The sequence below is a fragment of the Helianthus annuus genome, chromosome 11, assembly GCF_002127325.2.
Source record: "Helianthus annuus cultivar XRQ/B chromosome 11, HanXRQr2.0-SUNRISE, whole genome shotgun sequence".
Lineage (NCBI taxonomy): Eukaryota > Viridiplantae > Streptophyta > Magnoliopsida > Asterales > Asteraceae > Helianthus > Helianthus annuus.
In genome coordinates this window covers 45,332,806-45,404,894 of record NC_035443.2, presented here as the reverse complement: position 1 = coordinate 45,404,894, position 72,089 = coordinate 45,332,806, and the positions used below count along the sequence as shown (strand labels likewise).

The 72,089-nt window shown below is 38.1% G+C and overlaps 2 protein-coding genes across 2 annotated transcripts; one reads left to right on the top strand and one right to left on the bottom strand.

The window, feature by feature from the left end:
- Positions 1-33,643: 33,643 nt before the first annotated feature.
- On the top strand, positions 33,644-34,538 carry LOC110890125. Its single transcript, XM_022137697.2, has 2 exons — positions 33,644-34,368; positions 34,416-34,538. The coding sequence occupies exon 1, from the start codon at positions 33,721-33,723 to the stop codon at positions 34,357-34,359; it is 639 nt and encodes a 212-aa protein (XP_021993389.1). The 5' UTR covers positions 33,644-33,720; the 3' UTR covers positions 34,360-34,368; positions 34,416-34,538.
- Positions 34,539-35,524: 986 nt separating this feature from the next.
- Positions 35,525-44,537, bottom strand: LOC110890124 (probable LRR receptor-like serine/threonine-protein kinase At1g56140). The gene is made up of 25 exons (XM_035979741.1): positions 44,488-44,537; positions 43,519-43,776; positions 41,360-41,552; positions 41,016-41,087; positions 40,678-40,749; positions 40,500-40,571; positions 40,323-40,394; positions 40,189-40,260; positions 39,947-40,018; positions 39,792-39,863; positions 39,642-39,707; positions 39,479-39,550; positions 39,342-39,413; positions 39,144-39,209; positions 39,008-39,073; positions 38,734-38,778; positions 38,585-38,649; positions 38,150-38,514; positions 37,370-37,568; positions 37,108-37,284; positions 36,905-37,029; positions 36,613-36,823; positions 36,283-36,514; positions 36,068-36,218; positions 35,525-35,964 (listed from the first exon to the last, which is right to left on the bottom strand). The coding sequence occupies exons 2-25, from the start codon at positions 43,643-43,645 to the stop codon at positions 35,656-35,658; spliced, it is 3,045 nt and encodes a 1,014-aa protein (XP_035835634.1). The 5' UTR covers positions 43,646-43,776; positions 44,488-44,537; the 3' UTR covers positions 35,525-35,655.
- Positions 44,538-72,089: the final 27,552 nt, after the last annotated feature.

Below are 72,089 nucleotides of genomic sequence, written 5' to 3'. Positions count from 1 at the left end.
TCCAGTTATCTTTGTGTCCCAAGAGGACAACCGCATATTTTTGTAACGAGTCTATTGCACACCTATAGCGTGGTAGACTAGTTGATTCCAACAATAAAATTCCTCGAATATTGGAGCAAGTTGTCACACCCCTAATTTCCACGTGTCACCGGTGGGCCCGGTGGGGGAGTACCGTGACGTAGTTGATATCATCATAGTCAAACAACACAAATTATAATCCACAGCGGAAGCAAAAAGATAGATTTATTTCAACCAAACAAAATGTAATATCCAAGTATCACAATGTAGCTGAAATAGATCCACAGGCGGATCAACATAAAAAGGAGAATTGTTCAACAGTTAAATGGCATCCAAGCTTGCGAGACTCTAAGGATGCTAAGGAGTAGCCAGCCTATTACGTGTAGAACCTGCACTTAATCTTTTTGGGGAAAATACGTCAGTTTACACTGGTAAATACAATTTAACTGACTCATTTTGAAAACCTTTTTAAAGATTGATTTGAATGCACACGACACAAAACTTTTTATAACTTGGGATAATTAATCAAATTTAAACTTGTAAAAGAATTACATGTTTGTTATGCGTTTGGTCGCCCGGTTCGTGCCGGGTTTAAGATTAATAGACACACCACATAGTATAAATCCGCGGCGGGAAACCAACAGATTATACCTTAATAAATATGGACACATTGTCGGGTGTACGCCTACACCCGCGTGTCAAGGTCGTGGCCATTTCATGAATGATGCCAAGGATATCCGGAACATGGTCATTTAAACTCCCAAAGGCGTAAAACAAACAAAACCAATTTTTAAACGGGTCACATTGATAATACCCAACTACTAATGAGTTAGGGTCAATTGCTCGACCAAGCGGTATTTTATATACCGTACCCCAAGCCCGTATAAGGGAAAATAAGTTAAAAGTATTTACCTGAGCAAGTACAAACCACAACAAGCAAGTGCAAGTATCTTTTACTGGGTCTCCTATTCTGGAACAAAGGTTTATAATAACATATTAGAATCCTAACGGGTCTTTAATTTAGCCTAAGCTTAGACCGGTTAGTTTCAAGGAATAAATACGGTTTTATCGCATGAGAGCGAAAACCGGGAAGGATTGTGATTTAGACCCAACGAGTTTGGAGACTTGTATAATATGGGTAAACTAAAAACATTCTGGATTTTGAGACAAAGATGATATGGTTTGACCCGTTTCGGCTAATATGCGTAAACTAGTTACATAAACCGATCCGAACGTGAAAATGCGTAACGGGTAACCATATAAATCATATACAAGTTTCCTGAGGTTATATGCACCAAATATGTTGTGGTATCAGCAATATACCTTCCATTATGCCCCAAATGGTTTTTTTTTTAACCCAAACTATGCCTCATAAGGGCATTTTGGTCATTTTAAAGGGTGTAAAAGAGTTAAACTAGTAACCTGAGTTACATATCTGAATAATTCAGTATATTAACTTAGTTTACTATATTATAACAGTATAGTACCAAATATATGTGAATTTTATTAATTATAACCATCCTATGCACCGAAAGGGCATTTTGGTAATTTCACATAAGCCTAAAAGGTCAAAACTAGAAAACCTGAGTTTGAAACCTTAGTTTACTGTTATAATATAAAATTTTACTAAATATATCAGTAGGTATCAACTCTTATATATATAAACTCGTTTTGATATATACTATGTCGTAAAAATGCCTAAAAAGGCGATTTGGAGCCATTTCCGGGTTTTGACAGAAAAGCTGATATTTTTATAATTCCAGAAGGCTCAAAATAATATATTTAACATAATAAATCAGTAGAAAAAGGTTTGAGGTCAAAAGGATTTATAAGACTCATTTTATGGCCTAAAAGGGCATAACCGGCATTAACCGAATTAAGCTTAAAACTCTAAGTTATGCTCAGCCTAAAAATAAATAAAAATCTCTTAAAATCCCAAAATATTATCATATATCAGTGGGTATAAAGTTTGATATAAAAATTTGGGTTTAGATAAGCTATATGCTAATTATGCTAATTAATTACTAAGAAAGCTTCTAATTACGCTAATGAGCATAACTCTTAGTCTAGACCTCAAACTGATGTCAAATTTTAGATACAAGTTTATAATTCAGTAACTAAGATGTCTACCCTTTTATATTTTCAAAAATCATATTTTATGGGCATTTGGGCATAATGGTCAACATATAGTATGTATTTAACGGAAACTTGCATAATAATTAGACAACTAGTGAACCAAGCCGTATAATCACAGAGGGTTATACTAACATGTTACTAGGTCCAAAAGAAGCTCTAAGGCAATCCTAAACTTGACTAAAATGGGTTAGAACTAAAAGTCAAAGCGAAAGTCAAACTATGCGACTTTCGGTTCCAAACCGGGTCTAAACAGAAAATTGTCGAGTTGAACATGTTGGGACATGTTCTTACATTAATTACCAAGTTATATTAGTGATCAAACAGGTTGCATGTATCCTACATTGCTAATTATGCATTAATTTGAAAGTAAGCATTCTGTTGACTTTTTAAAGTAAGCTTTGACTCGACAATTATCATGGTTAGAGTGGGAATCTGGAAATACCCTTTTAAGGGTTTGTTACCCATATAATTACCTACTTATAGGTATTTTTAATTCGAGATTTGACTGAGTAATTATTGACTAATCTCGAAGTCAAACCTAAATTACAACGGTTTGACTTTTAGCTAATTAACTAAGCTAAAATGGATTAAGGGAGGTTAAGGACACTTACAAGAGTCCTAAGATTGCTTATGGAGCCTAAGAAAACTTGATTGTTGTCCAAGAGCTCCATAGAATGCCTTGAGTGCAATAGAGAATGAGCAAGTCCCTTTTTTCACAACTCAAGTCCTTATATAGTGAACAAATGAGCTCAAGATCAAGACATGCAAGTCTAGGATGGTTACAAGATCATCCCATGTGTCCCTAATAGGCTAAATACTGCCTAGCAAGTCCCTGGTTTTGAAAACCATAACATTAAGTCGGTGCAACAGGCTGAACAGGCAGCTGTCCATTTTCTGCTGCCAGCGACAGGCTTACGGATCGTAAGCCTGAGCTCTTGCGGTCCGTATGCAGCTCTTGCAGACCGTATGCTGAAATGGTTGCGGTCCGTAACCGACCTTTGCTGAAATCGCCCAGATATGCACCTTATGGACCATAGGCTATGACCCTTACGGTCCATAACCGATGTTCTGAGGACAAAATTTTGCAAACTTTCAAGCCTTGACCATGCAATCTTAGAAGTCCGAATCCATGCCATCTTTTTCAGTTGTGGGTCCTTTTTGCTCAGCCATTGAATGCTTGTATGTCTCTTACATGTTTTCACTTTACCTTGGATTCTTATGGGAAGTTAAAGTTGACGGAAACACCAAGAATTCTTCTTGGATTCTCATAATGGTTGACTAATTAACTACTTCCAATTCCCTGTACAAGGATTTAAATTAGAATTTTAGTAGTAACATTCCTAATAATCCAGTTTCCATATAAAAGATGGAATTTTATTTATTTAGAAACAACCGGTTAATATATCAGATGCTTATCAAACGATTTAAGGATCTTGGGATTTATAGTTTGGGTCGCTCAGAGGTGTTTTAATAACATGTCGCCCTTGGGTCGTTCAGAGGTATTTTCAATAACATGACGCCCCTCTTTAAATCCTACCATACATCTTTATTTGATCCGGGTTCCTGACACGTTTGTCTCACATGACACGTGTCTTTATTTTATTGGACAGGAATTTCTGAGGTGTTACATCCTCACCCCCTTAAAAGAAATCTCGACCTCGAGATTTACTGAAATAATTGAGAGTATTTTTCTTTCATTGTGGACTCTAACTCCCACGTATAATCGGGACCTCTACGGGCATCCCATTTGACTTTGATAATAGGCACATGCTTCCTTCGAAGCTTCTTTACCTGTCGATCCTCAATCGACACAGGTTTTTCCACAAATTTCAAGCTCTCGTTTATGTGCACATCTGTGTGTGGTATGACTAGTGATTCATCAGCTAGACATTTCTTCAGATTGCAGACGTGGAACACATTGTGAATACCGCTGAGCTCTTCAGGTAAGTTTAACTTGTAAGCCACAGACCCAACACATTCGATGATCTCAAATGGTCCTATATATCTCGGGCTTAACTTACCTTTCATACCAAATCGCATCACCCCTTTCTAGGGCGATACCTTCAGCAAGACTTTATCGCCAACCTCAAACTTGAGAGGTTTCCGCCTTTTATTAGCATAGCTCTTCTGCCTATCTCGGGCAGCTTTTAGGCGGTCGCGGATCTGGACAATCTTGTCTGTTGTCTCAAAGACTAAATCAGGACCTGATAATTGAGTGTCTCCTACTTCTGCCCAACAGATGGGTGTTCTGCACTTCCTACCATATAATGCCTCAAAAGGCGCAGCCTGAATGCTGGTATGATAGCTATTGTTGTAGGAGAACTCGACCAAAGGTAGGTGCCTATCCCAACTACCCCCTAAATCAATCACACATGCAGGAAGCATGTCTTCCAAGGTTTGGATGGTACGCTCACTTTGCCCATCCGTCTGAGGATGGTAAGCCGTACTAAAATTTAGTTGCGTGCCCAGAGACTGTTGGAAACTTTTCCAAAAATGCGAAGTGTATCTAGTATCCCTATCAGAGATAATAGACACTGGTACCCCATGCAGGGATACGATTTTATCAACACACAGTTGGGCCAACATGTCCGAATTGTAAGTTTCCTTAATGGGTAGGAAATGTGCTGACTTAGTCAGTCTATCCACTATCACCCAAATAGTGTCATTTCCCTTCTGTGTCTTAGGCAACTTGGTAATGAAATCCATCATCACAATTTCCCATTTCCAAGTGGGAATTTCAGGCTGTTGTAGCAAACCTGGCGGCTTCTGATGCTCAGCCTTGACTTGAGCACACGTCAGACATTTAGCTACATGGGTAGCTATAGACTTTTTCAAGCCTATCCACCAATAATTTGCCTTCACATCCTGGTACATCTTATCCGCTCCAGGATGAACGGAATATCTGGAACTATGGGCTTCCTGAAGGATAATGTCTCGAAGTCCTCCATAAATAGGAACCCATATTCTTCCATTTAATCTCAGGATTCCGTCCTTGCCATAGGATAACTGTTCTTCAGTCACTCCTAGCTTTTCATTAGGATAGTTAGCTTCTGACACAGCTTCTTTGTAGGATCGCGTTCGGCCCTAATTGAGTCGATCAGAGAAGTTCCTATCCAAATCAAGAGGCGGAAACTAATGATTTGGTGCTATTCAAGCTGAATTCACTTTAATCTTGCTGTTTTATTGATTAACTGTTCGATTACACGTACAGACAGCACTTCGGCAGCACTTCGTGGCTCACCGGAACAATCACTATTAACAGATTCGCTCAAACACACCCTATATATAGACCTTTGGGTTCGCTTATACGTACATGTACGTATAAGCGGACCTACAACTTGACACATGGGCGGACCTCATTCAAAACCATATAAGCGGACCTAACCTGAAACATGAGCGAACCTGATCTATTACATGACACAAAAGCGAACCTAGAACATGTATACATAAGCGAACCTATACAATTCACTATTTCTAGATTTCCGTGTCATTTCCGATCTGTCTAACTCTAAGACTCGATGTAAGACGTAGTCAGCAGACGTAAGTGCACCAACAGACTCCCCCTCGGATGTTGACGGGGTCTTCATAGAGTCTTCGCACAAGTCAAACTACAATCTTCATCAGTCGTCAATCTGTCTCTGAAATATCTGTCATTCCAAGAATCCTCGTTCTATTTCTTCATCATCACCAAATTCCTCTCTCTCGAATGTTGACACAGTGTCTTCAGACTCCCCCTCTCACACAACTGGGATCGTAGTCTGGAATTCACATCTTCATTCTTCAAATCAAGATCACTAACAGGCTCCCATCAAGTTCCAGATCGATACCTGGCTCCATTCTCTCTCAGGATCAAGATCTGACTCAAGTCCTGCACAATCTCTACCCAACCATAAGTTTCTATTAAAAGATTAAACTTTCCAACTTTTTAGAAACTTGTACCAGAAACTATATTAATGATTATACATTCAAGATTTTTTACTGGCACTTTTCAAACATATTTACCAGCTTCACATACACTCTTCCAAACCAGTTCTTCAAGTTTAGCACTTTGAAATTTCGAAAATCAGCATCTCAACACCAGTTGTGGAAAATCTTTTTGATTTTTCAAAATTTATGCTAAAACATACCAAAAAATCTTTTTGAATTTTTTAATGAAAGTAGAAAAACAGAAAACAACTATTTACAGACAATATTTTTGTGAGTTTGTGCAAGAGGATCATATCAGTTATGAAACAGATCACAAACACCGTTAAGCTTGATTACATATTAAGTTCTAAACAATTTACCTAGATTGTCAGTATGTTTGTCCATTTAAATTTTCACACAAATTTCAACAGATTCGAGATACGATATTAATGTTTTAGAAACTAAAACTTAATTGTGTATCACTCCACTTGAATATACTCCCGTATCCAGGTCCCAAGTATTCAGTCTTACAGGTGAGTATACCACAGCTGATATCTGTAAAGGGGTAATGTGCGAGGGCCGTGAGAGCTCAGGTCGATACTTCCGTATACGCAGAGAGATGACGGCTTCGACTTTAGGTGGGTCCCCTTTAGAGGATCTTTTATTACAACAGCAAAGATTATCAATTTTATTGTTTAATCAGATTGCTGAGGGCGAGCTTGTATTTCAAAGCTTTTTGCAGAAAGTATTATTCGGGGACTAGGTCAGTATTTCCATACAGCAGAAGTCCCGGAATAATACCCCAGATATCACTGAGTATAAAGACCTAGTATCTCAGAATATGGGACATTTCAAACAAGATTTCGGGGGTCACCCATATATTCAAGAATAGTTACCCACGAATTAAGCAAGTTCGAATTTAGGTTTATATCTCGTTTCAATTTACTAAATGTGCGAAAACCTACTGACACATCCACAGTAAGAATGTTTATCACTTTTAGCTTTACAATTCTTTAGCATGCTGTGATAGTCCACTGATGTACTATCATTTCCTCTTTTATGCAACAAAAACTCATTTTTCAGTTTTATCATGTTTTTGGCTTTTTCAAATTTTCTGATGTTTTTGGATTTTCTAAAATTTCTTACTCCCCCTAAAATTTTCTGATGTTTTTCTGATACCATTTGTAGGATCGTGTTCGGCCCTAATTGAGTCGATCAGAGAAGTTCCTATCCAAATCAAGAGGCGGAAACTAATGATTTGGTGCTATTCAAGCTGAATTCACTTTAATCTTGCTGTTTTATTGATTAACTGTTCGATTACACGTACAGACAGCACTTCGGCAGCACTTCGTGGCTCACCGGAACAATCACTATTAACAGATTCGCTCAAACACACCCTATATATAGACCTTTGGGTTCGCTTATACGTACATGTACGTATAAGCGGACCTACAACTTGACACATGGGCGGACCTCATTCAAAACCATATAAGCGGACCTAACCTGACACATGAGCGAACCTGATCTATTACATGACACAAAAGCGAACCTAGAACATGTATACATAAGCGAACCTATACAATTCACTATTTCTAGATTTCCGTGTCATTTCCGATCTGTCTAACTCTAAGACTCGATGTAAGACGTAGTCAGCAGACGTAAGTGCACCAACAGACTCCCCCTCGGATGTTGACGGAGTCTTCATAGAGTCTTCGCACAAGTCAAACTACAATCTTCATCAGTCGTCAATCTGTCTCTGAAATATCTGTCATTTCAAGAATCCTCTTTCTATTTCTTCATCATCACCAAATTCCTCTCTCTCGAATGTTGACACAGTGTCTTCAGACTCCCCCTCTCACACAACTGGGATCGTAGTCTGGAATTCACATCTTCATTCTTCAAATCAAGATCATTAACAGGCTCCCATCAAGTTCCATATCGATACCTGGCTCCATTCTCTCTCAGGATCAAGATCTGACTCAAGTCCTGCACAATCTCTACCCAACCATAAGTTTCTATTAAAAGATTAAACTTTCCAACTTTTTAGAAACTTGTACCAGAAACTATATTAATGATTATACATTCAATATTTTTTACTGGCACTTTTCAAACATATTTACCAGCTTCACATACACTCTTCCAAACCAGTTCTTCAAGTTTAGCACTTTGAAATTTCGAAAATCAGCATCTCAACACCAGTTGTCGAAAATCTTTTTGATTTTTCAAAATTTATGCTAAAACATACCAAAAAATCTTTTTGAATTTTTTAATGGAAGTAGAAAAACAGAAAACAACTATTTACAGACAATATTTTTGTGAGTTTGTGCAAGAGGATCATATCAATTATGAAACAGATCACAAACACCGTTAAGCTTGATTACATATTAAGTTCTAAACAATTTACCTAGATTGTCAGTATGTTTGTCCATTTAAATTTTCACACAAATTTCAACTGATTCGAGATACGATATTAATGTTTTAGAAACCAAAACTTAATTGTGTATCACTCCACTTGAATATACTCCCGTATCCAGATCCCAAGTATTCAGTCTTACAGGTGAGTATACCACAGCTGATATCTGTAAAGGGGTAATGTGCGAGGGCCGTGAGAGCTCAGGTCGATACTTCCGTATACGCAGAGAGATGACGGCTTCGACTTTAGGTGGGTCCCCTTTAGAGGATCTTTTATTACAACAGCAAAGATTATCAATTTTATTGTTTAATCAGATTGCTGAGGGCGAGCTTGTATTTCAAAGCTTTTTGCAGAAAGTATTATTCGGGGACTAGGTCAGTATTTCCATACAGCAGAAGTCCCGGAATAATACCCCAGATATCACTGAGTATAAAGACCTAGTATCTCAGAATATGGGACATTTCAAACAAGATTTCGGGGGTTACCCATATATTCAAGAATAGTTACCCACGAATTAAGCAAGTTCGAATTTAGGTTTATATCTCCTTTCAATTTACTAAATGTGCGGAAACCTACTGACACATCCACGGTAAGAATGTTTATCACTTTTAGCTTTACAATTCTTTAGCATGCTGTGATAGTCCACTGATGTACTATCATTTCCTCTTTTATGCAACAAAAACTCATTTTTCAGTTTTATCATGTTTTTGGCTTTTTCAAATTTTCTGATGTTTTTGGATTTTCTAAAATTTCTTACTCCCCCTAAAATTCAAATACATCTAATGAAAATTGAAAATAAACTATACAGAACATGACAACTGATATCGAAATACTTCAATTCTCCATCCGTTTGGCTTAAACAATCAGAACTCCCCCTCACAACAAACTATTTTCCCATAATGATTTCAAAACACTTAAGTTTGTTTTAATCAGAATGGTTTTTCCGGAAAATAAGTTTTATTGATTTTACCTCTTGTAAAATTGGGGATCCAATCATCATATTGTTTTACCAATCTTCTGAATAATAGTTAACTCAAGTTCAAATTAATGACCTTGATTTAACCACATGTAAAATCAACTGGTTCTCATTCTGAACCACTTATAACAACCACAAACATACAACCACTTGCAGATTTAGCAATTAAGCTTTTCAAACCTGTTTTTCAACCAATTACCATCTTTTGGTTGAATTCTCAAGGTGCCGATTCCTACTCCTCGCTTACAAACCTGGGAGTTCCGATGTCCTGCAAAACCTCAAACACAGATTAAGAAGGATGCCGATTCATGATCCACAATACCAACTTGGGATCTCCGGCAACTCAGGTTTTTATTCTTTGAAAAATATATCCACCCAAGCCTGACCTTCCTTGGGTGTAATAACATCTTCTTTATCTTTACTTTCAACAGGCTTGTAAACACGTCCTTTGGAAGCATAAAAATCTTTGATGCTTTTGGCCTTACCGTTGACCATTTGTCCAAAGATACGTTTCACATTTCCGTTGAAAGTTTTCTCAACATCAAATTTCTTCTTGTCAGAATAAAATTGATTTGAAATTTCAACTTTTCCGATTTTAGATTTGTAATTTTTAGCATTCAGTGGCGGAAAATTCACATCGTCCACTATCGGAACTTTCTTTTCAACCTTTTTCTCAACACGTGGCTCCTCTGATTTTATGGAATCAGATTCATCACCAGAACTATTACCTGAACCTTTCACAACCCATTTTTGATTTGGCATATTATCTTTCCTTTTTGAAGCACTCTTTGAACATTCTCCTTTTTCAAAAGTTGAATTTTCAAAGCCAGTAAACTTCCGTGTTGACAGTTCAGTCTTTTCAACAACTTTTTCTTTCATTTTCCCAGAGACTTCCTGTTTTGGCTTGAATGTCTTTGGACAATCCTTTGCCACATGACCAGCAATTTTGCATTGAAAACAGGTTCTCTTTTCAATTTTCTTTGGAACTTCATTCTTCTTTAGTTCTTCTTGCTTCTTGGCAAGGAATTCCTGATTTGTCTGTCTTCTGAATGATTGTTCTTTTTCAGCTTCTGACGTTTTCCCTGAAACAAACATAGTTTTTGGTTTATACATTTTTTCATTTTTATAGTTTTTCGGTGGGACAAAACCAAGACCTTTCTTTTTGAAATTACAATTATGGTTTGGTTTCTGTCGGAAACTATAACCACAATTGTAACCCATTTTCTTGTTGATTCTTTGTTGATCTCTTGAAGTGTATGGTTTGGGTTTTCCATTAAGATTTAAATCTTTTATTTCAGAAATATTAGTTTCTGTTATTTTGAAAACCTTTTGAATCATTTCAAGTCTGACACTTCTTATTGGAAAACTCTCGTCAGAATATAATTTGTCAGAACCTTTCAAAGTATATGCCACTTTGACCGATTCATCATTCAAATTAGACTTCGAAAGTAAAAATTCTTTATCATAAACCCGTTTGTCCTTATTGAATGTCGGCTTTGACATATTTGACCCAGACTTTGACTCGGGTTTGGACTCCGGTTTTGACTCCTCATTGTCATCTTTGTCTAACACCTGATCGATCACACTTTTTATCAACTTTGACTCATGATCAGTGTCTGATGACGTATACGTGACATCAATACTTTCTGGCAAGTTATTCGACGACCCAGACTCCCATTTCAAATTGATTGCTTTATTGACTCTTTCGGAATTTGGATTTCGAGGTGAATATCCATTTTCGACCGGAGGCGGACATCTGTTATAGACCACACTTGATTTCTTACCAGAAGTCTTCAATATTTCTTCATCTTTTATCACAGATTTCTCTTCTTCAGACGTCTTCACTTCCTCAAACGTCTTCAAATTCTCCACGACTGGATAAATCCTGTCAACAACAAAAGAAGAACATGAGTAGCTATCTAATATCTTTTTAACTTTCTCAGTTTCTATCTTTTGCGTTGCTAACTCCAACTCTAGATCTGCACACTTCTTAATATGAAAGTTCGCATCATCAAGCTGTCTAAGATAGGCTACTTTCAATGTGTTCATCGCCACTGCTTGTTCACCACTCGAATCAGTATATTTGTTGATCTCTCTGTTCATTGTATCATACGATTCTTTCAACTTGTGAATATTGAGCAACAACTCATTGTTTTGTTTGATCAGTGAATCACAGTTCATGCATTTTTCTGGAACTTCAACTTGTTTTGCATCAATTTTCACTTCAAATTCAGGAACCTCTTTGACAATTCTGTTTGATTGTAAGAACTCAGCTCTTCTCTTCTTCTCAGCTTTTGCTTCGGCTTTCAATCTCTCTTCCTCTTCTTCTTCTTCCTCAAGCTTTCTACGTCTTGCTTCAGCAGCTTCCATGACTTTCCTGGTTCTTTCTGCACATTTCAAATCATAAGCATTAGCAAAGAAAGCATGAGAAATGTTTTCGGACATCTCTTTGGCCATGAAATCTTGATCCGGACAAAAATCATCCCAGGTAAAACCTTCAGCCAACTTCTCATCATCTTGTTCAGCCCAACACACTTTGCTGTCTTTCGAAAGATACTTTTCCCAGGTAAAATTATCATATTTTCCCTGACTAACAACACATGCCTTTTTATCAACCACATCTCTTCCATGAGCAGTTTGTGCCTGTTGCTGTGCTGGTGGTGTGATTTGATGATAGATGGCCTTCTTGTGATAATCGTTGTTTCCGAAAGGATTCTGGGCTCCGGTAGCTTCACGATTTTTACACTCCCTATTGAAATGCCCCTTCTCCCTGCAACGAAAACACGTAACTTTAGATTTATCAAAACCCAAAGCTGAAACGTTTGCATCACGAAAATCATCACGGCCTGTAATTTGCTTAAACTTTTCAGCACGTCTCATCACATTCGCCATACACCATTTGATATCCATCAATTCCATTTCCTCAGCATCGATTTGATCGTAATCCTCTTTCGTGAGCATTGGATTTCCAATCTTTCCTGCAACAAAGCAACTATAAGACTCTAAATCATCCCTAACAAAGACATTTGATTTTTTGCAATTTCTTCAGTGTAGTCTTGATCATTTTCAAGGCTTAACACAATGATCCCTAACAAAGACATTTGATTTTTTGCAATTTCTTCAGTGTAGTCTTGATCATTTTCAAGGCTTAACACAATGTTACACTGAAGTTTTCTACCATTCTTTGTTACAGAGATGTTAGGATCATATGATGAAAATCTTGTGCTGTTTGATCCTTGAGATGCCTTCTTCTCAGGAGAATCTTTAACACTGTAAGCAGTTTCAATCTTTGGAGAATACTTTGTAGAATCAGTAGCACCACTTTTGTAGTACAAACTGATATCCTGTTCTCCATCATAGTTTTTCATCCTAGCAATCTTCCTCTGCTCCATCTCCTGAGCTTCCAGATGCTTGATAAAATCTCCCAGTGTCATAGCTTTGTAATCTTTTCTGTTAGATCTCAGCATCATCAGAAATGTTCCCCATGTTTCGTGTGGAAGTGCATCTGCAAGTTTTTCAACTAATTCATCAGTATCTTTCTTAATACCAAGTTTTGTCATATTTCTCACTAAGTTACAATATCTATCAATAATCTGCTTGGTGTTTTCAGATTTTAAACCACGAAACAAATCGAATTCTTTCTTCATGAGAGATTTTTTATTCTTAAGCATATCATCACTTCCAATAAACTTTGCTTCCAACTCTGTCCAAATCGAATATGCAGTTCCATCATGTTGAAGCAAGATCAGAATGTCTTCTTTTATTGCTTGCTGAAGCAGACTCACCATAAGTTTCTCATCACGGTATTTCTTTTTGTCATCTGTACTCATTTCTCGAATTGTTTGCTGTACACCATTTGTAACTGGTCTAACATATGGCTCTTCATTGTGTTCCCACCCATCTAGATGATAAGCTTCGACCCAATTTCCAAAACGTTCAGACCACACATTATAATCATCAATATCCATGAGTTTCGGTGGTTTCTGAGACGTTCCGGTTTCATTTTCAATCAAAGCATTCTGAGTAATCGAGGTCGGGGTTGCAAAAGCGTTATAAAATTCAGTATCCATTGTTCAGATTTTACAAAGTTTCACAATTTTCGAATTTAGGCAAACTGTTCACAAAAACGAGTCTGTCACAAGAGCGAGACAACAATTGTTCCAAAAGCGAACCAACACTTGTCGTTACTTGGAGCGAACCAAAAAAGTGTCTTAAAAGCGGACCAAACTTGTCACAAAAGCGGACCAAACTTGTCACAAAAGCGGACCAACTGTGTGACAACTCGAATTTCCAAGATTCCTATTTCGCATTTATTGCACGTTCATGGTTTGTGTGGTTAATTATTTGCACAATTAGTTGCTATGGAATTGTATACGTTTTGGTACAATGAAGTGTATTGTGTGATTGTGCATGGTTATGTGTTAAATTTGTTAAATGCATAAACTTGGTGGTGAAACTGTGAAACTGTTTGAGATGGTGTACTATTGTAAAATATAATAATTAAGGGTGTATAGAGTTATTAGTGAAACTTAAACTATACTTAACCCTAATCCCTTTTTCACTAATCATTTTCACAAAAACCAAAGCACGTACTGTATTCTCTAATCCCCTAGCAATCATCATCACCATCATCATTGGCACAAGACATTCATCACTCTTGATTCCACATTTTCTTTAGAATCAACACAAGGTAACTGTTTATTGATTGCTTGATTATTATCAATTCTTGATTCTTGATTATGTGTTCATGAAAACCCTAGTTCCTCATATAATATTCTGTGATTTTGATTTGATTCCGGATAATTGTGATTATGATGATGATTAGTTGCATGCTTGATAGGTTATTCTGGTGATGATTGTTGTTGTTAAGCACTGGTCGGTTTGTTATGATTCTGCCGTCGATATGAATGAATTTAGGGTTTGCTGAACATAGAAAACGTAACTGCTTCAATTGAAAAGAACGTATGACTTTTGTTAGTCAGAGTTTTATTGGATGTGTTTTTGTCTGAGTTTTGTGATGATATGTTAGTCCGACCTTTGAGTGAAATAGTCTGAGCTTTATAAAGCATGCCATGCCCGAGTTTATAAAGAAACACATGATATCCGAATTTTGTATAAAGCCCTGGATGTCCGAATTTTGTTGTTGTAAACTTGAAGTCCGAATTTTATGATGCTAGCATGAAGTCCGAGTTTCATAATGATGGTTGTCCGACTTTTGCTTGAAGTTATGGGTCCGACTTTGTGGATAATTGGGTTGTCCGAGTTTTATATGCTAGTGTAGGGTCCGACCTTTATACATATAACTTGATCCGAGTTTTATAAATATATAAGGTGGTCCGAGTTTTAATGAATGGGTGAGTCCGACTTTATATATATGAGATAGTCCGACTTTTTGAAAGCATAAGGAAGTCCGACTTTTGTTCATGAAGCCTTGGTCCGAACTTTTGAGGGGAGCCACCCCCTGTCCGAGTTTTAGACCCCCTTCCCCCCTTATTCTGTCCGAGTTTTAGGGGTATCATACTTGTCCGACTTTTGGTGATCCATGTTAAGTCCGATTTTTATAGTTTAATTAAGGGCCCGATCTTCTAATGCTTAATCATGTCCGAACTTTAAATGCTTATTGTATATGACCTGAGTTGTTATCTGTCAAGTTGTTAAGTGTCTAACACTATCAGATTGTTAAATATTGTGTAGCCTATCAATACTGGAGGGGATATTGTTTCTGTCACGCATGTTAACTGAGTTAAACTATGCATGTTAGTTCTAATAATTCTGATCAACGCTGTAACACAGTTAAGTTTACCTAGACTGTTAATGAATAACTAAGTCAAAACAAACTGAGAAAACTCTTGATGTAAAGCTTGAGTTGCATGAATGTGATTAGCTGCTTATGTGATTCATGATGTTAACTGTCAAACGCTTTGTGACATAGATTACCTGCGTATCATTACGAACATTAATTGATTTATTACATGTACACACAATAGGACTTGACTGATTACTTGTGAGTGCATAACCTAGCATACCGAGCAAACCAAGGTGAGTTCACACAGCCAAGGCATGGGGTTCCCAGGGTGGGAATGAGATTGATTTATTTATTTGTACTTCTCTAGATAATGGAACGTAGTGATATGATCCTCGGGTGAGGAATGTGATTGCTTAAGATACTGCTAGACTAGTGATGCTTATAGAACTGATCTTCGCACACACGCCGGGGTTGGCTGCGATAATATGACTGATCTTCGCACACATGCCAGGGTTGGCTGCGATAATATGACTAATCTTCGCACACATGCCTAGGAAGGCTGCGAACTATACACTAAAACTTCGCACAGGTGCCGGGTGGCCGCGATACAAACATACCTAGTCTAGAATACTTGAGAACTTTACTTAATCTTCGCATACATGTCTAGAGGGCCGCGATACGAACTATTACGATACATGACTTAATGAACGAATACAAGGCTTACTATACTATTACAAATACCGAACTATAAACTGTGAACTCGCTCAACTAGTTGTTGATCCTCTGTTACATGCCTTGCAGGTCGTTAGATACATGGAGCTTGCACAGGGAGGAGCAGGTCGTTGTGGAGCATGGATCGTGGATGCCATGTTAAAACATTTAAACATTTGAACTTATGTTACACATTGGGTTTTCATACTTATGCTTCCACTACACTTTGAAACTATGATTATGTTTTGAACACCTATCGTATTGAATGATTGGTTTACATTTATTTTACTTGATATTAATTACATGTTCGATATGATTGGTGGCTTGATCCTGGTCAGTCACGCTTCCAAGCGGTGATACTCCGCAGGTGGATTTTGGGGGTGTGACAAACTGAATCAAACCCCTCGAGCGGATCTCTTTATTGTACCACAAAAGCGGACCTAAAATGTAACTTGGAGCAAACCAGAGTTGATCAGATCAGCGAACCTTTCGAGCGGACCTGTAAAATACTGTCACTAAAAGCGAACCAGATGTTTTGCTGACGTCACTTTTTGCGCAAAACCGTATGAGCGAATCACCTAAAAATCTACTTTCTAGGTCGATTTTAGATCTGAAAACTTCAAGGGTTTATTACTTCATGATTCCGAGTGCACTGTGTGATTTTGAGTCGGTTTTACCGTGAAAATTTTTGAAAAAGTGAAGAAAATGTAGAAAATCAGAAGAAATGCAGCTAAAATGGCAAGAACTCCTCCTCCTGAGCTCTGATACCACTTGTAGGATCGCGTTCGGCCCTAATTGAGTCGATCAGAGAAGTTCCTATCCAAATCAAGAGGCGGAAACTAATGATTTGGTGCTATTCAAGCTGAATTCACTTTAATCTTGCTGTTTTATTGATTAACTGTTCGATTACACGTACAGACAGCACTTCGGCAGCACTTCGTGGCTCACCGGAACAATCACTATTAACAGATTCGCTCAAACACACCCTATATATAGACCTTTGGGTTCGCTTATACGTACATGTACGTATAAGCGGACCTACAACTTGACACATGGGCAGACCTCATTCAAAACCATATAAGCGGACCTAACCCGACACATGAGCGAACCTGATCTATTACATGACACAAAAGCGAACCTAGAACATGTATACATAAGCGAACCTATACAATTCACTATTTCTAGATTTCCGTGTCATTTTCGATCTGTCTAACTCTAAGACTCGATGTAAGACGTAGTCAGCAGACGTAAGTGCACCAACATTCTTTCTGTGCAGCTAACAACCTTTCATTCAGACTGTTCTTGATTTCAATGCTCTTGGCATTGATCCTTATTGGCTTCACTCTTTCTTTTCTGCTCAAGGCATCTGCGACTACGTTGGCCTTGCCTGGATGATATCTTATTTCACAATCATAATCATTCAAAGTTTCCATCCAGCGTCGCTGCCTCATGTTCAAATCTTTCTGATTGAACAGATGCTGAAGGCTTTTGTGATCGGAAAAGATAACACACTTAGTTCCATACAGGTAATGCCTCCAAAGCTTAAGTGCGAATACAACGGCACCCAACTCCAAGTCATGGGTGGTGTAATTCTTCTCGTGCACCTTTAGCTGTCGTGAAGCATAGGCAATGACCTTGCCTTTCTGCATTAACACACAACCCATCCCGGTGTGTGATGCATCACAGTAAACTACAAACTCTTCAATTCCTTCAGGTAACGTCAGCACTGGAGCGTTGCTCAACTTCTGCTCTAAAATATCGAAGGATTCCTGCTGCTTAGGCCCCCAATTAAACTTGCTATTCTTGCGAGTCAGCAAAGTCAGGGTTGCTGCAATTCTTGAAAAGTTCTCGATAAAGCGTCTGTAGTATCCTGCCAATCCTAGGAAACTGCGAATCTCCGTAGGCGTCTTCGGCTCTTGCCAGTTCATGACAGCTTCAACCTTAGCGGGATTGATAAGTGGTAAAATACACATATTTGTCCCGTGTAGATTGTATAATTTTTGTATAGGTTTTATTTATTTTTATTTAGTTTTAGTGTTATATTATGTTATTTTGTGTTTTGGCAGGTCCTGGTACAAATGAAGCAAAAACGAGTAATATGGAAATGACCCGCCAGTTGGGCAAAGTAGAATGCCAGAGACCGAAGTAAAAATTACAGTAATTTTCTGTGAGTAGGCGAACCTACTATCTCTATCCTATCCATTAGTGGCTGCCTCATATGGATGAATTATATTAGAAAATTATTATTGAAGTCAGTAGACAAATAAGAAAAGAAAATAAAAGGGGCTGTGAAGGTATGTCGGCCCAGCAGATTTTGTGAATTAGTGATTTAGTGGGTTGTGCCTTTGAAAGAATTTTATACATACATAAAGACATCAGCGAGAGAATGGTGGTTGGCACAACATCAATGGATGATACATATAGTTGCCATGTTTTCTATTGGGCCGCAAGCCTATAAGGGAATTGAGGAGGCGACATTATTTGGAGACAGTGGGGGGCTAATTAACTTTCACCACACGAAAGTCCAAAAGAAAATTGAAGGTGGGGCGGCACATTAATTGAAGAGGCTGCCTTTATATATTTTATTTCTGACGTAAGTGGGGGGGGGGGGGGGCGGCTACAAGAACGGAAGATCGAACGGCACGACAGAAAAGAGTTTAGAAGGGACAGACGCGATCAGAGGCGACTATCATCAGAGGCGATATACATCAGTTTTGGACGAATATTGGACATCTGAGAGGCTGTTCGGAGGTTCGGGAAGCCGAGGAATCATCGTTGAAGGCTCGGGAACACACGGAGTTGAAGATTTTCGGGTTTTATCTTCTCGTTTATCATTCGGTTTCGTTTGTTTCTTAGTTCTAATGATGAATTCTGAATTTTTGATGATTGTTATGCTATTTGATAATATGATTCTTGGCTAGAACTTCATTAACTACCTAGGTTATGACAATAGCTAAATAAAGTTTGAATCTTGATTCGATTTTTGGCGTGGTTGTGGATTTTTCTTGTATTGTAAAAGCTTTGGGAATTTAACTTGGTGCGTATGCGTGCTTGTGATTGTTTGATTATTGTTTATTGCTTCATTCGATTCTTGGTGACGGTCTTTATCACATAATAGAGTCGGATTAGGGTTCTTGATTTAGGTGAGTGTCTATATCACGTAATAGGTCATTAATCCTTTAGGGTGAAAACGCGTAAGTAACCTTAGAAACAATATTCGGTAATTTAATAAAATCAAGTGTTCTGCTAGACTCGTCGCTGAAAGGCTCGAGGATATTAATAGGTCTCGGTTTGGTTATAAGGACTTAACATTCCATTGTCTATTAAGCCAAGATTAAAACCCATTGTCGCTTTAGACGTTCGCGCTGAAAGGTAGAGCGTCTTACATAAGCACTTTCAAGAAACTAGGGGACTGTAAGGAAATCTAGAAAGCCGGTGAGCGTAACAGCCTAGGTAGTGCCATAAGAATCGCCTTGAGAGTGTTTGAGGGGCTTAGTGGTGTCTTAATAGGTTTAGCATTTAAAGATCCCGGTTCCACACCACAAAATCATCGAATAGAAATCCATTCTGAGTTTAGCTTGCGTCTAGCCTAGGTAGTCTTCATCATCTTTGGTCAAAGTCTTCGTCCACATTCGTGTTTAGTCTTTTCTTTGATTTTTCTAGTTTAATATTTTATTATATTTTTAGGATATTTAGAAAACCCCCCCAATCAATAAACAATTAGTTAAGTCGTGTCAGTCTAGGTCTAGATAGAGTCATTAGCGTAATCAGTAGAGTCTCTTGGGTTCGATACTCGGACTTCCTTAGGCTATATTACACCGATCGGTACACTTGCCGGTCGTGTGGTTTAGGGTTTAGAGAGTCTTAGTTTTATAAATTTAAAACTTAGAGAGTCTAGTTTAGGGTAATTTTAGTTGTTTTTAATTAACCCACTTTCAGCACATCAAGTTTTTGGCGCCGTTGCCGGGGACTCTTGGCGATTGCGTTGATTACTTTGTTTGGACTTAACTGACATTATACGTGCTAGTGTTTTTGTAGATTGAGTCATAGGAGTCTAATTGTCCGTGTTTTTTTTTTGTTTTCTTATTTATTTTATTTTTCTTGAGTCTAGTAGATATGTGTGAAATTTGTGGAGGGCCTCACTTTACAGTTAAATGCCCCCAGTATGAGGGGTCCTCTGCGGATTATGATACTAACCCCTTTGTGCAGCCACAGCAATATTCTTTGCAGGGGTATCCCGCAAATGCTAAGGAGATGTTTCCAAATTTTTTTCGACCTCAGGGAATTAATTTTGGAGTGTGTGCGAGCAACAAAAGAGTTGGAGTACGGGGATCCAAGGTTACCAAGAATGATCGATCTACTTGATCGAATGTTCGAGCAAATAGGCCCAAATATAGAGTGTGACCTCAGTCGGCAAAGGGATCCAAGGTGTGAAGAATGTGGTGGATCACACCGGTTTGAAGATTGTGCGATTGCTGCTCGGGTTGGAATGTGTTGGAGAAGTAGAGAGCGGACGCAACAGATACAGTGGGGTTATGATGATGATGATGAGTGGGTTACAGTTCAAAGCTCATATTATAAGGCGATAGTGCTCCCCGAGCTTGCTGAAGGAGAGACAATATGGGGATATGTGGAGAGTAAGGCAGAAAAAGTAGAGGTAGAAAGAGAAGAAGAGGAGGTAGAAGTTGAGCAACCATCTAATGAAGATCAGATGACTTGGGAGAATGAATTTAAGGAAGAACTAGATGGGTTGCCGGTAGATGAAGAGGTAAAGGAGTTTGATCCGGAGGGAGACCTTGCTTACTTAGAAGTTTTACTTGAAGGAAACCCAATGACGGACATTAAAGAAGAAGAAGTGGTGGTGGAAGAGGAAGAGCATCACAGCTGGCCCCTGGTGTTAGTACTAAGTGAAGCTGAAAAATCAACAACACCACGGGAGAGGGCAAAGAAAAGGAAGATAAAGGATCTGAACCGGAAGAGGATCGAAGGTTGGGGAGAGATGGAGAGGAAGAAGCCGTTCACGAACGATCGGTCTTCTCATTACATGCCACGCATTCGGTTTCTTCCAGGTATGTTTAAATTTTGGTGGTCTGACCCGTTTGAAAATTTTAAAATATTTTATTATTCCACCATTATATTTTTAAATATTTTTGAGTATCAGGTGGAATTAAACGGGTTGGATAGGGTCCAGATCAAAGAAAAACCTCCTGATTAAATTCAAGTGTGGGGAGGTTTTGTAGAGTTTGTATTTTGAGTCGTAGTTTTTGTTTATTGAGTCTTAGTTAGTAGTTTTTGAGTCATTTTTTTAGAGTCAGTATTGCTTTGGTATTTTGCTTGTTTTTGTTGATGCAGGTTCGAATATGTACCACCCGTACTCAATCTCCATTTGCGTGAGTTTGGAGTTGTTTATTCAAATTTTGGGCATTTATCAAGCATGTTAGTCAGTGTCAAAGCCGATCGCGAATGAAATGCTATACGATCGAGCTGGATTGGACGAGAGTTTTGGAGCTTATGCGTCATATTACCAGCTAAGTCCTTTCCAATTTGCCCTTGTGTGTTTTTTTTTTTTTTTTTTTTTTTTTGAGTCGGTTTCCATCCTACATTGAGGGCAATGTAGAGTTTAAGTGTGGGGATGGGAACTATCGTTTAGTGTCATTAGTTAGTGTGCCTTTTGTAAATTTAAAACTTAGAGAGTCTAGTTTAGGGTAATTTTAGTTGTTTTTAATTAACCCACTTTCAGCACATCAGGGATCTACTTGGATACCATGCTCGCTTACCACATGTACAAGAAATTGGACTTCTCGAAGCCAAAATTCACACTTTGAAAATTTGGCATAGAGCTTTTCTTGATGAAGCAGCTTAAGAATACAACGAAGATGCTTCTCGTGATCAGCTTGACTTTTCGAGTAGATGAGGATGTCATCGATGAAGACAATGACAAATTTATCCAAATAAGGCGTGCAGACGCGATTCATGATATCCATGAATGCGGCAGGTGCGTTAGTGAGCCCAAAAGGCATCACTAGGAACTCGTAATGACCATAACGAGTCCTAAACGCAGTTTTGTGTACATCTTCATCCTTGACCTTCAATTGATGATAGCCTGAACTCAAATCAATCTTGGAAAAGTAGCTCGCTCCTTAAAGCTGGTCGAACAGATCGTCGATCCTGGGCAAAGGATAACTATTCTTTATAGTGACCTTATTAAGCTCACGGTAATCGATGCATAAACGCATCGAACCATCTTTCTTCTTGACGAACAAGATTGGCGCTCCCCATGGAGACGAACTAGGTCTAATAAAACCTTTGGCTAGCAGATCATCTAGCTGCGTCCTCAATTCCTTCATCTCTATTGGTGCTAATCTATAAGGCGCTCTTGCAACAGGTGCAACTCTGGGGATGATGTCAATCCTTAATTCCACTTGCCTATCTGGTGGCAAACCAGGTAGCTCTTCCGGGAAAACTTCAGGGTAGTCAGAGATGACTGGAATATCTTCAATCTTGGGTTTCTCCTCACCAATGGATACTTGTGCCATATAAATGACACAACCCTTCTTCAAACATCTGGATGCCTTTAGCATAGCCACTTGCTTAGGCAATCCTTGTTGAGTATCTCCCTGAATGGTAAGTGGTTCACCAGACAGAGTCTTGATCACCACTTGTTTCTTATTGCACACTACCTGAGCTTGGTTACGCGATAACCAATCCATGCCTATTACTATGTCGAATCCGGCTAGCTTAAAGGGTAACAGGGATAAAGGAAAAGACTGGTTCCTAATGGATATGACATATCCATCTAACACAGTCGAGACTGTTTCCATAGTCCCATCAGCTAATTCTACCTCATAATTCACACTTAAGGCTTTAACAGGTAATCTTAACAACTCACAAAACTTATTATCTACAAAGGATTTATCTGCTCCAGTATCAAACAATACTCTTGCGAAAACATCATTAATGAGAAACGTACCGGTTATGACGTTATCGTTCTGGATGGCCTCCTGAACATTCATCTGAAAGACCCTGGCGTTGGTCTTCTTCCCCTCCTCGGCTTTCTTCGCCAGTTTTGGGCAGTTGGTCTTGATATGCCCTTTTTCGTTGCAACTATAGCAAGTTGCATCCTTCAGCTTTTTGCACTCGAGGGTCCTGTGCTCAGAGGTCTTGCAAATCCCACATGCCTTCGGCTGGGATTGGGATTTCTGCTCATACCTGCACCTCCCGAAATGGTGCTTCTTGCAAATCTTGCACTTGGGCCTATCACCCGATTGCTGATCACCCTTCTTAGATTCAGACCCTTTCTTGCGGTCATGGTTTCCTTTGTTCTTCTTGCTTAACCGACGTGAATTATCATCTTCACGTTTCCTTTTCTCAGTGTCAGCATTTCTCAATGATCTCTGTCTCACTGCATCCAGTGTGAGGGACAGAGATATATCAACTACGGATCTAAATGTAGCGGGCCGAGAAGCCTTCACACTCGCTTTTATTTCTGGGGCCAAACCCCCAATGAGACGTGCAATCCTTTTGGGTTCCGGGGTCACAAGGTACGGAACCAATCTTGACATGGTGTTGAAGCTCGTGAGATAAGCCTGGCAATCCAGGTTCTTCATGACCAGAGATAGAAAATCAGACTCTATCTTTTCAACCTCATGCTGAGGGCAGTAGTTTTCTTTGATAAGAGCAACAAATTGCTCCCATGTCATGTTGTACATAGCAACTTTTCCCGAAGCTTGAATTAATGACCTCCACCATGCTAGGGCCTCACCCTTAAATGACTGGGATACAAACTTTACCATGTCCCTTTCAGCACAACCACTAATGTCCACAACAATGTCCATTTCATCCAGCCAGGTCATGCAATCCACAGCGCCCTTCTCCCTAGTAAAATTTTGGGGCTTACATGAAACAAACTTATATGTGCAACCCTTGGCGCGAGGTGCATCATCGAACACTATCTTTTAAGGGTGAACACTGTTCTCATTTGATGAGTGTCGATCATCATCTTTCTTTGGTTTATCCTTCTTAGACTTAGGCTGGACAGAGGGTGGTTTGCTATGAGCCTCAGAATGGGTTTTTGGCTTGGAATGAGGTGTAGACAGGGTTCTACTTTGGGTCCTAGAGGACTCACTGTTCTGCCTCTCCAAAGCTTTTGTAACTGCATTATCCACTAATGCTTGAAGCTCCGCACCAATCAACTGTATTCTGGCGTTATCGTGGTTTTCCACAGGATGACTACTCGCTTCATCCGACCCAGCCATGTAGCCTTAATTGCTACATATAAAATAATGGGTAAGGTTTTATTTAGAGGTTTTTACAGTATTTTATATTCTATTAACCATGGTTTTAAATTGCCATTTTAAGTTAATTTGTTAAAATTTTAGGCTTTTTATTATTACCCTAAATTATAAATTAATAATAGCACATAAGGCCTAGTCACCAGCACAATTTGATTTAATAATAAACCAGGACTTCACAGTGTCCATGTATTTTAGGTTTGAACCACAGTTCATCACCCTTTATTAACAGGGAGTCATAAGCTACCACTGTTTTTAGTCCCAGAGGACATTTAATTATTGCCCACAGGCACTTCGCCCCTAAGAGGCGGTTATATAATTAAGGGAATTTAAATTAACCCTTTATAAAGGATGGCCTGTGTGACTTTAATGATTCACAGTTTGCCAAGAATGTTAACATACTAACAGATGTTAACAATAATTGGGATCTTATTATGTGGGTTCTACCATCTTGGCCATGTCTGCAACAACATATAGGCTAGGTTTTACCTCTAAGATTCCTTAATAATTAACGCAAAATAGTCCTAAATTGAGATGTTAATATGGATCTTAATCTAATTATGGATCTACCATCTTGGCCTTGTTTTTATGATAACATATGGCTAGGTCTTTGTCCTTTTTAGATTTTACCATTTTAATATAATGGCAGATCTTTTTATTATTTTCATGTTTTATGCACATAATTAATAACAATGAGTAAAATGAAAATTTAAACTAAACATCTCATAAATTGTTTTAACAAATACATCTTTTGCCCTAAACGGGACTTCTACGAAAATAAATGCCCACGCAGGGGCGGAAAACCAAAATAAACCCACGCAGGGGTCAACTAAAAGACATGCCCACGCAGGGGTAGAATACAAAATGACAAGCCCACGCAGGGGCTGAGTACTGAAGCAAAAAGTCCACGAAGGGACTTGATTACAATAAATAAAATAAACAACAAAGGTCTTCAATGACCCCTTCTCTTGGACTTCCCTTTGAGTAGGTCCGACAGACCCTTGAAGAATCCTCGGTTGCTCTCCCGTACCGTTCGAATTTCCTCTTCACAGTGGTCCAATCTATCAAGGACCTCTTGCTGGTGCTCCGGCGGGATCAGCTGCGGCTGCGGCGGCTGATGCAGAGGTTGAGGAGGTGGCGGATGCAGGTACCCATAAGTTGGGTAACCAGTGGTACAAAGACCACCATAGGGTCCCTCTGGATGACGGGCATTGTAGTCCCATGCCTCCTGGTATGGGTCCACATTGGCATAGTCATAATGGGTATGAGCCGGCTGCTCAAAAGGGTTATACGCCGCTGAACCGGCGTAGGCAGGGATTGGGTTGTCAAAACCCACTGGTGGCGCCATAGGCACAGAGTTAACCTCTGGGATGGGGTTTGATGGACCTCCCATCTATGGTTCTTCTTCTTCCTGGAGTGGCGGATAATGACTGCCACTCGAGGGCTGAGGGGTGCTAATGCGAATCCTTCCTCGTACGGACATCCGTGCGTTTGACCTTCTCCGCCTCGATGGCTCCGGAGGCGGTTGCTGTTCCACTGGTGGTGGTGGTGGCGGAGTGACTGCCACAAATCGAGAATCCTCGGAAGGATCATGCTGCTGTTGCTGCTGCTGCTGCTGATAAGGGGACGAGTGGTGAGAGGGAGTGAAATACCAGTCAATCTGCCTGAACCTCGCCTCGTAGCTGTCAGGACAACGATAAGGTGATCCATGGAAAGATGACCCATCGGAGATTTCGATGGGGTGGTTCGGTGTTCCGGACGCAGGCTCCACGGGATCCGTGTCTTCGTCCATGTCGTCCGCGTGATCCCCTAAGAAGTGATCCTCAGGTCCTAGTGGGTTAAAACCCACGGATTCTTGAAAGATATTAGCCGGGTTGAACCGGCTCTGGAAGACAGGTGAAGGGTCGCCAAAGGAATGGTGTGAGTTCGATCTTTGCAAAGGTATAAAAGAAGGTGGTTGGTTGTTGGGCTCGTTCTCCGAGTGGGGCCCAAAAGAATGCAAATACGAAGGTGAGGAACTGAGGGAGACCGACCACCTCCCGGGTTCGACGTAGAGCCTCCACGGCTCCTGAGGGCTTGTACTCATGGTGATCGATGGCGTTCGCCGGTGCGAAGGCCCGGCTTCATGATCGTTGCCCGTAACTGGGCCCTTGCCTCGTCCTCTCAAAAACCTTGGTGGCATTATCGACCTGCACACATGGTTATGATAACAACAAAAATATAATATAAAATAAAAGACAACACAAATAAAACAAAAATAGAATTTGTCCTATGTTCTTTGTCTAGACTCGGAACTCGAGGAATGTGCAATTTGTGCACTGAGATTAAACACAAAAGGCTAGTGTTTAATTCACTCAGTGTTGGCTCTGATACCAACCTGTCACATCCCTAATTTCCACGTGTCACCGGTGGGCCCGGTGGGGGAGTATCGTGACGTAGTTGATATCATCATAGTCAAATAACACAAATTATAATGCACAGCGGAAGCAAAAAGATAGATTTATTTAAACCAAACAAAATGTAATATCCAAGTATCACAAAGTAGCTGAAATAGATCCACAGGCGGATCAACATAAAAAGGAGAATTGTTCAACGGTTAAATGGCATCCAAGCTTGCGAGACTCTAACGATGCTAAGGAGTAGCCAGCCTATTACGTGTAGAACCTGCACTTAATCTTTTTGGGGAAAATACGTCAGTTTACACTGGTAAATACAATTTAACTGACTCATTTTGAAAACCTTTTTAAAGATTGATTTGAATGCACACGGCACAAAACTTTTTATAACTTGGGATAATTAATCAAATTTAAACTTGTAAAAGAATTACATGTTTGTTATGCGTTTAGTCGCCCGGTTCGTGCCAGGTTTAAGATTAATAGACACACCCCATAGTATAAATCCACGGCGGGAAACCAACGGATTATACCTTAATAAATATGGACACATTGTCGGGTGTACGCCTACACCCGCGTGTCAAGGTCATGGCCATTTCATGAATGATGCCAAGGATATCCGGGACATGGTCATTAAACTCTCAAAGGCGTAAAACAAACAAAACCAATTTTTAAACGTGTCACATTGATAATACCCAACTACTAATGAGTTAGGGTCAATTGCCCGACCAAGCGGTATTTTATATACCGTACCCCAAGCCCGTATAAGGGAAAATAAGTTAAAAGTATTTACCTGAGCAAGTACAAACCACAACAAGCAAGTGCAAGTATCTTTTACTGGGTCTCCTATTCTGGAACGAAGGTTTATAATAACCTATTAGAATCCTAACGGGTCTTTAATTTAGCCTAAGCTTGGACCGGTTAGTCTCAAGGAATAAATACGGTTTTATCGCATGAAGGGCGAAAACCGGGAAGGAATGTGATTTAGACCCAACGAGTTTGGAGACTTGTATAATATGGGTAAACTAAACACATTCTGGATTTTGAGACAAAGATGATATGGTTTGACCCGTTTCGGCTAATATGCGTAAACTAGTTACATAAGCCGATCCGAACGTGAAAATGCGTAACGGGTAACCATATAAATCATATACAAGTTTCCTGAGGTTATATGCACCAAATATGTTGTGGTATCAGCAAGATACCTTCCATTATGCCCCAAATGGTTTTTTTTAACCCAAACTATGCCTCATAAGGGCATTTTGGTCATTTTAAAGGGTGTAAAAGAGTTAAACTAGTAACCTGAGTTACATATCTGAATAATTCAGTATATTAACTTAGTTTACTATGTTATAACAGTATAGTATCAAATATATGTGAATTTTATTAATTATAACCATCCTATGCACCGAAAGGGCATTTTGGTAATTTCACATAAGCCTAAAAGGTCAAAACTGGAAACCTGAGTTTACTGTTATAATATAAAATTTTACTAACTATATCAGTAGGTATCAACTCTTATATATATAAACTAGTTTTGATATATACTATGTCGTAAAAATGCCTAAAAAGGCGATTTGGAGTCATTTCCGGGTTTTGACAGAAAAGCTGATATTTTTATAATTCCAGAAGGCTCAAAATAATATATTTAACATAATAAATCAGTAGAAAAAGGTTTGAGGTCAAAAGGATTTATAAGACTCATTTTATGGCCTAAAAGGGCATAACCGGCATTAACCGAATTAAGCTTAAAACTCTAAGTTATGCTCAGCCTAAAAATAAATAAAAATCTCTAAAAATCCCAAAATATTATCATATATCAGTGGGTATAAAGTTTGATATAAAAATTTGGGTTTAGATAGGCTATATGCTAATTATGCTAATTAATTACTAAGAAAGCTTCTAATTACGCTAATGAGCATAACTCTTAGTCTAGACCTCAAACTGATGTCAAATTTTAGATACAAGTTTATAATTCAGTAACTAAGATGTCTACCCATTTATATTTTCAAAAATCATATTTTATGGGCATTTGGGCATAATGGTCAACATATAGGTATTTAACGGAAACTTGCATAATAATTAGACAACTAGTGAACCAAGCCGTATAATCACAGAGGGTTATACTAACATGTTACTAGGTCCAAAAGAAGCTCTAAGGAAATCCTAAACTTGACTAAAATGGGTCAGAACTGAAAGTCAAAGCGAAAGTCAAACTATGCGACTTTCGGTTCCAAACCGGGTCTAAACAGAAAATTGTCGAGTTGAACATGTTGGGACATGTTCTTACATTAATAACTAAGTTATATTAGTGATCAAACAGGTTGCATGTATCCTACATTGCTAATTATGCATTAATTTGAAAGTAAGCATTCTGTTGACTTTTTAAAGTAAGCTTTGACTCGACAATTATCATGGTTAGAGTGGAAATCTGGAAATACCCTTTTAAGGGTTAGTTACCCACATAATTACCTACTTATGGGTATTTTTAATTCGAGATTTGACTGAGTAATTATTGACTAATCTCGAAATCAAACCTTAATTACGACGGTTTGACTTTTAACTAATTAACTAAGCTAAAATGGATTAAGGGAGGTTAAGGACACTTACAAGAGTCCTAAGATTTCTTATGGAGCCTAAGAAAACTTGATTGCTGTCCAAGAGCTCCAGAGAATGCCTTGAGTGCAATAGAGAATGAGCAAGTCCCTTTTTCACAACTCAAGTCCTTATATAGTGAACAAATGAGCTCAAGATCAAGACATGCAAGTCTAGGATGGTTACAAGATCATCACATGTGTCCCTAATAGGCTAAATACTGCCTAGCAAGTCCCTGGTTTTGAAAACCATAACATTAAGTCGGTGCAACAGGCTGAACAGGCAGCTGTCCATTTTCTGCTGCCAGCGACAGGCTTACGGACCGTAAGCCTGAGCTCTTGCGGTCCGTATGCAGCTCTTGCGAACCGTATACTGAAATGGTTGCGGTCCGTAACCGACCCTGAAATCGCCCAGACATGCACCTTACGGACCGTAGGCTATGACCCTTACGGTCCGTAACCGATGTTCTGAGGACAAAATTTTGCAAACTTTCAAGCCTTGACCATGCAATCTTACAAGTCTGAATCCATGCCATCTTTTTCAGTTGTGGGTCCTTTTTGCTCAGCCATTGCATGCTTGTATGTCTCTTACATGTTTTCACTTTACCTTGGATTCTTATGGGAAGTTAAAGTTGACGGAAACACCAAGAATTCTTCTTGGATTCTCATAATGGTTGAACATGACTAATTAACTACTTCCAATTCCCTTTACAAGGATTTAAATCAGAATTTTAGTAGTAACATTCCTAATAATCCAGTTTCCATATAAAAAATGGAATTTTATTTATTTAGAAACAACCGGTTAATATATCAGATGCTTATCAAACGATTTAAGGATCTTGGGATTTATAGTTTGGCTCGCTCAGAGGTGTTTTAATAACATGTCGCCCTTGGGTCGTTCAGAGGTATTTTCAATAACATGATGCCCCTCTTTAAATCCTACCATACATCTTTATTTGATCCGGGTTCCTGACACGTTTGTCTCACATGACACGTGTCTTTATTTTATTGGACAGGAATTTCCGAGGTGTTACACAAGTAATTAAGATGTCAAGTCGAGGTTATAGTAATAAGATCCCCTGATGGGACAATAGACATGATGGTTCAAGAAGAACCTCAGGTACCTGAAAATAAAGAGATCTCGCTAAGTTGTATCATGTCTTAGATATGTATGGAATCGAAATAAAAATCGACGTCGTTATACTTTTGTATATATTGTAGCGCTTAAAATGATTAAATGATGAGGATCAAGATTTAAGATCTGCCTATGAATGAATATTAAGAAATGATTGGCCAAATAGAAAGACGCAAATAAGGCAGAGTTTAGTTCTCTAATGAAATGGAAAGTTTCTGGACCAATAGTCCATACAACTGAAGTTGTAAAATATGCTGGGTACAAAAGTGTCTTTTACGCGAATCATGTGAAAATCAAATTAAGTGATATAAGTCAAAATTGGTGGCACAAGAATTTTCACAAATACCTATGATTGATTATGAGAAAACGTATTCTTCAGTGGTGGATGCATTGACTTTCCAATATCTTATTAGTCTGGTAATATATAAAAGAGAATTGACACGCGTCTTATGAAAGTTATGTATCACTTGATACTAATTCATATAAAATAAGTTCTTGAGAATATTATGATTATTATATAAATTCAGATCTGAATACATATACATGTTGTATATGTTATTGAATTGAATATAATTGGAACTCCCCATGAGTATCCTAAAGCATTTGAGTGCTTAAGAGTTTAATTGAAACACCTTATGAATCTAATTATAGTCCACCAATACTCCAATAAACATAGATAGAAAATGTGTACCTGGTTATTATGGCATCTCAATGTACACTGTGTACAAACATGGTACAATATGAATTTTGGAGATAAAAGCAAGTGTTTTTGATATTTTTGCATATGATATAGATATCTATGTGTTAAAATGGCAAGTTTATATAGCAAAACTTCTAAGAGTGAAAGCACATGTATATTTGGATAAGATGGAAAGAATTCTCTCATGGATTGATAATGCTAGAAGCATTAATGATGTCAAAACCTCAAGAACGTACTATATCAAGTTCATAGAATATGTATGGACTAAAATAGTTAGATCGAGTGTTATACAACTTGAGATATTTGCATAAAGAGGGATATAGGTTTGATTAAATTAGACATGCTTTTATCAACGTTCTACTTTTAAAAGTTCACTATAATCGCAGTTTACAGTGATGATGTCTAGGCATCATCGAGAGAAATTGTCGAGCTTTTAGAGGGAGAATTTTTGAATGACCTTGGCACGGTCTAATTATTACTCGAACTGCAGTTCGCATACATATGTAATTATATTTTACCAATCCCCCATGTACATATAGAAGATGATGTTTAGATATTTAGTATGGACATAGTTGAACCTGAAAGTATGTTAAAGGTTGTTAAGTCATTTGTTATAAGAAATGCCTATTATCATCTCCTATCAAAGTAGAGATTCTCATTCTAAAAGTACCATCGTTAAATGCATTAGTGCATTAATATGTCTTGCTAGCTATGTATGGTTATAATATCTTTCACTTGAGCTTATTGTCATGATATAACATGTGTCAAGCGAAGAGACATTGGAATGGGTTCAAAGAAACATTTCAGGTATAAACGATATTTGATTATATTTTACTAACCCATCAAAACAAGTTTGGTTAGTCTTGTAGATGCAGGAATGTAACGAAACACAGTCATGGACATATGATAATTTTTTGAAAGAGGCACCTAAAGTCTCGTTAGAAGATTATACAACATTGCTCAACATAAAGGATTGCACATTAAGGGATCAAGCAACAAATCATTCGCTACAAAGGCTTTATTCGACTTTCAAGGAAGATGGAAACACGTCATTTAAAGGATACATGTTAAAATGAGGGGGAGACTTATTCAAGTTGCACTCTTTTTCCCTTGACTAAGTTTTGTCCCATTGGGTTTTCTTAATAAAGGTTTTTAATGAGGCAACATATCTGATCCAAAAGTATCAGGGGGAGAAAATGCGCGCTGCACTCTTTTTCCCTTAGCTGAGGTTTTATCCCACTGGGTTTTCCTAGCAAGGTTTTTAACGAGGCAGCATCACCAAGCATATTAAAGAATAGTATATCATGTGGATAGTCAAGGGGGAGTGTTATGAATCTATCCATTATGTGGTGACTATCCACATCTATAACTCATATCCCTTTAATGCATCCATTATGTAGTGACTATCCACCTCTATAACTCCTATCTCTTTAGTTACTATTGTACTAATGTAAGGGCCTATATATAATGACATTTGTATATGATGTTGAAATTAATCAATAAGAAATCAATCTCCCATTCTCCCATTCTTCTCTATACATTGCTAATAGGTCGTTTAATTTAGTTTTATTTTTTATTTTATTGTTTACTTAATTTTATTAAATGTGTTTCGAAATACTTTCAATAATTTCGAAATACTTTCAATAAAAAAGCAAAAGAACCGAACACTTGTCGATACCTTTTTCTTATATTACGACTGTTCTTTTTGGGTTTTCTCTTTCTTTGTTGTCTCCTGCCACAAATATTATCATACCTCTAGGTCCAATTTTTTTAGGATATTTCTGAATTTTTCTTCTATATCTGCTACCGTTATATTTTTAAATAACTTAACCAATGCACCTCTTAATTACTCCAGTTTCATATTTTATTTTACATCAGTTTTAAATGAACTTAACCAATGCACCTCTAAAGCCACCAATTCCATATGTAGTCCGGTATATTTCTTAAACACCAAGCTTGTATGGAGTTGTTTATTTGCAATAGAGTATATTCGTAAGCTACATCGAGTGTTGGTATCGTACCAGTATCTTAAAGAACTGAAGCGAACCGATGCCAAACGAACAACATTAGCATTAATATCGTACCTATTGGTCATATCTCTTTGGATTGTTATACCGAGTGCCGATATCATACCGGCAACTTAACAAACTGAATCGATACCGACCGAAAGCCGGTCACAGAGAGCGGGAAATACCACTAACGACTATATAACTAGTCTTGTTGACGCTGTTTGAACCACCTCGATCGATATATTTCATGCTCGGATCAATTTTGATTTTTTTTTTTCTTCCAAAATCTCATTTGTTAATTTATTAATTATTATGTCTTCATATTTTGTTTATTTAAGCCATCATATTTGTTAATTTATTAATTACTCCAGATTCATATTTTATTTTATATCAGTTATATGTAAAATTTTTTAAAATAATATCATTGATTTCTTAAACACTAAGCTTGTATGAAGATTAAAAAAAAGAAAAGGAAATTAAATTATCTTTTTAATATTCACAAGTGGCACTTTCAACAACCTGAACTTTCTCAAAGGGCGTAAAGTGAAACGTTTCAAGATCCGACCGTTGGAAGAAAAATTTGAAATACCCAAACCTACGCTCCTGTTCTCATCTACCGTTTTTCTTCCTCCTCAATCAATACCAACACTCTCTCTCTCATCACTCTCTCTCTCTCTCTCTAAGCAAATATAATGGCGGACGAGAGCAACACCAACGACCCAGCAACCATCAACACATCAATCATGGTCCCTTTATCGAAATCTCTCCACCCGCTTCACGAAATCGCCATGACCCCAACCCACAAACTCCTCCTAAAACAATGGCTAAAAGAAGAAGAACTCATCCTCAACCGCATTGCCCTAAAAGAAACCCAAATCGATTCGGTCCGAAAGGAACTAACTCACCTCTACTGTTTCTTCTTCCTCTTCCACTCCATCTCCCTCATCCTACTCTTCAGCAGCACGTCTTCATCTTCCAGTTACAACGGATCGTGTAGCCGATCGTGGGTCCCGTCGGTCTGCTCGCTGTTGTGTTCGCTCGGGCTGATTTGGGCGGTGAGGTATAAGACGGATACGGAGTCGCATTTGGAGAAACTTTTGGAGAGGGAAAAGGAAGATGGGAAGTTGTTGGGGAAGTGTGTGGAGGAGTTGAAGAAGAAGGGGTTGGAATTTGATTTGTTGAAGGAGGTTGATGCGTTACGAAGAGCGAAGAGTTTGCGGGTGGAGGCGAAGGCGGTTAGGAAGTGGTCTGCTAGAGATTTTGTTACTATGTTTTTTATTACTGTTTCTTGTTTTGTTCTTGGTCTTACTAGGATTATTTTGTGTGACTGATTTGGTGTTTTGTTTTTTGGAATTGTTTTGTTGCTGGTGGTGTTGGTGTTGGTGTTGGCAGAAACTGTTGGTTTCTAATTTAGCAGCTTAAAGTTTTTGTTGGATACTTGAATATCAAAATTATTTGTACTAAGGATTGGATTCGGATATATAATAAAGAAATGTTATGGTTTTGAATGTTTGTTTTTGTATTTTGATTTTGTTTGATGAAGTATGGGTCTGGTAGTGTTTGATGAAGTATGGGTCTCGTAGTGTTTTGTTTGATTAGTTCTGTATGGGTTGAAATAGGTTCTGATCGGGTTGTTTTGACCCGAATCAGTTTTTAACCAAAGATGATATTTTCTGTATACGATTAGTGTATCAAATAATCTTTGAGTAAGAAGAATTGTGCACTAAGAATAAGACTATGGATGACTTTCAATCCGCATTACCACTATTTTTTATAACTGATTTGTTTGATCCGTTTGAGATTAATGACCCACCCAAATCAACCCATTCTCTGTTGGTTCAATAAGAGGGTACTGTTTGACTTTTGAAGTCAATGACGCGCCTTCTGTGGCTTCTCCAGGCGGGTCCATCTTCTATTTGTAATTCAGCAAACTGGAGGTTAACGGTGTAGTTGCCGTTCTGCAGTCCTAACCTAACTATAGTATCTTAGTGATCCAACAGAGGTTCGTGCGGACTGAAACGGTGCTGAATCCGAAGCGTTGACTTACTGCCTTTGACTTTGACTAACCAGCTTACAACCACATTTAACATGTTTTTTAAACGCCGTTAAAAATACATGTTATTTAAACAGGTCGTGTTAGTGCAGAACCAGATTTGTGCGGACTGTAACAGTGCTGAACCCAACCTATTTTTTATTACGGGTCAACTTGAACACGACGTTAGTTAAACGGGTCGTGTTAGTTGACCCAAAACACACTAACGTAGATTGTCACTTCACTCAGAGAAGCTCGAAGACAGGAAAATCACTACCCCTCATGTTAGAACAAGTAATAATCAATATCTATGCTCCATCTTGAGGGGCAATGTTAGATTATATAGTCCGATTAGTATCCCAATGGGCCTCATGGTTTAGCTTAGATGAGGTTCCCTTCATAAATACACAAGCAACCCAATGATATAAAACACAACAAATATACACAATGTTTGTTTTATGCCCTTTGTCTTTGATTACAAAGCTAAAACATGATAGTACAACGAGAACTAATCAAGAAAACCTCGTCATTATCACTAACCTCCTCAAATGATATCATTAAGTATCGGTCTAGTAGCATTATTACGTGAGTTTTATTAAACAGTGGAGTGACTTGTGTTTGGCACATGATCTGTAACTGAAGTTGGAAGAGCACTTCTAAAGGTCGTTGTATCATCTTCAAAATCAAGACCGACCAAATACCCAGGCCGAGTAATCACAGCTCTTGTTTCCACGTCTCCTGAAAGCATTGCCACCACCTTGGACATTGGTGGTCTTTGCATCGGTGAGGTTTGGGTGCATAAAAGGGCGATTCTCGTCACTCTTTTTACTTCATTCTCATCAAATTCAGACAGTTCTTTATCCACCAACTCTAGTTCACTATTAGCTTCATGTAGGTTCCATGCCTATACCATACCAAAGGAACCAGATAAAATTATTAATTTAAAGATTCTAAAATTAAAAAATTAAAATAAATGGAATAATGAAGAAGAAAAAGATGAAAGATACCCATTCAAGAAGATATACTTTCTCATCTTCCAAAGTTGAATCAGAATTAGGCCTTCCACTAATAATCTCTAGAGCTACAACTCCAAAGCTAAACACATCCGCTTTTTCTGTAAGGTGTCCGCGCATTGCATACTCCGGTGCCAAATACCCACTACAAAACACATATAAAATCATTACAACTTCAACAAAGTCACACATATAAAATAAAATCCTACATTGTGCCTGCAACGCGAGTACTCATGTGTGTTTTCTTGTCATCATAAAGTTTGGCCAAACCAAAATCTGAGATCTTAGGATTGAGATCGGAATCGAGTAAAACATTGCTAGCTTTGACATCTCGATGTATAATCCGTATCCGAGATTCCTCATGCAGATATGAAAGACCGCGTGCTATCCCAAGACATATGTCAAACCGGGTGGCCCAACTAAGAGATAGCCTCTTGTTTCCTGCATCATAGACCCCAAATGTAGCATTATAGTTTTATACCAAAAAAAAAAAAAAATAAAAATAAAAAAAAAAAAATAACTGTACTTATATATCTTACCGAATAGTGCTTGATCAAGACTCTTGTTCTCAAGATACTCATAAACAAGAAGTCGTTTGTCTCCTTCAATGCAGCATCCGTATAATTTGACAAGGTTGCGATGTTGGACGGCCGATATTGTTGCAATTTCAGCAATAAACTGAGTCTTGCCCTGGTGAGAGGCTACAGAGAGTTGTTTAACAGCTATTACTCTCTCATCATCAAGTGTTCCCTGTTTACCAATATTAAGAACTAATTATGGTTAAGCTGTTTAAGAAGAAAAAATGCATTGTTGATGAGAAGTATAAAGTACCTTGTAAACTGGTCCAAATCCTCCCTCACCAAGCTTATTTTCAGGACTAAAATCATTGGTTGCATCTCTCAGGTCTCCATAACTAAAGGTATCTGGTTTGGCGTCAATTCCCGAAAACTCAAACTCTGTAAGTCAGAAAAAAGTATGTAAGTAGAAGTAGCAAAATCTATATAAAAAAAAAAACTAAGATCCATAAAAACTACCTTCATAAGTGTCAGAAGTATCCTGCTTTTTGCTCCGCTTGCGAAAAATATATACAGCTAATAGTGACAGAAAGCTAACAACTGCAATGGGAACCAAGATCCCAACGATTAAACCGGTCCTATTCTTCCTATTCTTCTTTGTGGAAAATGGAGTGTTTCTCACACTGGGCCGGAAATCTGTACAAAAATAGTAAAGATTAGTAACTGATAACTCTCAAGAACTCAAAGTTAAGCAACAAAGTTCAAGATTGAACTTTAGTACTTGGGGTGGCACTGATTGCTGAGATAAGAGGTCCAAAAGCCCCTTGAGTAGGTACACAGCAAGTCCCTTTTCCGGACCAGAATAAATGAATCTCAAGGTAGTTATCTGTAACACGAACCGTTGCTTGCCTTGAAACAGGACTAAAGGAGGCCCCGCCTGCTTCCTTTATTATGTTGAAATCTTTAAACACCCGGTTTCCCTGAAAGAAACACGATTTGAGAAGGTAATGATACAAGTTATGCAAAACAATAACACCATACTTCATGCTAAAGGTGGCAAGATGAGTGAGTGAGGCAGGTTGCGTTATGGGTAAAAATGGATCGCTCTTGGTGTGGGTCAAAAACACGTTGGGCCGGGCCAAGTTGGCCCTTCACTAAGAATGCACTTCGGATGACTTTCTATCCACATTATCACCAATTTTAATATTTGATCTGTTTGACCCGTTACCAGGTTTTACCGCAGTGGGCCTTAGTGCGGCAGGTTTTCCTCGGAATTGGAGATGGTGGGCTTGGGCTACCCAACACTGTCTGTGATCGCGAGCGCATGGAGTCGCCTTTTGCCATTGGGTTACCCTGGGTAGCCGGGCTTTTATTTCATTGGCCGTTCAAAAAACAATAAATAAATAAAATAGCAACCCATTAACTAGCACATTGTTTAAAAAAAGCATATCTACTATAAGGAAAGGTTATGAATGATTTTCAAAAAAAAAGTATTGTTTGACTTTTGAAGTCAAAGGATAAATTTCAACTTCAAACTTGCTACAAACTCCGGTTAACAGACCTGTATATATATGTCAAAGACGCGCCTTCCAAGGCTTCTCCAGGTAGGTCCATCTTCTATCTGTAATTCAGCAAACTGGAGGTTAACAGTGTAGTTACCATTCTCGAGTCCTAAACCATAGTATCTTAGCGATCCAGCAGAGATTCGTGCTGTCTGAAACAGTGCTGAATCTAAACTGTTGAACTGACGTGCAAGCGAGGCTGTATATGCCGGGTTCTCCCTCTGTCCGGCATTGCTGACTCCCCACCTTCTTTCGGAAGTCACATAATACGTTGCCGCTCCAAGAGTTTCGTTTTCTTGATCGTAAACTATTTGACTAGACGATGTGATTTCGGAACCACCACAATTGATTGCAAAGCTACTATCTGTGAAAACCAACATGAAATGATAATAATATATTGTAACATGAAATAGAATCTTCATGATCTTGCTTACATATTGGTGACCCACGCCCACAAGGGAAATTCCTTTGGAGGCAATTCAATCCTGATGGCAAACCGCTAAAGACGAAAGGCATTAATAATTATCAATTATTTATAGACATATTAAACATAAATATAAGAAAAAAAAAACACAAACGCTACCTGTTTCCCGAATCTCCTAATGTGAAGTTGTTTACGACTAAGTTACTGCACATTGAACACATTAATAATTAGCTCTATAAGCTATGCTCAACGTAAGTTGTGCTTTACTTGGTCCCACTAGTTCAGTGGAGAAGCTTGACGTTTTCGACCGGGGGGGGGGGGGGGGGCGAAAACGTATATACCCAAAAATTTCTATACGAAAACTACATATATAACACTACTGAGCGAAAAGAAAATCAAAATAGCATACTAATATTCAAAATCATGCACTTACATTTGTAAGTTTGGCTCATTGACCCAAGAAGGAAGTGTCCCGGATAGTTCATTGTACGAAAAATCACTACATGAAGAAAAACGTCCACAAATTAGAGAAAATAAAAACATAAATCCAAAATGCATAATTCACTTACAGATTACGAAGAGTTGCGCTCTTTACGGCAGGAAGGGTACCATACAAGCTATTGTTTCCAAGAAACCTGAGAATCGTTACATCCGCATTTAGATCTTGGATGTTGCATAAACGTCAAAATCCATCCACAATTATTTTATTCCAACATCGATACTTATTATACTAATTGCATCAAATAGATCGAGATTACGTATATTACAAGAAAGAGAGTTGACTCAAGTTGAACAAATCTCTTGGAATCTCCCCACTCAAATTGTTAAAACTCAAATCCCTGACAAGTAGAAACCTATGTTAGTAATCGAAATAGAAAATAACATCTAGATGTAGATTACTCACAGTTGTGTCAGATTTTGATATTCTCCGATGTCGGTTGGAATAGTGCCAGAAATTCGGTTATTCCTCAAAACTCTGCAAGACATGCAACTCTTTATATCATATCTTCGGGATTTTAGAAGGCGCTAAGAAGGTAGACTTGATAAAGATCAAAACACTCTCTTACAAAACACGTAACGACTTCAAATCCTTGATGAAGTCCAGAGTTCCATTAGATAAACCACTTATCCTCCTGTAACATATGTAAAAAGAGCCGCTAGATTATAACGATAGATAGACGTGTAGAAGATAAGTAAGAGTTCTTAGAAAAACTTACAAGTCCTGCAAAGAGGTGAGTCTAGAAAATGAAGGAGGTATTGAACCATTAAAAGAGTTGCCCATAAATCTCCTATAGGGACATTAATCATGCGAATGGTTATAAAGTTTCATCGCGTACAAAATATTACGAATATGACATTGAGGTTAACTTACAAGGATTCTAACAATGTCCAGTTCCCTATGAAGTCAGGTATTCTCCCGGTGAATTCATTATCGGAAGCCCTTCTGATAGCACAAGAGTTAGAATTACACCCAGCATTCATGAAGATTGCAATTTTTTATATGGTGTCTATTAAGCGATTGCTTGACCATTTAAAAGAAAGTGTTGCCACTTTACGGGATAGATGAATTACTACTTTGAAGTTTGAAGCATCATTAAAAGTGGTTGATCTTACACTGTAACCAAATTCTGTAAGTTAGCAAACGTAGAAGGTATTTTACCGCCAACTCCAGAACTATCAATGTAACTGGCAAAATGAACACTTAATTAGAGAACCATTTAAAATAACAGAATCATGAATATTCTTACAGCTGTTGTAATTTTCGCAAATTTCCGAGTTCTGGTGGCAGGGAACCACTGAAATTGTTTGTGTCAAATGCCCTGCAATATAAAAGATATATTTTCTTTTTTAATTAACCGAGAATTAAACAGAGGAAATTTCTTTTTGAAAAAACAAGAAGACAAACAAAGTAGAAAACAACATACAACGATCTAAGGTCGGTAAGCCGCCCTAGCTCTGCTGGAACCGGCCCCGATAATGCGTTAGCGCCAAAAGTCCTAAAGAAAATTCAAATTCACCATTATAGATGTCAGATTCATTCTTAACTAATTATGTCAGATACATAAAAAAAATACTAAATAATAATAAAAGAGGGCGGCTTACATCCACTGCATCCGAGTTAAATTGCCAATGGATGGTGACAAGGAGCCTGTCAAGTAGTTCTGGTTCAAATTACTGTAGCAAAAAACTTAACGATTAAACCGTGCGTAGACAAAACACACACACACACATGTTACATCTATCCATTATGAAAAAAGTAAAACAAAATAAACTGTGACAGTGCATGATTCTAACTATAGTAACGCGTACTTGTTTGGCATAGGAACGTGTCTACACTCTACATTGTACGCCAGAATATCCATAGTTAAAGATGACAAAATAAGTTGCAAATAAAGAAACCGAAACATAACACATCAGTTAAGAAATAGTTGCAGACATACAGATTGATAAGGTAAGTCAAAGTCCAGAGTCCTTCTGGGATCGGACCAGCAGCGTTCATTCCAATAACTTTTCTGAGGATTTAAGGTAAAGAAATGAATGTTAAAAGATCATACAAGAGATCATGTTCAATTGTTCATTAAAAATATGTAAAGAAAATGTATGTTTATATAAAATATTTATTTCCTTAAGTGTTTCCTTATTTTCCTATGTAGTCCAATCATCGTTTACTTATTAACTATTTAATTCATAGATCTTTATTACTAACTATTTGGTATTTCGTTTATTCAGTCTGTGTAATACACGGGTTTCTAACCTAGTTAAAAAATAAACTGGTAGCACTAACATTTGGATGATGTGGCAGGTGGAATTGGGGAAATTACAGTCACATTTGAGGGCGGGGTTGAACGAAGGGGATTCGAAGTCAACTTGTTCGACCGCGGTACCACTGCATGGTTCTCCGCTAAGGTTCCATCCCATCTGTGCTCCTGAAGTTTCCGGTATCCCCCATTGGCTGAACATTTCATTTATGACTCGCGCTGCAACACCAAGATTAAAGGCGCATATCGTTTAGAAAAGAAACACCAAAACATATTGAATAAACTCGCTCGGCTCTTATAACTATAAACCAAAGCACATGAATGACAACCAAACATCTTGGAAAACAAGAAACCTAAACCACGCAAATACGAACCTAAATAAAGACTCAATCTTGACCCGAAATGCCAAAACTCTAAAAATATGGCTCCATAAATATAAAGACTAAAAAATTAAACCCAACTTAAAAGACACTTATACCCCTGACTCATTCAGTTATGCGAATAGAACGATTATGTCCAACAATAACCCTAACCATTATTTATACCAACCAAACATTTTAGAAAACAAGAAACTAGTGAAATTACCGCCAAAACAAACAACAGTAAGACTTGCCGATTGTATCAAAAATTGTGAAATTTAACCCTATACTTTCAGCTAATTACGAAAATACACTTAAAAAAATATAGTTATCTTATTATTAAAAAAAAAGAGAGAGAGACCTTCGGGCTTCGGCTAGGGCTGTATTCGAGCCTACTCAGGCCAGGTTGGGCTGGAGCTCGAACTTAAACGAGTCAGCTCGTCTCGGCTCGTTTATATATTTTAAGCTGAAAAGTCGAGCTCGAGCTCGGCTTGTAAAAACTTCGAGAAAGCTTGCTCCCGGCCGAGCTGGCTCGTTAATTTCTTCTTTTTTTTTTAACTTTTTATTAAATGTTTTACAAATATTGATAAAATAAAAATCAAAAATATAAAAAATTAACACACATTTCTGAATATATACACACATACATAGGAGTCATTGAGTCGAGCCACCGAGTCGAGCCACAAGTCAAGCCACGGGTCGAAAGCTCAAGCTCGGCTCGATTACAAAACAAGCCGGCTCGGCTCGAAAACAAAATGAGTTTTTTCTTTGAGTGAGCTTTTATGAAGCGAGCCTCGAGCCGTGAGCTTTTTGAACACCCCTACCTTCGGCTGGGTCAGTGGTCCTCTGAGCAGGAGCTACGGTGGTCATGATCATCAGCCACCGCCACAACCACCACCGTAACTCGATTCCGCAGCCACCACCATCCATTTTACGAGATTATTAACTGCTTCTGAACATGATTCGAGGTATATTATTATTATTATTGTTATTGTTATTATTATTATTATTATTATTATTATTATTATTATTATTATTATTATTATTATTATTATTATTATACATAGAATTATGTATGTATGTATGTTGTATAGGCACCACCAAGGGCTGACCCGTTCTTCTTCTTCTGGCTGTTAAACTCTCATGATCAGTCCCATTATTTTAGTTGTTATTTACTAAAAGAACGATTTTATATTATATAAAATTATTAATAGATGAAAGCTGCATGTGGAAAAGAGTTTAAATATATGGTGACTAATCCGCAGGCAAGCCCAGAGTTTGACCATTTTTGTCTTGGTGTGCGTTTTCAAGTTCAACCAAAATAGTTTAATATGAAAGATATAGGAGTTTCCTTCCCCGGTATGCTGCGGATTACTGATCACCAATTTACGTCTTTTTCTTTTTTCTAGCGTTAGTTAGTGTGAACTATCCAGATGACTTATTTTAGGAAGTTCGTCGTCTCATTTGTGACAAAATGTACAAAATCTATATATGAGCCAAAGGTTTTACCACAGATCTTTAGGTGGTGGATTTCCTATGGAATTATTGGCCCATGAAAAATTCGCTAAATAAATAAATCAAACCCTTGACCCATTTAGCTATGTGAACACGATATCAACTTCATAATCATCTCAATATAAATCCTATTCTTTAAATTGACAAAATCAATACACCAGCGAGATTGATTCTTTAAATTTACACCGTATCATATGGCATCTCCATAATTATCAAATCTGACCCTATACTTTCAACTCATTATGAAAATACACTTATCTTTTTATAAAAAATAGAAGGATTGCATACAACTATAAAGGAGAGAGAGACACCTTCGGCTGGGTCAGTGGTACCCTGAGCATGAGCTACGGTGGTCATCGTCATCAGCAATACCACCACAAAAATCCTTAGGTTTATTATGCAGCCACCACCATGATCCATTGTCGTTGCTGCATCCATTTTATGATGTTAATTAACTGCTGTTGAAGAAGATGTTATATATATACACCACCAAAGGCTGACCCGTTCTTCTTCTGGCTTGCTGAGTGCTTGACTATCGTGGGGTTGACGCGTGTTCAACTCTCCCAGTCCTAGTATATTAGTGATATTACTGTATTATCGAAAGTCATTGGTAAAAGAAGTTTTTGTATATTTAAATGCCATTTCAGTCATGTGGTTTGGTATATTTTATCAGTTTAGTTTAAAGGTTTCATTTTTTGTTAGTGGGTTTAAAAACGTTTTATCGTTGCCATTTTATTCTACTGGGTTAACTTCATCCATTATTTCTGTAAACAAGAAGGGCAATTCGGTCATTTTATATGGCCAAACTGTTCTAGGTAACAGAATTACATATAAAATGACCGAATTGCGCTTTATCATTAACATAAAAAATGGATGAAGTTAACCCAGTGGACTAAAATGGCAACAGTGAAACCTTTTTGGACCCACAGACGAAAAATGAAACCTTTAGACTAAACTCATCTTGTCCTATCTATGAGTTTCCCCATTCACTTCCTAAAAGTTTGTAAAAAAATGTTAGATATGAAATCCATATTCTTACTCTTTATGTTGTAACGTCGTTTGATACGTTACGTACCCGCGGGTAGACAGATGGATTTCGTTACTTGAACGCTTATTACTTTCAAAGGATTATTTCAACAATTTTAAGTTGTATATGTGTATGTTAGTCCACCCGTGAAACTCGCGGGATGTTAAACTAGTTTAACTCTATATTAAAATATTAAGATCATGTTGGAAAATGAAGAATGTTTGATTATTAAATTAGGAGATTGAGTCAATACCTTTTATTAAAGGTGGGTTGTTACCAGATTGTGTGGATTTTAGTTTGGATGATGTGAAAACGGTTGTTGTTGCAGTTGCGGTTTCGCTTGCGTTTGTTGCTAGCCAAGGTTTATTCCTTTGCCGTCGATGTATCCTACATTTGATGTTGGAGATAGAATTGTTGCTAAGGTAGAAGTTCTCTTTCATTTTGTTGATTTTGTGCATTTTGGTATTTTGTTTTTAATGATTATAAAACTATTTGAAACTGTGGTTAATGGACGACTCTAATTACATATTGGGATTTGGGTGTTCAAGTTTCTGGTGTTAATGGGCCGGATCAATTGGTTGAATTTTATCGAAAAACATAGTCGAATCGAACTACATTTTCGGGTGATCGAGTTGGGTTTGTTAACATAATAACTAAGTTTAGTTTATTGTGCGTTTGACCCATTAGCTAGTAGGAGGTTCATTTGAGAAGAATCTTCTTTTAAGAAGAAAAATAAATTGATTTAGACCCTATATTTTTTCGATCAATTTATCGAAAAACATAGTCGAATCGAACTACATTTTCGGGTGATCGAGTTGGGTTTGCTAACATAATAACTAAGTTTAGTTTATTGTGGGTTTGACCCATTAGCTAGTAGGAGGTTCATTTGAGAAAAATCTTCTTTTAAGAAGAAAAATAAATTGATTTAGACCCTATATTTTTTCGATCAATGGTTGTGAATCAAAATATAATTTTTATCTACTTTTAATTAATGCTTTAATTAATAAGGGTATGATAGACATTTTGATGTACAATATTAATAAATATTATAAAGGGTTACTCAATTCTTATTAATGCCACCATAATTTCCTCTTTCACCACCGTTAATGCACCAATTTTATTAGAAGTAACATAATTATTTAAAAGTGTTGGGGTCCTACACATTTTGTACCTTAGGGGGAGCGGGGCACTTAGCGGGGAGGGGTGGGGAGAGTCGAGTCCCCGAGCGGGAACACCGCCACCGAGGGGTCGGGGAGTGTGTGCGGGGAGGGTGGATCGGTGAGTGTTCACCGCATAGAAAGAGAGGAGAGAGAGAGAAGATGTTGAGAGAGAGAGAAGATGCTGATAGAGAGAGAGAAGATGATGAGAGAGATTAAGAGAGGAGTGCCGCCATCAAATTGAGGGTGTGGGGGGAGTTAAGAGGGGAGTTGACGTGGCGCGTGCTGATTGGGTGTCCCTAAGAGAGGTCACTCCCCTAAGAGAGGAGTGCCCCTCTCACCCTTACACCAAAACATTGTCTTTATGGTGTAGGAAAAATTGAATATGTAGGATCATGTGCATGATTGTTTTTATTGTGTAAGGTGCAAAACTAATTTGAATAACATAAATAAAGGATAGACTCATTAAATGATTTGTTCAAATTACCTTTGTAACATTTATTCTTTTGATTCTTAATTTGTAATTTCTTCTCATTTGTAAATTCGCCCGTGTGTCATTTATTGCGTCTGTTTAAGGGGGTGCTGATAGTGTCTGACAACCTGATGCGTCGGGCTGACTCCTCTAAGTGGCTTGGTTGACTCCTCTTCTACAAATATCCTCTCACCCTTTCCACCTCATCCATTCATGTATAATAATCAAGAGTCTAAAACATCTTCAATCACTACAATAGTTTTAGGTCATCTTTTTCAGTTGAACCACCAAGGACAAAACTTAACATAATAAAAACAGTGAAAAACAAAAATAATAAATAAATTAAGCTTTTAACTCAAAACCCACCTCAGAAACAAGGGTATGAGAAGGATCCGAAAAATGAGTATGAACAGATCTATGCTACTTCTCTCTCCTCTTCCCCCTTGTCTCCAGATTCTTTGGCAACGGCATCTCATTCATTTCCCACGGTGTCGCCGCCAGCTTCCTAGCGGAAACCACCCTGGACCCACCTCCTCCGCCGTCGTGATTCGGCAACTCTACCCCACCACCAACAACTGATGACGTCATCCTCAACGACTACACCGGAGTACTAGATCTGGACCCACCTCCAACCCGGGTCTTCCCCACCATAATCGCTCGCTTAAACCGGTAATTGTACATCTTAGTTGGTGATGAAGAACACCCGTGTTTACAAATCTGTTTCGACATGTTACAGATTGGTTAGGGAGCTATGTTGGGTGATTTGATTTTGAATTCATAGGTTCGGATCGGGGATTGGTTAAGGAATTCGGGAATGTGTGTAATGAGTGATGAGGAGCATGGTGCGAGACTGGCAGAATCACCGGCAGATGAATGGAGGAGGAGTCAGCCTGACGCATCAGCCACTAGGAGTAGTCTGCCAAGCCACTTGGAGGAGTCAGCCCGACGCATAGGTTGTCGGACACGTGCCAGCACCCCTTCAAAAGACGCAACAAATGACACACGGACGCCTCCCATGGTTGAGGTGCCACTCCATGAACGCTCGAAGGTGACATTTTGGTAATGTGAGTTGGTCAACTGAGATTTTGGTAATTTCCCCCTTAAATAACTACCACCACCTCTCCGGCTCTCCCTTACCACCACCACCACCACAAGCTAACCTGCAGTTCAATGCAAAAAGAATTTCGATAGAAAAATTCATCGGGATGAAAGTGTAGGTTAGTGGATTTGTAGTTACACTAGAAAATCGCACCTCTCCCTAAGAGCATCCCCAATAAGGGGTGTTTTTTTGATGTTTTTATTGTGCCAAGGTGGCATTGCCCCACCAATCACACACATTCTCTCTCTTGCCCCATCTTATCATCCAAAAACAACACTCTCTCTCCTCTCTCCTCTTTCCTCCTTCCCTCTCACAACACCTTTCTCTCTCCTCAAATACATGTTTTTCCTACCACACCTTCTCTCCTCTACCTCACACCCTCTCTCATCCACCTCTCCTTTCTCTCTCATTAAAAACATCAACATACATCCTATTGTGGATGCTCTAATACCGACCCCAACGTTGTCCCCGTAGCCAAAGTCTTCACCCCCTTCATTATTGTCTGAACTGTTGTCATCTGAATAGGCCACATCGTCAGAATATGCCTGAATTGTTGCCATCTGATTTCACGACAAATTTTGCAACACACGTCATCTTCATGGTTAATTAATATCACTTTTAGGGTAAACAGGCGGCCGTTGGGGAGATGGATAGCTTTAATATATAGTTGCCTTTTTTATTGTGTTAATACAGTTGAGTTCCTGTAATGATACCGATATTGACTACCGAAAGATTAACATGGACCATTGTAACACCCTAGGCAAATCCCACATCGACCGTGGTCAAGAGAGATCCCTGGTTTATAAGTAATCCAATGCATCTTAACTCACCAACGTGTTTTGGGTTTAATGCTACTGGATGAGAGGAGAACCCTACAGTTAAGCGTGCTCAGATGAGAGTAGTACCAGGATGGGTGACCTCTTGGGAAGTCTCCATCGAGGCTTCTTGGTTAATATGTTTTAACTTTTTTTCTCTAGATAATTATCCATATAGTATGATCCAGGTTAATATGTTTTAACTTTTTTAATCGCAAGCTTGATTTCATTTCTCGCTGTGTGACCCTTTGTGAAAATATATCACTAGGATATAACCTCGTGTATTACATGGGTTGAAGAAAAAAAATATACTAAAAAATATATCTTTAAAAACCTCATTTATTACACGGGTTAAACAAATGTAATTTTATATATTAAATAATACAAAGTTATATTTATAAGAACCATATTGTACGGGTTGAATAAATGTAATTTTATATGGTTATATCTTTAAAACCACGTGTATTACACGGGTTGAATAAATGTAATATTGTTTACCAAATAATAAAAAGAATTACATCTTAAAAAACCCTCATGTATTACACGGCTTGAATAAATATGATTTTATATACCAAATAATAAGAAAATTATATTAAAAAAACTAATGGATATAATTGGTATGCGATAGATATGGTGATTGCGGAGATGATTATTAAAAAGAAAATACAGTGGTCAAACATGTTATTCAATAAGTAAATAAGTAGTCATTTGAGTGATAAAATATAAATTATATTTTAAAAAACCCGTAATAAATCTAATTTTATATATAAAGTAATATTAATATTATAAATGAGAAGTATACATTAAATTTAAACTAAATAATAATTATCTATAGTTAAGTAGAAAAGATTAAACAAAATAATATTTAATAGGAGTGTAATCTATAACTAATTAGAAGAGATTAAACTAAAGAGTAAATTGCCAAAATCGACTCTTATGTTTGAGCATGTTTGTCATTTTCATCCAAAACAACTTTTTTGTATTATATAGTCATTCACTTTTGGGATTTTTGCTATTTTCATCCAAACATCTAATTTGCTTTATTTTTTCTATCAAACATTTGGATGAAAATGAAAAAAATCCCAAATCTCATGGACGATTTTGGCAAAAAAAGTCAGACATTTGGATGAAAATGGCAAAAAATCCCAAAAGTGAAGGACTATATGGTACAAAAAAAATTGTTTTGGATGAAAATGACAAACATACACAAACCTCACGGATGATTTTGGCAATTTACTCTAAACTAAATAATAATTATCTATAAGATATTAAACTAAATAATATTTATTAGGGGGGGGGGTTATCTATAATTAATTAGAAAAGATTAAACTAAAATAATAATTATCCATAAAACATGGCCTAATATGATGACATGTGTCCCATAAATGGTTTCTTTTATTATATAGTACTAGCGGTAAGACCCGTGTGCAAACACGGGTGGCTTTTAGAAAACCATGCATAACACATATAAATGATGAATATGGTTGGTTATATTTGTAGACTTATAAATAGATAAGTTAGTCGGTAAATACTTAAAGTTTAGAGTATAAAAAATACAAAAATGTACAATTTATTAATCTTTTGTGAACGAAATAACATTTGCATTCAAGCATGTTCCTTCTCCAAAAAACAATGTTTTAACTCAACAGTCGTTTCAATCCCCTTCAACCTCCACAAAACACTATTTTAACCCAACAGTGGTTTTAAACCACCATTTTAACCCAATAGCGGTTTCAACCACTGTTTTCTCCACAAAACTCTGTTTTAACCCAATAGTGGTTTCAAACATCTGTTTTCATCCATCTGTTGACCGAAGTCAATAGATGTATCAACTACTGTTTTATTTTCAAACATCTGTTCACAACAACAGAGCTTTCATCATTTAAACAGACCTTTGCCAATATTACAAGCTTTTAAACTCTCAAGCCTAAATATTTATTTAATTAATTTAAATAACAAGCATGGTTAATAATTTTAATACAACTAATTACATAAAATATGAAAGTGTCATACAGATGTAACTATATAATAAACAAAGTTCGAAACACCAAACACCATTCAGTAAAATACAACATAATAATTTCTAATCAATGGGCGAAACAGTAGTCTCGATAAATAAAGCTCCTTTCGGACCATTGTAGTTGTCAACATGTTGGAGGTATTTCAAAACTTCATTACTCAGATCAACTTCAACCATATCCCCCCAAATGCTTGTTATCAGCCACTTGTTGTTTTCAATTATATTAGTCATTCGGCGCCTATCTACATAAATAACTACACGAGGATTATTGAAAGCAAACACCTTGATCCAGCCTTCTTCTCCATGTCTGAGCAAATCAGCAGTTAGCTCAGCAGACTTTCCAACAACAATCAAATGCAGCCTCTACGCGATGGTCAAAAAATGCCCTTGGCAAGGATTGACTACGATACTCTCGGGAAAAAGAAGCATTCTGAAAGTCTCAGAAAGAACATCGAAAGCAACTATGTTCCTCTCACCTAGTGGATACCAATAATTTGAAACCATGAAATATATGGTTTTACCAGCATAAATTCCGAGAGACCGTGAATAATTGCTTGAACCATAATTATTTACGCTCAAGAAATTTATTGTTCTCCATAACTCATGACGTCGTGAGTAAACACGAGCGATAGCCACATTACGGTAACATCTGATGTGAAACACTTTCAGATCATTGGATTCATCAAAATACATTCCACCTGTATCAGAGTTTCGATCATGACTATTATTTAATTAGTCGTCAGACAAAAACTTATAGCGCCTGGTTGTTGGATTCCAAAGGATCAGCTCATAGAAAATCTGTTTATTGCAAACTAACAACAACCCATTAAATGACGATAGAATACGTAAGGCGAGGTGGACATTGTTAAGAAAACTTATGGTTTTGCTTGTAACGACATCCAAATTACCAGCTACTATGTTGTCAACGACAATTGACGTGTCTTTAAAGGAGAGTAGTTTCTTTTGTAGTGAATCTCCACTTCGAAGAGAATGCATCATCTCAAATGCATGACTTGATAGTTCCCTATGAAAATTTTTGGAAAGACATTTCAAACGACCAATAGCTTCTGTAGGGAGCCTTGTGAAAATTTCGTCAACGATAATTTGAAACCCAATGTTTTCCATTTTGCGGTGAATAAATGTGTGTTTAAAAGCCAAAGAGATTGTAATGATATTGATAAACAAAAAAACTTTAAAGATGATTGAGTGGATGGATGAAAGCGGTAATGATGAAAGCAGTTTCCCAATGTATTTTATATACCCAATGAAGGCGGTTATGATTAAATAGATCGTCAGACTAACTTACTGTTAAAGATTATGATGCGATGATGGTTAGGCTTTTAATGCAAAACTTTTCAAAAATAAGTTTTGAGTTAATTACTATTTTCGTCCCTGTGGTTTGTCAAAAATCACTATTTCAGTCCATTAGTTTAAAAATTGTGATTTCAGTCCCTGTGGTTTTACTTTCGTAACCATTTCAATCCACCTCGTAACCATTTCAATCCTTGTACTTACAGAATAAATGGATTAAAATGGTTACGAAAGTGAAACCACAGGGACTGAAATGGTTACGAAAATGAAACCACAGGGACTGAAATCGCAATTTTTAAACTAATGGATGAAATAGTGATTTTTGACAAAAACCACAGGGACGAAAACAGTAATTAACTCATAAGTTTTCATGGGAAAACTATAAAATTAAATATCAAGAAATCCAAAAGGCAAATTTTAAACCTTAAAAAAAAACAGGTTATCATAATTACAATTAACCTCTTCATTTACCATAAGACGCATTTTAAACACTATAAATGATTACCACAACCACAACCATACCCAGTAAATCCCACAAATAGCAAAGCTACTCATAGGGTCTGGGGAGGGTGGGATGTAGACAGACCTTGCCTCTATCCCTAGGGATAGAGAAGCTGCTTCCAGAAGAGACCCTCGGCTCCAAAACGAACAGCAAACCAACACATCAAGTCCAAGAATATTGAAAAATAGACTACAGAAAAAAGAAGTCACCTATAAGAAGCAAGTGATCAGAGTGGCACAATATAATGTAAATCATGTATAATAGCATACAACATCATTTGGGCATATACACAAGAAGTCAATCGTCGGCAAAGTCACTTAAAAGAATAAGAAAACCTACTTCCCTAAAATACGCCTAAGACCTTACTGCAGTATCCTCTAGAAGTCCTTAACCCTAATCCTATGCCTCCACGAAGTCCTATCTTGGACCATGTCCTCAGAAAGATGCAACTCTAGTAAATCATGCCTAATCTGCTCTTCCCATGTCAGTTTGGGTCTGCCTCTTCCTCTCTTCCCCTCCACAGTAAGAGTTTCCACTACTCTAACCGGTGTTGTCGTTTGTCTCCGCTTCACATGCCCAAACCATCTCAATCTCCCCTCCTTAATCTTATCCGATATACTAGCCACTCCTAATCGCTCCCTAAAAACCTCATTTCTTATCCGATCCAACCTCGTGTGTCCACACATCCACCTCAGCATCCTCATCTCTGCTACCTCCATCTTGCGCGCTTGTGTCTTCTTGATAGCCTAACAGTCCGTTCCATACAGCATAGCTGGTCTAACTGCTACCCTGTAAAATTTTCCCTTTAGTTTAGTAGGGAACCTCCTATCGCACAATACTCCCTTGGCTGCCCTCCATCTACACCAGCCAGCCTGTATGCGATGGGTTACATCACTATCTATGTCACCATCCCTTTGTACAAACGACCCCAAATATTTAAATTTAGTAACTTGCGGGACCAATTGATCCTCAATGGTGATTTGGGTGTCATCGTCATCAGCTACACCACTGAAATCACAGTGTAGATACTCAATCTTAGATCGACTAATCCTTAGGCCCTTGCCCTCTAGAGCTAATCGCCACTCCTCTACCCTCGCATTCAGGCACTGTTTAGTTTCTGCAATCAACACAATATCGTCTGCAAAAAGCATGCACCACGGAACTGTCACCTGGATCAACTTGGACAACTCATCCAAGACCACCGCAAAAAAGGAAAGGGCTCAACGCAGACCCTTGGTGGAGTCCTACCTCCACAGGAGAGAAGTTTGTATCCCCTATGGGCGTGCGGACACTAGTTTCTGTTCTATCGTATGTATCCTTAATTATGTCTATATACTTCCCAGGTAGCCCTCGACCCTCCAAACTATCCCAAATCAGTTGTCGTGGGACACTGTCATATGCCTTTTCAAGGTCGATGAACACCGTATGTAAATCTTGTTTCTTCGCTCTATATTTTTCCATCAATCTCCTTAGAATATGTATCGCTTCTGTAGTTGACCTCTGATATTCGCTAATTTACACATATTTTAGTCCCCCGTTTTACCCCTATTTTATGCGTTTTCGGCCGTAAAACCGTCATTCGGATACTTAATTATCTACATTTTTGTTTACAGGCCTAAAACAGCACACCAGACAAGATAATAGCGAAAACAAGGACTTTCCGGACAAAACGAAGAAGCTGCGAAGATTCTGTTGGAAAAACTGACCTGGGCGTGTTGCACGGTCATGCGACCTCATGCACGACCGTGCATATCCGACAAATCATGAATGCCGGCAATGAACGAGGCGTGCAACACTGCGTGCAAGGCATTGCAGGCCAACCCGAAAAGGCACGATCATTCCATATGCGGAACGGTCGTGCGGATCCGACGTTCCAGGAAAACCTCGGAGCTGAACGACCACAAGACTAGGCGTGCGACAAAATGCCAGTATGGAACGGCCGTGCCAGATCAAGAATGCCCGTGCATGTGCGAAGACCAGTCAACGATCTGTGACGTCATGCGGTATGGTGGACCACCACCAATAATGCTTAAAGTGCACGGTCGTGCGATCGGGAGAACGGCCGTGCGACACCGAAAAAGCATATAAACAGAACAGAACCATTCTATCCGGAACTCTGGAATTTTGGAGAGCTTTGCAGGCGATTTTGAGGCTCCGAAGGCTTCTGCTTTCACCCGGATTCAAGCCACATTGCCCGGTTTTGCTCATTTACTATCCGGATTCTTAATCTTGTGCTTGTTTATGGTTTGGATTTCTAATCTTTCCAGAATTTTGTTAATGTTTCAAGCATTTAGATTAATATTTATGTATTATTGTAGCCTTTGGGCAAAAACACAACCATCCCTTGCTTGATTATAACCATTAGTATGTTAATCTATGTTTGTAATGACATTTTGAAGTGTTTTCTATGATTATCTTTGATGATTAGTTTGCAACCTTGTTATTAATACTGATTTCTTGATTATAAGTAATTGTGTTGGATGATTGGTGCTTGGTTAGGTAGGATAGTTGCAAAATGAAGCTTATTTAATCATGTATTAGTAAACTTTTAATTTGGTTAACTAGTTTAACTTGGTTAAAATGTGGGCACCATGATACTCTAACGGGTTAGTGGTTTAATAAAATGTAATTATTGTTAATCAAGAAAGCTTGCCCTCACGGAAGGACTCTAACGGGTTAGATGGTGTTGTTATGAATTCTTACCATGATTTGTTAGCTTAGTTAGTAGTTTCGGCCAAAATTGCTATCTTGGTGAATTTATGCGTAAGATTTGTAAAATGAACTCGGTTGTGATTTAATCTAGTTTATGTTTGTCTCGGTGGTTGCATTGTGTTTATCGGTGTTGCTTTCCTTGATTAAGTGAGGTTAGAAAACTCCTAACGGATGACTAACTTATTTTTAGGAGATTTTTGTAGACATTAATCAATCGTACGTTAAAGAACAATTTTAGGTGGTTAAAGTGTGTTTATCGTTTTAACTTTCCGAATGATTGTCATGTTAGGATTCCCGAAAGGGATACTAATTGTCTCAAAATGGAAAATTGACCGAATGCTTCTAGTGCCAAAACTGACTTAGTTGACATGTTGTGGTTGTGTATTAAGCAAGGCTATTTATCTATATTTTACTATGTTTTATAAGTATTTATTTATGCTTAATTTAGATTAATTAAAACCAAGACAATTTATGTTTTTACCGGTAATTTAGTGACAAAGGTCTAGTATTATTTCTCCGCCCATTTCCGTGGATCGATACTTGGTTCTTACCGATACTTTACTACATATATGACGGGGTACACTTGCCTCTTTCGTGTGTGTTTTGATGTAAAAGTAATAATCACTTTTACAAATTTAAAACCAATTCGTGTGTAATTTCATTGTAAAAAAATATGTGTAGTCACGCACGTACCAAGTTTTTGGCGCCGCTGCCGGGGAATGGCGAGTTTTAGGAACGACCCAAGTCATTGTGTTATCGGTGTATATACTTGTTAATATTTGTGTTTATTTTCGTGATTATTTATTTGTTGATTTAGTTGTTAATATTTCTAGCTTTTAATTTAATTTATTCATTTTCGTGATTCTTTTATACACTTGTAATTTTTTATTCTATTTATTTGTTCAAATCCGGATTTATTTATTCATTTAATTCTTTGAGTTTTCGGCTCTTAAAAATCATTTTCATACTAGCCGATTCGATTATTTTCGTTGCTTTAATTTTTATAAAAATTTCGGCCCATTTTCGGATTTTTATAAATTTTACAGCCCATATTTATACATATTCTGCTTCTATTCAGCTAAAAAAAAAACAGCATTATTATATTAATAAAATATTCATTGTGTCAGTTTTTCGTTTGCAGGTTGATGTCCTCAACTCCCGCGCCCGCTATTGTTGAGCCGACTGACGAACCAGCGCATATATGACGGGGTACACTTGCCTCTTTCGTGTGTGTTTTGATGTAAAAGTAATAATCACTTTTATAAATTTAAAACCAATTCGTGTGTAATTTCATTGTAAAAAAATATGTGTAGTCACGCACGTACCAACCTCCCTTTCATAAATCCAAATTGGTTTACTGAAACCTGCGTTTCTCTTCTAATTCTAGTTTCAATTACCCTATCCTAGAGCTTCATAGTGTGGCTTAGCAGTTTGATTCCTCTGTAGCTCCCACAACATTGAGCGTCTCCTTTATTCTTGTATAAAGGCACCACGACACTTCTCCTCCACTGATCTGGCATTTTTCCAGTCTTGAAAATACTATTGAACAAAAGTGTTAACCATCGGACTCCTTCTTTCCCCAAACATTTCCACACCTCAATCGGTATGTTGTCCAAACCTACTGCCTTGCCTCTTCCCATCTTCCTAAGTGCCATCCTCACCTCTTCATGTGTGATCCTCCTGAAGTAGCAATTATTCTGTTGTCGCCTTTGGGTCCTAGGATTGTTGCTAACTTGTTGGTGTGCCCTACCGTCGTTGAAAAGATTATGGAAGTAGGTTTGCCATCTCAACTTAATGTCATGTGCCTTGACTAAAACACTTCCATCCTCTCCTTTGATAAACTTTACTACTCCTAGGTCTTGTCTTCTTCGCTCCCTAGCTTTTGAAATCTTGAACATATTATGCTCCCCCTCTTTCGTTTCCAAACGTTCATACATTTGTTTATAGGCTGTGTTTTTCGCCTCGGTCACCGCCTTTTTCGCTTCCCCTTTTGCCTTCTTGTATATCTCCCTCAGCCGCTCCTCCTCAACTGTGCACCTCAAAAGATCTCTAAAACTCTGTTGCTTAGCCTTTATTTTGGCATGCACGTCTTCATTCCACCACCAGGACTCCTTATGCCCACTAGTCTTTCCTGTTGTTACCCCTAGCGTCTCATTTGCCACCGTAGTGATTGTAGTCGCCATATCCTCCCACATCCGGTTTGCGTCGTCACCTAGTCGCATCGATGCCATCGAGTTAACTTTATCTCTAAACATAGTAATTTTTTCTCCCTTCAGGTCTCCCCAACGGATCCTAGGTCGGGTTCTCCTCTCCCCCTCAGATAGCCTTACTTTTATGGCTATATCTGCTACCAGCAAATGGTGTTGAGCCACAATAGTCTCCCCTGGTATAACCTTGCAGTCCATCCACATCTGCCGATCTTCCTGTCTCATCAGAAGATAGTCGATTTGCGTGTTACGTCCTCCGCTACTAAAAGTGATCAAATGAGATTCCCTCTTCCTAAAGAACGAGTTTATAATACCTAGGTCGTGAGCTGCCGCGAAGTCTAGAAGGTCTCTACCAGGGTTATTCCTATCGCCAAAACCAAAACCCCCATGTACCAACTCAAAGCCATCACTGTCCTTACCAATGTGCCCGTTAAAATCTCCTCCTATAAAAATTTTCTCCTCACTAGGTATGGCCCTTACTACTACATCTAGACAATCCCAGAACTCTCTTTTCTCTTGTTCTCCTAGTCCCACTTGTGGTGCATAGACGCATACCACTATCACTACTTGCTCACCTAATACTAACCTTAACACCATAATTCTATCGTTGTGTCGTATCACCTCAATTACATTCTTATGCAGTTCTATAGACACCAAAAATCCTACCCCATTCTTGGCCCCATCTGACCCGGAATACAACAACTTATACCCATTCCGCTCTGTGTCCTTTCCACCTAGTCTCCTGAAGGCACGCTATCTGTACCCTACGTCTTTTAAGTGCGTCTATCACTTCCAACAATTTACGGCTAAGAGTTCCTACGTTCCAAGATGCGACCCGTAAACTACACCCTCTAACTTTACCCTTCCCCGCACCTCTCGTCCTTGGACATGATCTCAAGTAAAAGTCATGGTTTCTATTGTTAATGTTTACAACTAACAACTAACCACATGGTAACAAACAACGGGCAACACAAAGTGCACGAAAGGCAAAACTATGCAATCCGCAACAACAAGCACACAATGGCAATAAATAGCGTAGATGACTATAACCAAGTAATACACTTAGTATGCGACAGAGTTAACACGAAAACACAATAAGCCACACAAGAGGCACACAAAATGTCTGCTATTATTATTAGGCTTTATATTCAGGTTTTTATTTTTATTTTATTTTTTGAAACGAAAGCACCTGGCCCATGAGAGATTTCCGAGACGTAAACCGCTAGAAGTACTGAAGTTCCGCTGTTGGGTTTGGTCTCCCTTATAATTTATTCTATTGCAGTGTTGCTACTTGCCGGAGAAAGGTTCTCGGTCCTGCTTCTTCAGCTGCAAATTGGTCGGAGATTGGCCGTTGCTTGTTGTCGGTCAATGGCCAGAGATTGGTCGGAGATTGACACCCCAATAATAAACACCAAAATAGTAAAAACTCAATCTTGAGTAAAAAATGAAAAACCCAGATGATGAAAGGATCAAATAACGTACTTAAAAGAAAACAAGAAGCAATTCAAGTGAAGAAAATATCAACTTTAAGAGACCTAATAAGTGCCTGACCGGTAGTTGATGAAATGTCTGAAAGAATTTCAAGACAATAAAATTATAGAACAGATAATACCTTATACCAAACACTACAATCCCACAACAATTTGATCCAAATCACAAGTCTCAATTAAAGTACAAAACCCAAATAATAAGATGACCTAGAAGACTAATCACAAGAAAAAGAACCAGAAAAAAAGTGCACACCAGATGTTTGTTGGATTGACTGAAAGAAAAAAAGAAAAGCAGCAAGGTTGGTCGGAGATTCACCGGTGCTTGTTGCCGGTCACTGGCCGGAGATTGGTCGGTGAAATCTCTGACCGGTGCTTGACAGGTATTTGATGAAATGTCTGGCCGGTGCTTGTTGCCAGTCACTGGCCGGAGATTGGTCGGAGGTTGACCGGTGGCAGGTTAACGTTAAGAGCAAAAGTGTACGGAGAGAAAAAGCAAAAGTGTACGGAGAGAAAACCAAAAGTTTCTAAACACTATAAATGATTATTTACCATTATCCGCATTTCAAAACTTCAACAATTGTCTTTTAAAATTTTCACATTTCTTGACTTACGAAACATCTGTTCTGGCACAATTCAACATCCACATAATCTAAATCAAACTCAGACGCAATGAGAAGAATGCTTTCATCATCATGCTTTTATAAAGATTGCAGTTACATCTAATAGCCTAACAAACTCACTACATCTACTATTAGCCTAAGCATTATTACATTGAAAACCTCTGTTGAGCAGGATCTATTGAATATCATCTGTTGTTCTTTAAGATCTGTTGACCCATAGCAGATCTTTGCTTCTTCAAACTTTCTTCAGACTATGTCTTCATCACTAGAGGATCACTTGAAACAGATGTTCTCTTTGGACAGAGTTTACCTCTGACAGACATTTAGAGGAGCAGATGTTGTGTATTTGTAATTGAGAGGAAATTCTTCAAAAAACTGTTGACTTACCAAATAATAAGAAAATAATAAAATTTCAAACCTCTGGCATAAAAAAATAATAAAAAAATCTCTTCATTTAAAGACTAATAATACTCTACATAGTAAACACATGCTTCTACAACTCCAGCAGACACAGATGTTGCGGACCTCTGTTAGGCAACAACAGATGTTGCCAACAGTACTCTTCATTTAAAGACTAACAATACTCTACATAGTAAACACATGCTTCTACAACTTCAGCAGACACGGATGTTGGGAACCTCTGTTAGGCAACAACAGATGTTGGCAACAGTAGCAAGTCAAACAGCAGTTAGATTAGCAGAGGATCACTACTAAACAGATGTTCTCTTTGGGCAGACCTTACCTTTGACAGAGATTTAAAGTAACAGATGTTGAGTATTTGCAATTGAGAGGAGGAAATTCTTCAAAAAATTGTTGACTTACCAAATCATAAAAAAATAATAAAATTTCAAACCTCTGGCATAAAAAAAACTCTTCATTTAAAGACTAATAGTACCTTACATCCTAAACACTTACTTCTACCACTTCAGCGCACACGGATGTTGAGAAGCTTTGTTAGGCAACAACAGATGTTGGCAGCAGTAGCAAGTCAAACGGCCGTTAGATTAGCAGAGGATCACTACTAAACAGATGTTCTCTTTGGGCAGACTTTACCTTTGACAGACATTTAAAGTAACAGATGTTGAGTATTTGCAACTGAGAGGAGAAAATTCTTCAAAAAAAACTGTTAACTTACCAAATAATAAAAAAATAATAAAATTTCAAACCTCTGGCATAAAAAAACAATAAAAAAAACTCTTCATTTAAAGACCAACAGTTAAAAAACAGATAGATATCAACAGACTTTACAAAACAGAGGTTTAAAAAACAGATGGACATCAACAGAATTTTTAACTATTTTTTTAAGAAGGGACTTTTGATGTTTTGAATACATTATTATGCTTTCATCTTCAGCAAATGATGATTTCGAGCAGATGTTCTCTTTTGACAAACTTTAACTTTGACAGATCTATACAGTAACAGAAATTGACTCTTTGTAATTCTTTCAAAAATTGTTCAAGCACAATTCAACATCAACATAATCTAAATCAAACTCAAAGACAATTTCACATCTACATCAATATTAATCTGCAATACTCAGATGATATTAAAAATTACATAATAATACTTATGCACCCTAAAATTAGTAAAAATAAAACGCTCCACAAAGATTAATAGGATTAAAATTTAATTCTGAGATTAAAAGATCAACAATTACATCGAGTACTGAACAACGAAACTTTAAAATCTAACAACAACACCAAGAAATTTAAGAATCTAACAGCAAAAATTAAGTGCTTTTAGCTTCAACTCCATCGAGTACTGAACCTCTCAATGTATATCTTTGACCATCACCATGAACTCCACGGAAGTTGAAGGCATCGCCATCAGGTTTCTGGAAACCTGGTCTCTCGTGAACAGACCAAGATGCAGTCCATCAAAAAACCTGGTCTCTCGTGAACAGACCAAGATGCAGTCCATCAAAACAACTCTTCAGCTCTTGAAGAGTAGCCTTATCCTCATATGCTTAATTCTAAACTTGTTTGATAAAGAGCTGCTTTAAATCTTCAGAAGTGTATGCATCTTATATGTATACATTCTATACATCAAAATTCCAAACTTTATGCATCTTTTATAACAAAAAAGGCAGGAAAGAACAAACTGAATCTACTTATATATCTTATTAAATAAAATCTTATCTTACAGCAGAAGTAGATCCTTTCTTGCGTTTAGTAGGAACCAATGTAGATTCTACATCATCATCATCGGCCTAAATCATTCATAATCATCATTTAGTCATAAACCAGATTAATTTAACTGTACATTTAATAATCTTTCTTTGTGTTTAATTTAATACTATCAATATCCATATTAACATATTCTAAAACCATTATGGCTCCACAAATACTTCTACCACTAGTTGCTCAAAGAAAACAGAGCTGAAAAATATCAACAGTTTAAAATAAAAAATATCAACATTATCAACAGTTTAAAAAAATCCACGAACCTAAAATAACCCGCAGATGATTGTATGAATTTCAAACAACTGTGATTAGACTGAAATATAAAGCGAGAATTAGAGTAGATCAGTTCAAAATTCAAAGTTTCAAAATTACAAAAAAAAAACATACTTTCAACGATGTTGGAACAATGATGCTGGAAACAACTATAGAACAATCATCATCATTATCTGCTCAAATCATTCACAATCATCATTTAGTCATAACTCTGATAAAAAACAATTACGAAAAATCAAAAACCAAACATAATTATATATGACATTACCATCATCAAGGCAAACCACATATCCCCAAAATTTGTTCTGAAAGTGGGTCAGAGAGAGCTTCGGTTTTCTCTTTTCCTTTATGAACAAATGCCGAGTTTTGAGAAGAAGGGATTTGAGGGAGAGATACATTGGAAGTGTGGTTTGAAAATACAAAAGCAGAGAACACGAGAGTGTAAATATGAAGAGGGAAATGAGAAAAAAAAACCTTTATATAAGAAGATGATTGACAGAAGTGAGTGAGTGACATCCATTAATTGCAAATTACGTATCCCAAGGCATTTTGAATTTGAAATTACCGGCAATTTCAAAACATCTACTAAGTTATACGCATCCCAAAGGAAGGACTTTCAACCTGTGTTGGCTTTAAAGGTAGATATGGGCAGAGGTTTTGGGAGGAGGCAGACTTTTAGATAGATTTAAAATGATTTTATATATTAGGCTTTATGATGTAGTAATGACATAAGAAAAGCATTGTTGGACAGCCTCTCTAGCTGCCACATCAGCTTTTCTTATGTCATTGGGATTTCTCCTTTTATAGAAAGTATAGATAGAGTAAGATTGGCAATGTTGTCATATGTTATATGTTGTTTCTTGAGCATCCGGGTCCAATAATCTCTCACTTGCACAAACTCAATCATATGTTAACACAAACAATTATGTACCTAACAACATCTCACTACCATAACACCCTTGCTTCATCGGAGTGCCATTACGCTAGAGGGTATGGTGATGGTACTTCCTTGGAGGATGATCCGCCACGTAGGCGCCACATCATAGTCCTCCCAAGGATGGTCCATCCCACAAAACTAGAGGGTATGGAGGATGGTCCTAGATGATCCTACCCCACCACTTTTATGTTTTTTATTTTTTTAATCTTCTACTTTTTTTTAACATTTAACAAATAAACTAACAAAATATTTTCATTAATATTAGAACACAATACATAAACTTAAAGATTTTCATTAATTTCTAGTTGGCATCCCAACTTTCTTTGCTGGCCGACCTTATCCCCTTTCATTTATCTCATTATTATTTATTATTAATACTTAATAATATATATACATACACATTGTTAGGGGAGGATTTTCCAATCCTAAGGATCATGGATCCTCAAGTACTGTCAGGATCACGGATCCTCAATTCTGTTTGAATTAAGGATCCTCAGAAGGTGTTGTAGGATCAGGATCCGGGATCCTCATTGTTATCCTTGTACTAACTATTGTCTACCTTGTATGTGAGTTTGTTTTGCAGGAGTATATGCATGGACCAAGTCTTACCGATATTCTTGGAGAATATGCTCTCGATATTCCGCACATGCTTGGCCCTTGTGAACGTTATGGAGATCGTGGGAAGCTTGCACATTTAGCGGATAGTTAGTTGTTTTAGTTATTTCTAATTTTAAAAAGGGGATAACAAGCTTGAGTTAGAACACTCGGCTAAGATAGCAAACACACACTCTCGAAACAGCTCTCAATAGCTCTCAACAGTTTACTTAGCAATTTCATACGTTTTTTGCACTTTTGCACACTAGTGATCCTTGTAACAAGCTTGTTATCATCCCGAGTTGTAACAATCTTTTGTTTAATCTTAGTTAGTGATCGGTAGTTTCCATCACCCGAGGTTTTTTATGCCAGAGATCAACTCTTGATCAAGGGCTTTTTCCTCGTATAAATCCTTGTGTCAACTGTTCATTTCATTTACAAGTTATTCATACATTAGTTCAAGCATCATCCCTCACAACAAAGATTTGGTTGCATTATCCTAGCCTGATTTTTGACCAAAACAGTTTGGCGCCCACCGTGGGGTAATTGGTGCTTCATTCCTAAGAAATTTTTGTCTTTGTGATCATTTCGATTCTCTACACCCAAGCAGATGGCTTTTTCAGCAAAGAGCACTTCAAGTTCAATGTCGGCAATCAGTTCTTCACAGGGCGTTCCACCTTTGCCTCCACCACCTTTTGGATCTCAGAAGAATGCTGAGAATGCTGCAAAGAGACCAAGCCCCATTTTTTCAAAACCACCAACTTCTTCTGTTTCTTCTAATCCTACTACTAGTGATCTTTTTACTTTGATTTTGCAGACGATGGACCACATACAAGAGCAGGATAAAACCAACGAAAGGATCCTCAAGGAGATTGGTGATATCAAGAAAAAGAGGAGATCAGTGGAGGATCATTCTCCATTGATGCCTGGATCGCTGAATTTCGACACTCCGGTCATAACCACCCAGCATTCTGCAGCTCCGGATGTCCAATACCTGGGTGGATTAATAGGAATGCGTTATGGATCGTCGGCAATGACTCAGGATCTAGGATCCAGCATCAAGGATCCTCTCAGGTTCAAGGATCCTCTCAGGTTCAAGGATCCTCTCAGGTTCAAGGATTCTCTCAGGTTCAAGGATCCTCCTTTCAGCCTCAAGGATCCTTATTGCAGGTTTTTGGATCCATGGATTATCCTCCAAGACCCCCATTTACAACACATCAAGGATCCAACATCTTTCAGGATCAAGCATCGTTAAGAAATATGCAGCCTGGAAGTTCAGATGTTCATCAAGGAGACTTCATTCCAATGCAGACCATTGCTTCTTCTGGTCCTTCAGTCATACCAGAATCCCGCAAATATGGATTCACATCCGGAATTCCAAACTTGAATCCTCCAGGAGGTAACACTTTGAATAATTCTTATACTACTAACCATGGCTTTATGCAGGATACAGGTATCGACCAGGCTATGGCTAGGGAACTACAGAAACTGAAGGATATGATATCCAGTGTACCAAGAGTGGTTAAACCCATTCCTGAAATTCCAGATGGAACCCACAGGATATCTCATTTTGCACCACCCCTTTGTGATGCGGAAATTCCAAAAAGGTTCCAGATACCAACCATGAAGTTGTATGATGGTTCAACAGATCCAGAAGAGCATGTGGCTCAATACAGAGAAAGGATGGAGATCAATCCAATTCCTGAACGGTTAAAAGAAGCATGTCTATGCAAGGGTTTCGGATCCACTCTTACAGGATCAACTCTTAAATGGCTGCTAAGTCTTCCCCCTTACTCTATTACTTTATTTGCTAACCTAGTTAACCCGTTTAATAGTCAATTCTCATGTAGTAGAAAGTTTGAACGATTAACTAGTGATCTTTATAGGGTAACACAAGGTCAAAATGAATCACTTAGAGATTATATCACTAAGTTTAGTAAAGAATCCTTGGATATTCCTAATTTGGATATTGCTATGGCTGTAGAAGCCTTTAAAATGGGTTTACTTAGGGATTCATTATTCTATGATGATCTTGTCATGACCCTTGCAGGAATCTTGATGAAGTAAGAACCAGGGCCCTTAGATTCTTCCGATTAGAGGATGATAAAAGGATCCAGGAAAGACTGGCAGGATCCTCAAAGCAGGAAAAGCAAGGATCCTACTTCAAGAACAACAAGTTCAAGTCCTACAACAAGTCTGATAACCAGAATGTGCATGCAGTAGAACAAGAAGAGGATGAGGGGGATTATCCTCCAATTTCTGAGTACTGTTTTTCTGTTGATAACAATGAACTAATTCTTGCAATGCAGAATCTAGGTGAGAAAGCAAGATGGCCAAGGAAAAGTGATAAACCAACCGCAACAAAAGACAAGTCCAAATGGTGTGCATATCATGAGGATTTCGGACATCTCACTGAAGAGTGTATTGAACTTAGAAAAGAAATTGGTTACTTGTTAAGTAAGGGGCACTTGAAGGAACTTTTGGGAAGAAAAAAGTCAAGGATCCAGGATCCTGAGAAGATCCCAGAAAGAGCTCCTGCCCCTCCGGCAGATGCACAAGTTATAAACTTCATATCGGGTGGATCAGACATTTGTGGTACTTCCTTTTCAGCAGCCAAGAGACATGCCAAGGAAACCAAGATGGATAATGGGGATAGACCCATCCGAACTTCCACTGTTACCAAGGATAAAGTTATAACTTTTGATGAGGATGATCGTGTTGATATCCAGGATCCTCATCATGATGGTCTTGTTATTACTTTATTTATATCTAACCACTTTGTTCGCAGGATCCTGATAGATGGAGGAAGCTCAGTAAATATCATTCAGCTTGATGTCCTCAAGAAGATGAACATCCCTGAATCAGATATTGTGCCAAGATCCTCAGTTCTTGTGGGATTCAGTGGGGAAACCAAGAACATATTGGGGGACATCAAACTCCCCATCTATATTGAAGGACTTCATTCTTAACAAAAATTCCGTGTTATAGATTACTTATCCTCTTGTAATGTTATCCTTGACAGGCCATGGATACATGACATGATGGCAGTCCCATCTACCTACCATTAATGTGTGAAGCTTCCTAGTCCATGGGGGGTGGTAAAGATTGAGAGTGATCAACAAGAAGCTAAGAATTGCTACACATCATCAATGAAGCCAGCCTCAAGACAAAGGAAGCAATAGCAATTAAAGTATCCTTCAAGAGATGTCTTGGAGGCAAGAGAACAGGATGTGAAAGACATCCTTATGGATCCTCATGATCCTGAATCCAAGATCTTCATAGAATCAGGGATCCTTAGTAATATTGAACAGGATTTGGTATCCTTCCTCAAGAGGAGAAAAACTACCTTTGCCTGGAAGCATGAAGACATGACAGGTATATCTAAAGATATAATTACTCATAAACTTGGCATTGACATGTCATTCAAGCCAATTCATCAAAAAAGGAGGAAGTTTGCACCTGAAAGGAATGCTATTATCCAGGAAGAGGTAGATAAACTACTCCGGGCAGGTATGATAAGAGAGGTTAAGTATCCAAGGTGGTTAGCCAATATGGTTGTTGTTCAAAAGAAAAATGGAAAGTGGAGGGTATGTGTCGATTTTACTGATTTAAGCAAGGCATGTCCCAAGGATCCTTTCCCATTACCCCACATTGACTCCATGGTGGATGCTACCGCGGGTCATGAGTTGTTGACTTTTATGGATGCTTCATCTAGATTTCAACAAATTCAAATGAAACCATCTGATCAAGAGGATACAGCCTTTATGACCCCAACTGGTATATATTGTTATATTGCTATCCCATTTGGACTAAGGAATGCAGGTGCTACTTATCAAAGGCTAGTCAATATGATGTTCAAGGAACAAATCGGACACACTATGGAAGTCTATATAGATGACATGGTGGTTAAGTCCAAGAAAGTTGAGGATCACCTTAGAGACTTGGAGGAAGCATTCGATATCCTTGATAAATTTAATATGAAATTAAATCCTTCCAAGTGTCACTTTGGTGTTAAAGCAGAAAAATTCCTAGACTATATGGTGACAAAAAGAGGCATTGAAGCAAGTCCAGAGAAAATTAAGGCTATTGTGAATATAAAATCTCCTGCCAATGCCAAGGATGTGCAAAGATTAACAGGGAGGATCGCAGCCTTGAATAGGTTCATATCAAAATCATCAGAAAAGTGCAACGAGTTCTATGACATTTTGAGAAAGAACAAGAAATTTGAATGGACTGAAAAGCATGAAAATGCTCTCAAAGCTCTTAAGGATTACCTATCCTCAGCTCCTGCCTTGATGAAACCAGAAAAATGGGATATATTATCCTTATATTTGGCGGTATCCTCTAAAGCAGTAAGTGCAGTCCTTGTTAAGGATCACCAAGGTACACAACATCCTGTTTATTATGTAAGTAAGAGGTTGCTTGATGCTGAATCCAGGTATTCACATTTAGAGAAACTTATTCTTGCTTTGATTATGGCATCTACTAAATTAAGACATTATTTTGAAACTCATGCCATTATTGTTAAGACTAATTTTCCAATTAAGAATGTTCTCGGGAAACCTGAAATGTCAGGAAGGATGGCTAAATGGGCAGTGAAGCTTAGTGCTTATGATATAAGATATGAACCAAGGACTGCCATCAAATCCCAAGCCTTAGCTGACTTTGTGGCAGATTTCAGTAGTGACTTGCAAAGGGAAGTGATGTGCGTGAAGTGTGGTATATTTTAGGTGTATATTTTAAGCCCTTTTACACTTTTTTAGCCAAGTTTTAAATTTATAAAACACGATATTTACTAACACTAAACACACATATGGGCAAGTGCACTCATCGTGGACGTAGTATAGTGTTGGTAAGATACCGAAGTCGTCCAAGGACACAGGAGCTTTTAGTACCGGTTTATCCTCAACGTCTAATCAAATCAAAAAGTTAGAAAAAGGTTTTTAAACTAGAAAAATAAAACTAACTAAAATGCTGAAAAATAAAATAAAAATAAAAACAGATAGACAAGATGAATCACTTGGATCCGACTCGTGTGTAGTGTAACCTTTGATTATTTCCGCACTTTTACACATCTTAAGAGATTATCTTAGTTATTGTAGTAGGCCCCTCTTTTGAAGGTGACGTTACCCTCAACCCAGTAGTTTGAGTTAGCAAGGATACAATCCTAAAGAGTCGGATTATTGAAAGATAATTAATTAAGTTATTAATGCATATTGTGGTAGGCCCCTCTTTTGAAGGTGACGTTACCCTCGGCTAAGTAGTCTGAGTCAGCAAGGATACAGTCCTAAGTAGCTGGGTTAAAGTTTTAATAGTAGTTTAACTTATGAGGGGGTCAAAGAGTTTGGACCCCCACCATCCAATACCGGTGGGTATTGAAGGAGGTCCTACTAAATTTGACCCAGGTCCTTTGCAGGATCTATATACTAAACAATGGCAAGACTCTTACCAAACTGTTCCTTTAACCCCCGACCAGGTAGCCAACATATCTCCATAAAGACCGTGGAGATATGAATGGTGAAAATCTTTTATTTTATATAGACAGTAAAATAATACCAAGACACCACGGACAAACGATAAGGAAGAATCACCTTCAACATAAGGAACTAGTTATTAAAGTCATTAATACATAACCAAATAAAAAGTGCGAAAAGATTAAAATAAAAAGTATTACACTAAGCACTTGTCTTCACCAAGTGATGTAAGAGACTTAGGCAAACATGGCCTTTGATTGTCAAGAACTCTTACGATCAATCTTAGATCCCGAGACGACTCACACACTCTATGATGGACAATGGATGATGGTGGTGGATGATAGTGTTGTGATGGTGGTGGGTGGTGGGTGAAGTGTGAGAGAGGTGGTGTGCCAAGGGATGAGTTGCAAGTGATCCAAGCACTCCTATTTATAGGCTGAATAGAAGCTCAGGCACGGCCCCGTGTCCATTGGGCACGGACCCATGTCCATCCTCCTCTCTTTCTTAATTAAATGCAGTTTGTCTGCATTAGTTGACCACGCCCCCGTGTCCGCTAAGCACGACCCCGTGTGCAGAAGCATATCTGTACTATCAAGATTTGCCTTGATTCTGCGAATCTTATAGTTGACCACGGCCCCGTGTCCGCTGAGCATGGCCCCGTGGTAGGCGATAGAAGCTTCTACAACTTTGTCCTTTCTGCTGACACTTGGGCACGCCCCCGTGCTCACTGAGCACGGGGCGTGTTCAGCCTTCTGTTCTCTTTGTTTTGCTTGGGAAGATGCTGTCGGGGGGTCGGCTATGCCACGTTTGTTCCTTTTCTTGTATTTATGTTAAATTTAGCTGCCTTTTTGCTTCTTTTGTTTATTTGAGCTCATTTAATCCTGAAAATGCAAAAGGAAGACAAAAACACACTTTTTCCAACATTAGTACTAAAAAAGGGTTAGTTTTATGCTGCAATTGATGTGATTTATATGTTGCATTTTGTGCACATCAGAAGCTGAGTTAGAAGTCCAACAGCTAGAAGAAACTAAGGATCCTTGGATACTCTTCACTGATGGAGCTTCTAAAGGAACTGGGCTTGGAATACTACTAAAATCGCCACAGGGAGACATAATACCCCACTCAATAGCTTGTGAGTTTCAAACTACTAACAATGAGGCTGAATATGAAGCCTTGATAATTGGTTTGCAAATTGCCAAGCATATGAGGATCAGGTATCTTGAGGTACATGTAGATTCATTGTTAATTACTAATCACTTTAATGGATCCTACGCTGTTAAAGGTGAAAAGCTAATCAAATATTTAGAGATAGTCAAAGAATTGGCACTCTCTTTTGTTTCTTTTAGTTTGACACAGCTACCCAAAGAAGAGGATGCAGAAGCTGATGCATTAGCCAATCTAGGATCATCCTTGAAGATTCCAGAGGATATCAAGATCCCTATTATCCATATCCTAACCCCTGCTATTGAGGATCATGTAGCTATGGAGATAGGAGAGGATTCTGCAATCATCCCCAATGATGATACACAAACTCATTCAGGATCATGGATCCTTCCAATCATGAGATATATCCAACACGGAGAGATTCCTATAGGAGAAAACCCCAGGGCTTTCAAAATTAAGGTATCTCAATTTACAATATTGAATAACATGTTATATAAACGATCTCTTGCAGGGCCAGATCTAAGATGCATTAAGGATCCTGAAATCCAAGAAGTCCTAAAGGATTTTCATTAAGGAGATTGTGGAAACCACACTGGGGGTAGGGCATTATTCTCAAGGATCCTGAGGACAGGATACTATTGGCCTACTATGAAGAAGGATGCTATGGATTATGCCAAGAAGTGTGATCCTTGTCAGAGACATAGTAACATCCTTCACCAACCAGCAGAGCTCTTGCATCCTATATCCTCTTCTTGGCCATTTATGAGATGGGGAATGGATATAGTTGGTAAACTTCCCAAGGCACCTGGTGGAAAAGTGTTCATGCTTGCCATGACTGATTGCTTCTCAAAGTGGATAGAGGCTGAAGCCTTTGCTCAAGTCAGAGAGAAAGAAGTGATATCCTTTATCAAAAGAAATATTATTACTAGATTTGGTATTCCTTCTGAAATTGTTTGTGATAATGGATCCCAATTTATTGGGAGTAGAACTACTAACTTTTGTGACAGCTGGGGGATTAAGATGATCACATCAACACCAGTCCAACCACAAGCTAATGGTTAGGCAGAATCATCCAACAAGATCATCATCAACAATTTGAAGAAGAAGCTTGGATCCAAGAAAGGAAAGTGGGCAGAAGAACTACCTTATGTGCTATGGGCTGATAGGACAGCCCCCAAGAATGCTACTGGCCAAACTCCATTTTCTTTGGTATTTGAAGCAGAATCAGTGATCCCTACAGAGATGGTGGTTCCTACTGCAAGAACAAGCATCCGTGATCCTGAAGGAAATGCTGAAAACTTGGTTCAAGACTTGGATACTATAGAAAAACTCAGGGATTTCGCAAGGATAAGGATGTCTAGTTATCAACAAAGGATGGCTGGAGCCTACAACAAGAATGTCAGGATCAGGAAGTTTCAAGTTGGTGATATGGTGTTGAGGAAAGTATTCCAAAATACCACAAATCCTGCTGATGGAAAGTTGGCACCAAGTGGGAAGGCCCCTACCTGATTGAAGCTGAGGCAGGAAAGGGGGCATATCGATTGCTAACAATGGAAGGTGATTTACTACCAAGAGCTTGGAATGTTGTCCACTTAAAAAGATACTTCATGTAATAAGGATCTAGCATCCTCAACTGTGTCAGTATCCAATGTCCATGAAGGATCCTTAGAGGATAGATGATCCTCATTCTGGTAATGATCTAACTCCAACCTATTTAATTTTTTAATTATCTTATATATAAGGAGAAGGATCCTGCATCCTTTATCCTCTTTTCACTTGATTCTGAGTTTTGCAGAAGGTTCATGCATCCTTAACTAAGGATTGAGTATCCACAGAAGTCTCCAGTTATTTGGGCTTGACCCCAGTTATTTGGGCTTGACCCTAGTTATTTGGGCCTGTCCCCAGTATCGCCAGTAGCGCACGATGATTCTGGTACAGTTCATGGCAATGGGACCAGTACCCGCTTTAGGGGCTGACAATTTCATTGTACTGGTTGTATCCGGGATCCTACGTATAATGGTAAACGTAACATACATCCGTTCCTAAGGTTTCTAACGTTTTCACGTTAGCTAAGGTTTTGACATTATTGTTAGGGGAGGATTTCTCAATGACCTGTGATCCTCAGTTATTATTCTATTTGGTGATCCTTACTTCTGTGTCAATTAGTGATCCTCAGAAGTGCTTCAGGATCAGGATCATGGATCATCCTAAGGATCCTTATACTAATGATTGTCTACTTTGAATATGGTATTATTTTGCAGGAGTACCAGCTTGGACTTGGTCTTGGCAACGTTCCTGGAGAATATTCCACGATTATTCCGCATGTGCTTGGCTGGAAGTGGACGTTATGGAGTCGTGGAGGACTTGCATGATTTGCGGAATGTTAGTTAGTGTAGTTACTTTTCTATTTTAAAGGGGTAGCGAGCTAATTAGAAAACACTTGGCTATTTTTTGGCTACACACACTTGTGCAACTGCTCTCACCAGCTCTCGGCGAAACACTTAGCAATTTCACACATTATTTAAACAATACACTATAGTGATCCTTGTACTTAGCTCGCTATCATCCGAAGTTGTAACACGTTTATTGTTTAATTTGAGTTGGTGATCGGTAGTTTCCATCACCCGAGGTTTTTTATGCCGGAGATCATTCATTGGTCAAGGGCTTTTTCCTCGTATAAATCTTTGTGTCACTTGTGCAATTCATTTCTGAGTGATCCTTATTGTTATTCTTCAATTCAAGCATCATACCTCACTACAGAAAGTTTGGTTACATTGTCTTAGCTTGATTTTTGACCAAAACAGTTTGGCGCCCACCGTGGGGAA

What these genes read in the sequence shown, in the direction of transcription:
- LOC110890125 (XM_022137697.2), top strand. Translation starts at nt 33,721, where the DNA reads ATGGCGGACGAGAGCAACACCAACGACCCAGCAACCATCAACACATCA.
- LOC110890124 (XM_035979741.1), bottom strand. Translation starts at nt 43,645, where the DNA reads ATGGATGCAGCAACGACAATGGATCATGGTGGTGGCTGCATAATAAAC. An exon ending in AGCGCAACTCTTCGTAATCT is followed by an intron (nt 39,074 to 39,143) that starts GTAAGTGAATTA and finishes TTCTTCATGTAG; the next exon opens with TGATTTTTCGTACAATGAAC. An exon ending in TCTTTGACATATATATACAG is followed by an intron (nt 37,569 to 38,149) that starts GTCTGTTAACCG and finishes TGTTTCTTTCAG; the next exon opens with GGAAACCGGGTGTTTAAAGA.